Genomic DNA, 64,019 nt, shown 5'->3' on the forward strand with positions numbered 1-64,019 from the left:
GTTTTTATATTCAGAATATATATTTCCAAAATCGAGAAAAAGTTTAATAGCTCTGGTTCTACTATCCCGATTAACACGTTATTAGGCTTCAATTATAGATTACTTTGAAACACATAATTCATCGCTTAAAACATGTTGTCCTACAACTAACCGGAAGTTCACAATCCAGCCCGGAAGCGAGGGGCTACTCACTTCCCCAAAAAATGTACACCAGATTTCTTATTTCCAAATATTTCCGATTTATTTCTATTATTTTTGTATTTCTTTATTTCCCGATATTTCTATTATTTTTGTATTTCTTTATTTCCCGATATTTCTATTATTTTTGTATTTCTTTATTTCCCGATATTTCTATTATTTTTGTATTTCTTTATTTCCCGATATTTCTCCTAAAATTTACAATATTTTCACTATATTTCCTTTAAATTTCCAATATTTCCGTTATTCCTTCGTATTTCTAATATTTCTCAGTATTTCTGTTATTTTTGTATTTTTTTATTTCCCGATATTTCTCCTAAAATTTCCAATATTTTCACGATATTTCCTTTAAATTTCCAATATTTCCATTATTCCTTCGTACTTCTAATATTTCTCAGTATTTCTATTATTCCTTCGTATTTCAAATATTTCTCATTATTTCCCTATATTTCCGATATTTCTCATTATTTCCCAATATTTCCGATATTTCTCATAATTTTCCAATATTTCCGATATTTCTCAATTCCCAATATTTCCGATATTTCTCATTATTTCGCTATATTTCCGATATTTCTCATTATTTCCCTATATTTCCGATATTTCTCATTATTTCAGATATTTCCCTAGATTTCCGACAATTTTCAATATTGCGATATTTCTCGAAATATTGAAATATATTTCTTAAGGCTTGTACACCATATATCGTAAGTGGCTAGCCCCTCGCCCGGAAGGTAAGGCAAATCTAATTTTTGAGTATTTCGAAACGGTTTCAAGCGAAATAAATGCAAAGAGGGTTTTAAACCTAAAATATATTATTCCCATTATATTTTTACCTCTTTAAGTGACGATGACGTCACATAGAGGTATTATACTGGACGTGAATGGGGGGGGGGGTGACTGTCTGTGTGTGTGTGTCGGTCCCCGCGTTCGCAGTTGGCAATCGGAGCAAGCGTGTTCGCAGTAATTTTTGTCTTCTACTCACAACGTTAGGATCAAATAGTGCGTTGCGATCGGCTAGGGTTACGAGAAACGTCTAGCCTTCCAAGTGCAGAGCTTCAACCAAAGGTTCATGCAATTGCGGATTTCTTATCATTTATTGTGAATCAATCGCCTTACATACCCTAAATTTCCCAAAATTGTTAAAGACGCATACGCTAGAATTCAAAAGTCAACAATAGCTATGTTTAAAATGATTAATTTATTATTATTTAATTAATATCTATTATATTTTCTTAATTATTTAAGAATAACCTCTTAATTGCGTTTCGAATCGGAGAGGTTTATTTTGATTTACCAACTTGTATATTAGTATATTTATCAATATTGGTTAAGCTTAAGATTAATTATAGTCATCTTCTTGAGGTTGAGCCTCAAAATCTCCATGTTCATTTGAACAAGATACTCCCTTGCAGTGTCTACAAATTCAAGAACAGACTGGACCAGTTTTACGGCATTCACATTTCAAATCACAGACTTCCTTGCAATTACGAGAGATAATCTCCAGAAGTTCATCTGGAGCAGGTTGTAGAGTGGTAACGATTGGTTTGAGTTCAGATCCTACCTGTCTCCAACCCCATTTTCTAGCATTTAGGCTGCTTCCAAGCCACGTTCAAACTTGGTGATAAACTCTATTTGAATGCTGCTTTGCTGCCGCACTTGTTGGTGGAAGAGAAGCTTATCCAAAAGCTCAATTCTATAATCTTCATTTAAAGTATACACTTGGTTAAGTCAACTTCGTTTCACACGCTTTAACTCAACTTTTGTAACCATCTTAACCCAAAAATCAAATTAAATTTTTGATTAATCTTTAAATTAACAACGAAATACCTTAAATTAACACTATAAAGATAATGCTAGCCCTTTAAACTTAAACCTATCCCTTTAAAAAACTGAAAAGAAATTCTTTCGTACAAAAGAAAAGGAACTAGCCCCTCAATGTTGACACAAAACTTTCTAGAACGATCCTATACCCCTATATCTATAGTGCAAAATGAAATACCTAGCAACGAAAACTTTTTCCAAGAACCCAGAGAAATGCCACGCTGATTTAGACCCCAAGCAACAAGACCTTGAGTCACTATCCTGGTACCTGGCCCGAGAAACTTCTAGAACATTTTTTTTAACCCTTAAACTGACCAATCCGTATTGGGTCCCAGATTTAAAAGTTTTGCCTATTCGTTGATAACATGAATCCGCCCGGCTACGAAATATGGCCCACTATTCGCCAAACCGAAGTCAATCAACAAACGTCATTGTCCCAGAAATCCTTGCGAGAAACTAGAAGTTATATATACGAAGTCCCTCCTGTCCCACCCTCAGTCGATTACTGAAATGCTTAACGAAACTCTGTCGGCTCATCTTTAAGAAATCTTTAGAAGTCCGGAGTATTATTTTATATTGAATTTTTTTATTCATTTGATACCTTTATTTTCGTCAAATTGAATATTTATTTTCGGAAAAGAAAACTCGGAGATTTTTTTTAAAAAACCCCTAAAACCCCTAAAAAGAAAAGAAGGAGCGCGAGTGCGCGAAATATTAAAAGAAGAAAAGAAAAAAGATCCTGATTGTAAAACCCTTAAATCGCGTAAAAAGAAAAGAGATCCTGAACCCCTAAGAAGGATATGGAAGAAAAACTTCTTGACGTAAGAAATTAAAAACTTGATATAATTTTGATAAACTGGCTTGAAACTATGGTTAAAGAACTTAGATTATGGTGGACGGAATGATACAATTTTTAAAATCTTAATTTTCTATTTTTGAACAATATAATTTTAGTGCATAACGATAAAATTTTACCCTAAATACCCTTAAATTTAAATTTAAAACTTAAAGGCTGTAGGAGGTACTCCAATTGAGGAGACATTCAAAAGAGGTTATAAATTGCAAACCTCCCTTAGATGTAAGTTTAAAGTTTGCTTACATTCTCATTTTGACCCTTAAAAGTTTGTGAAAATTTGTGAACAAGATTGAATTTTATGTTGAATATTAAAAATTGGATTAGAATCTATTTTGACTCTCAATTGACACATACAATCAAAAACGCGGTCACTTTTGATTCAGAAATTTTATAAGCCCCTCGTTCGGGAATTGCGCGTAAGTCATTTCATTCTTTAATAGTCTTGAGGACCTAGATTGAGATATCATATTTCTAAGCAACTATTTCCGCATTCTCGATATAAAGTCTAGTCGCGTATTTCTTTTAACTGCTCGTAATACAATCCGAAAGTATTATTTCACCCTCCGAAAAACGCGAATAACGGAGACACGGCCTCTCTGCTCTTGGACGTAATTCCGCTTTAAACTTAGATGAAAACTAATCTTGGGTCGAAAGCCCCTAAGCGATGCTCACTTTCAATCGTGTGGTTGTAAATACTTAATAACAGTGGCTTGACGCCATATAGTTGCGCACTTTAGTGTAGTTATACTGCTTATATTATTGAACCGTACGCTGATTCACGTGATTACTTTTCTTCGACATTGCTTGTTCGTAAAACTTGGCATTCTGTTCTTTTCAAATGCGTCTACACGATTCTACGTATTTAATGCCATTTTTTGCGAACTTTGTGTGATGAGTACATCGTTAATTCTACCGTGAAAGGTTTTTCTTCATCCAGGCTAAATTAATTCAGAATCAAACTTAGTAAGGATGAAATTTGTAACGTCCCATTAAAACGCGAACCAGAGAAACCCCTCAAGTGAGATTAGTGTTCCTTTGGAAGCGCGCAAGAGATTAATTTGATGAAAATCAATGCATTTACAAATTACACTAAGAAACTTCACACTTCTAGCCGCCATTTTTCAAGATGTCCGCGGATTCTGTATATTGTCTGAGGACCGTTTCAGTTATCAAATTTTAATCTAAATATATTTTCGGAAGTTGTTTATTTGTCTATGTTTATTTTTTCCGAATTTGACCGAGCTGCCTGGTTTATATCGGTAACACTATTGGGAAATTTTAAAACTGGTTTGATTGAGTTCTTCTATAGACTGGTAATGCGACGAACTCCTAGCCGATTATGAACGTACTATTCTGGACCCGTAACATCTGAGATTTATAATTAACCACTAATTAAGCATCGTTAGATAGAATTTGAAAACTTTTTTCAGAAAAAAAAATAGAAACAATGGGGGCAATTCTCTAACTTTTTAAGCGAGTTATCGCAAGTGATAACTTTCGTCTAAAGGGTTTATGCCAACCTCGTGCCGTCTATGAGAGCGCGATATCTAAATAGGTGATTAGTCATAGGTGTCATCAAACCTTGAACGAAAAGCGGCGGAAGTTTCGCGAATTCCCCTCCTGCTAATAACAAAACAAGGTGGTCAAGTTAAAATTTCACGGTCTTTAGTTATAAAGCAAGCGATAACTTAAAGACCCCTAAATCCTTTCGATAAGTTACCACTCTCTCTGGTTCCGAGCGGTAATATCCTATTGGATAGAATCCCGTTGGATCGAATTCAGATTTCTAAAATTGTAGCCAAATTTAAAACAATTTATAGCCCAAAGAGCGATTTTCTACTGAATGGGAATATTTATATGGAAGAGCTTTCGACTGAATGGGATGGGTTTACACATATAAAATCATAGCGTTTTCTTTGAGTTGCCGGGCTCCAGTAGCGCAATGGATAAAGTGATTTGGATGATCGAAGAAGTTAAGCAGCATCGAGCGCCGTCAGTACTTGGGAGGGAGATCTCTTAATGGTAAGGTTAGATTACGTTAGGTATGGTTAGGTTAGGGTTGGACAATTTCCAAAAATGGAAGTTATTTTCTGAAATTTATTATTTGCTGCAATATCAAGAAGTTTAATATGAAAATCAATTTTATATTTTGTTAGGTTAGGTTAGGTTAGGGTTAGGTTAGGTTAGGTTAGGGTTAGGTTAGGTTAGGTTATGTTAGGTTAGGTTTGGTTAGGTTTGGTTAGGTTTGGTTAGGTTTGGTTAGGTTACGTTAGGTTTGGTTAGGTTAGGTTAGGTTACGTTAGGTTGGTAATATTTTATAAATCATTTAACAATGTTACGCCTTTTCCAAAATATTGATGTTTAGCTTCATTGACTTATCAAATAATATGCCTTTTCCAAAACATTACTTCTATGTTAGGTTAGGTTTGGTTAAGTTAGGTTAGGTTAGGTTAGGTTAGGTTAAGTTAGGTTAGGTTAAGTTAGGTTAGGTTAGGTTAGGTTAGGTTAAGTTAGGTTCGTAATATTTTATAAATCATTTAACAATGTTACGCCTTTTCCAAAATATTGATGTTTAGCTTCATTGACTTCTCCTATAATATGCCTTTTCCAAAACATTACTGTTATGTTAGGTTACGTTTGGTTTAGTATGTGCAATAACAAGAAGTTTAATAAGAAAATCAATAGAAAAATAGGATTGAAAGGAAAATTCATGATTGGAAAACCGCCCAAATTGCGGTATTCGGTCTAATGGGATTCGGTCGAACGAGACATTCGATCCAATGGGATTCGACCCAATGGTAGACAATCGTTTCGAGCCAAGGTTTCTCCTCGCCATTTAAGTTAATCTTCATCCCATTTTTGTTGATATGCTCGTTTACTCATCAGCACTGTTTCTTTTCTTTAATATTGAGTTTTCGTATAGGCCTCAGCATTACGTTTTTTTTAAAGTTCGCTTGAATGTTACTGTATTTTTGATACTAAATTATAAGTTATGTCGCTTTTATATTTCTTTTATATACAGGGTGTTTCTGATAAGTCTGCCATAAATCAAGGGGCGTGTTCTTTGGGTCAAACTGAGTGGAAAGTGTCAAAGAACACGGGGTGTACAAGAATTTGCAACGAAGATATGGCCCCCCAAACATTGGCTCCTAAAACAAGAAAATATTCGAATATGTAGACTAAAACAAATTCAGCCTTATCAACTTGTTTAGAAATAATGAGACAATTTCAATAGTTTCCCTCTAACATCGTTATTGAACTTTCACCTGGCAGAAGTGTATTAAATGAGTAGAAGTATGCCTACTCTAGTAAAGTAAATTCAAAGTATCATGGTACCTTTCGGTTGGTATTACTTTTATTCTTAACAAGTTAACATGGACGTTACAGGTATTGTTCAAAATGTCCACCAACGGCGTTAAGACAAACATGAACCCGTCTTTCGAAAGATTCTTGGACATGTTGGAAGATTCCTGCATGTTCCTGATTGTTTGACAACCTTCAATAATTCGTCTTCGCAAGTCTTCCTCATCACGGACTTCATTCTTGTACACGATGTCTTTGAGATGACCCCAAAGATAGAAATCGCACGGATTTAAATCCGGAGATCTGGCTGGCCACGCAACTGGTCCTCCACGCCCAATCCACCTCAAATTAAACGTAGCATTAAGATGTTCTCTAACTGCACGGCTGAAATGTGGGGGTGCCCCGTCGTGCATAAACCACATGTCACGAAGTAATGCTAACGGTATGTCCTCGAGTAGTTCAGGTAAAGTGTCTCTTAAGAACGTGAGATATGCTTCACCATTTAGTCTGGGTGGAAGAAAATGCGGACCTAGTAAATGATTACCGACAATGCCGCACCATACGTTTAAAGAAAATTGCTGTTGGTGACTTCTAACACTAGTTGCGTGTGGGTTTAATTGGCGCCACTCGTGGTGGTTGTGATAGTTCAGAATTCCATCCCGGGAAAAATGTGCCTCGTCGGTTACTAAAAGGACCCGTGGAAATTGATTGTCCTCTACTCTGGCCAAAAACCACTCGCAAAAGTCGATGCGTCTTGGATAATCTGCCGGGTTAAGAGCTTGCACCTTTTGAATATGATACGGGTGAAACTGATGTCCGCGGAGAATTCGCCAGACCAAAACGTGATTAACATGTAATTGTCGTCCAACTTGTCTGGTACTTGTCGAGGGGTCCTCATCGAACATGGCAAGGACGTCTTCCTCGATTTCCTCCATGTCTTCTGGAATGTCTCGCTCTCGAACGTTGTTGGGTTGTACTTGTCCGATGTCCCTCAAGCGCCTGTCAACAGCCTCGAACGTACGACGATTTGGTATGCGTCGTTGCGGAAATTGTTCCTGGTATCGCCGCTGTGCTTCCACTGAATTGCCCTGCGCCAGTCCATACATGAGATGCATGTCTGCATATTCTGCATTGGTATACGCCATACTGTACTACCACACGTTCGTTCGAAGTGATACTGTGACGTTATCAACAACATCGCGTTACTTTATAGCAAGCCACCGTTTAGTTTTTACGTTTGCGTCATGACTGTCAGCATTGTTTTTTATTCACGGACTTCATTCTTGTACACGATGTCAAAAAAATCTTTGAGATGACCCCAAAGACTTTTTAGCAAACCACCGTTTATTGTTTACGTTTACTAGGTCCGCATTTTCTTCCACCCAGACTAAATGGTGAAGCATATCTCACGTTCTTAAGAGACACTTTACCTGAACTACTCGAGGACATACCGTTAGCATGACTTCGTGAAATGTGGTTTATGCACGACGGGGCACCCCCACATTTCAGCCGTGCAGTTAGAGAACATCTTAATGCTACGTTTAATTTGAGGTGGATTGGGCGTGGAGGACCAGTTGCGTGGCCAGCCAGATCTCCGGATTTAAATCCGTGCGATTTCTATCTTTGGGGTCATCTCAAAGACATCGTGTACAAGAATGAAGTCCGTGATGAGGAAGACTTGCGAAGACGAATTATTGAAGGTTGTCAAACAATCAGGAACATGCCAGGAATCTTCCAACATGTCCAAGAATCTTTCGAAAGACGGGTTCATGTTTGTCTTAACGCCGTTGGTGGACATTTTGAACAATACCTGTAACGTCCATGTTAACTTGTTAAGAATAAAAGTAATACCAACCGAAAGGTACCATGAAACTTTGAATTTACTTTACTAGAGTAGGCATACTTCTACTCATTTAATACACTTCTGCCAGGTGAAAGTTCAATAACGATGTTAGAGGGAAACTATTGAAATTGTCTCATTATTTCTAAACACGTTGATAAGGCTGAATTTGTTTTAGTCTACATATTCGAATATTTTCTTGTTTTAGGGGCCAATGTTTGGGGGGCCATATCTTCGTTGCAAATTCTTGTACACCCCATGTTCTTTGACACTTTCCACTCAGTTTGACCCAAAGAACACGCCCCTTGATTTATGGCAGACTTATCAGAAACACCCTGTATATTCTATAGGTAAATTGAGAAGAAACTTCGGTTAAAGTGTTCTACTGAATATAAAAGGGATCTGCAACTTCATGTTAGAAAGGGTAACGAAGAAAAACACTTCAAATGTGATCAGTGTGACTATTCATGCAAGTATAAGAGAAATTTGATCAACGCGTTCACAGTGGTGAAAAACCCTTCAAATGTGCTCCGTGTGACTATAAGTGTACCCAGAAGATTAATTTGATCAGACATCAACGCATTCACACTGGTGAAAAACCCTTCAAATGTGCTCGGTGTGACTATAAGTGTACCCAGAAGATTAATTTGATCGCACATCAACGCATTCACAGTGGTGAAAAACCCTTCAAATGTGCTCGGTGTGACTATAAATGTACCCAGAAGATTAATTTGATCGCACATCAACGCATTCACAGTGGTGAAAAACCCTTCAAATGTGATCAGTGCGACTTTTCAAGCACGCAGAAGGGTAATTTTATCGCGCATCAACGCATTCACAGTGGTGTAAAACCCCTCAATTGTGATCAATGTGACTATGAATGTAAGCGGAAGAGTTCTTTGATAGCACATAAACGTAGAAGTCACAAGAATGAATAGATGGATTTTAAGGCTGCTTGACATTGTAAAATTTCTTTTAATCGTAAAATGAACATTTTAAATTTGTTGGACAAAAACCATCTTTCATCCTCTTTTGTAATGAATTTGCCGAAACTGTAAGAATCCATTAAATTTCTCCTTTCTGAATTGTATTAACGGAAACGGTGCGCATTGTCAAGGACAGGACTCTTGGCTCACTAACAGCCGTTTTCAGAATTAATTTTAAATTAAATGACGTTACTAAAATAAAAAAATAAAGAGACTCCTCTTCCTCTTGTTTTGGGTGCTTCTCTCCGGCCTAGAAAATTTCCAAACGTGCAATTAAGAGCGAATAAATATTTGTAACTTGTCTTCTCCTATCTTTTGGTTGTAATTAATTCCAAGAATATCTGTTAAACATTTTGAGTGAAAAATTAAACGACCGTTTGACCAAAGGTATGTACTTCCTTTTTATTTAATGTTCATCACATTTATATCCATAACGTTTATTCGCCGGGAACGTTATGCTATTGAGAGGTACTGTCAGGGACGTTTCTGTGGCTGGCTTTCTGTCCTTTGTTACAATAGAGCGCGTTCACAGGTTGTACAGTACATGGATGTAAACGCGTTCCCGTAATCGGGGGAAATTGTATTTCGCTATGTTAACTATTTTACTCGAGTACCGATCCACTCTTTAAGTGGCCACTGTTCCTTTATCTACCTAGTCTCTCGTCCATTCCACAAGAACCGAATCTGTCGCATTGGCTTCTAACTCCACCATCTTTTGTTATCTATCTATTCCGTATAAAAAAATCTTTCAGATTACCTTCTACTTCAGAAAAATCGTTAGGGGTACGACATGTAACGAGTAACGTATAGCCTCCAAAAGGCGCGGCATCCAGCAAATGTTCACGCTATTGATTTGGGTTAATTTAAAATTATCGTTCAGTAATAGACCCCCATTATCCGTAAAATAGGAAGCATTTGAGGCTGTACGAACACGATGAAGTTTTATTTTAATTTTTTAGTTTAATCTCAAATTTGTCCATGTTCTTACCCAAAAAAATTGTTATTTTTGGTTAATTTCACGTTAACTAGGTTTAAACCAACGTTGCATCGTAGTTCATTAGAGTTAATTTAGTTGAAAAAAATGAGTTGAAATAATTCATCTTATTTGCAATACACAATGGAGTTTTGGATACTTGCCGAACATTCACTATTTCACCACAAAGTTTCGAATTTCGCGCTTTTTGATAGGCTCGGCATATTTTTTTGGATTTTACTCCATCAGGAATACATAGATTTAGTACTTGGAATCTATAAGAGGCCATAGACCCCATACAAATATCTGATTGACCGTGAGGGGAAGCGCCAAAAACTTTTAAACCACTTGCTCCTCCTTCCTCGCGTCTCATTGGTTATGCGAATGTGTGGGACAGATCGAGATCATGACCTTTTAAGCTGTCGTCTGAATCAGTTTCGGCTCCGAAATGGTCGGAAAGTGCGAGAACTTGGAATAGTTTGACGTTAACGGCGTTTTTGAGGCGGAAATTTCTCTAACTGTAACTAAAGTCGACGATTTAGAAGTTAGTGTAGCTCGAAATTCACTGCAAGGGCGTGCCAACTACGGGGGCAGCGGGGGCGAAGGCCCCCGCTCAAATTTTCAACTCTATGGGACTTTAACATTAGGCAGCCATTTTGCCCCCGCTCCAGTGGGAAATTTTGGCTCATGTTGGCACGCCCCTGAAATTCAGTATTGAAAACGAATGCTATAATAATTTCGAGAAAAGATGACGTTACATCCCCTTAAACCCTAAGCCTTTGCATAGGGATACCGATGTTTTGTTTTTGAATAACTTTGGTGAAGAGTGGAAGGAATTTAATTTTTACTCCACCCGGTGAGAATAGTGATATCGAGTTTTTAACGGAAAGCGAGTCTCGCCTTTTTTTAGAAACGTAATCCTTGGTCTACTTGTTCAGACGACGCATCATGTTTACATTCGGGTTCACCGCGCATAGGTCGCGGGAGTCGCGGCGCAGGTCGCAAAATACGTGAAATAAAGTATGAATGACGTCAACGGTGACGGTTACTACACCGCCTCCCCTTTCAGTCAGACACCCAGGCCCATAAAAAGGCCTCTTAAGGATTCCAAGTAGTAAATCTATGTATTCCTGACTCCATACATAAGTCTATTATGTAAGGGACCTTACATAATAGACTTATGTCTACATAGATACAGGAAAATTGTCGCTAACTTTACCGTTGAATTCATACTCTCTTTTTTTTAGTACTTAGTAGGTGTATTCACTTATAGAGGTTTAATGGCAGTTGTTCATATTGTCAAGGTTATTTTATCATACGTTTATTGGGTTAAGTTTGCATTCTGGTGATTCTGTATATAAACTAAACATTGAAATCTTTTTTTTACCTTAAAACACATGTTTTTAATTAATTTCAATTAGAATGACCGAGTTGCAGTTAACGAGACCGGGATAATTCGAAAGTGGAGCTCAATTAGTATCTTTATGCTAAATTTCAAGGTAATTCACCGTGGGGGGTATTTAAGGTTTTTGTTTTTTCCGCGCAAAAACCTGTATTTTAATTAGCTCTGTATTGTAATTATTTTTCATTAGAACGAGTGATTTGTGAGTGAAGACATGAAATGTTTTCATCGCAAAATACCTACTTTTGCAAAAATATTTAGTGTGCTTTTGAAGATTGTTATAGATAGTTTTTGCGGTCCAAGTCTGGCAGAATCTCCGATATTTTCTCGACATGATACTTCTAGAGAACCACAGCATGGATGAAGGATGCGCGTGCAAAACATTCGACGCTCTACAGGATGTGCAACTCCCTATACTAAAAAGTAGACAAGTCGATACTAGCGCCGCCTGGCTACCAGCGCTGGAAACCCTCGCGGGAAAAATAAAAAATACTGGACACGAGAAAAAAACACGCGCTACCGTCTATTTTTTTTCCTTAGCGTCGTCTGCTAGAAGCAAAACAGTTGTTTTATTCTTATGTCCTGTATTTTTTATTTTTCCCGCAAGGGTTTCCAGCGCTGGTAGCCAGGCGGCGCTAGTATCGACTTGTCTACTTTTTAGTATAGGGAGTTGCACATCCTGTTGAGCGTCGAATGTTTTTCACGCGCATCCTTCATCCATGCTATAGCGACGCATGGCATTATTTGGCATATGCCTTTAAGCCTTGGCAAAATTTAGTGTATTAAGTTTCTGTGTTTTCCATGCACGCTTGTTTTTAGTTTAATTCAGACGTTAAACGTGTAGTTAAATAGTGCTGAAGAAAACTCGCGTCGAATGTCTGAGTCTGAAGAAGTGGGAAAATTAAAAATAGAGTTGAGGGAACTAAAGTCTATCTTGAAGCAAACGGAAAATGAAAAGATAATGGCCAATAAAAGAGAAATGACCAATAAAAGAGAAATGGAAATGAAACAAGAAATGGAAAAAGTTAAAGAATGCAATAAAAGCTTAAACTTGCAGCTGTCTAATTTGCAAAAGACTATTACGTCCATGCAATACCAACAGTTTCACAGGAAAATTGAAAATGAGAATGATATCTCTAAACTAAGAGTGGAGTTCCGTAAGAATGAAGAATTGAAGAAACAAATAGCTTCCTTGCAGGCTGATATGAAGAGAATTAATGATGACCAATTGTTCAATATACGAAAGTTCAGCGAGTTAAAATTGCAACTGTCTGATTTAGACTATCGCGTTATTCGACTGCGAATCCTGAAGCTATCAACAAGCCCAGGGTTATTCTTGTCAAGTTTCGGAAGATTGAGACTGCTCAGGCTTGGTTGAAAGCCTTCAGAGAGAAGAGGTCAACTGGAATCTTGGCATCATCTTTGGATAAATCATTCAAGGATGACAAAATCTTCATCAACCAGAAGTTGACCCATTTCAACAAGAAATTGCTGCATCGCGTCGAAGAATTCGCTAAAACAAACCAGTACATATTCGTTTGGGTTCAAGATGGCAAGATTCTTCTGCGCAAGAACCATGATGGTCCAATCATTAGAATCAATTCTGGCAATGACATTCCGTCACAATAAATATATGATTTTCTAAATTTGAACTTCTTTCAAGTTTACTTTACATTGATTAGAACTGAAAGTACCCAAATATTTTTGAAATAAATTTCGTGTTCTTTGTTATTTCTTTTGACGTAACGTTACATGATAGTAAGAGTCTGTTAATGTTAACGTAAGTTCATAAGATATGTTCCATAAGTTTGTCACTGGTTATGAAATGACGTAGGTTATAGATTTTCGTTAAGTGACGCCTTGTGATGCGCTGTCAAAGACAAAATAGGATGATGGACTGCTAAACCGCGTGTAGTCAATTCTAGCTCTCATTATGTCTAATTGATGTCATATATATCGAATATACCCTATAAACTTATGTTAAGTAATGATGAAAATGAGAGCCTTAAGTAGGGTGAATAGGGCAGCTTGTTGGACAATTAGGTCTCAGAATATGATCCCATTTTTTTTGACAATGGATATTCCAAATGAATAAACATTTTAATAACTTTTGAACTATTTGTCAAATCCCGTAATTTTCCGACTTTGCTAAATAGGTTTAGTTTAATAAAGACGACACTATGCCATTAAAGTCCCAAGGTTTTCTTAAAAAGTACTTAGCCATGTAATCAGTACGCCAAAAGTACTAATTAATATTATTATTTTTTTCAGGCTACGATCTCGACTGCTATAGTTACCTAAAATACTAGAAAAGAGAGTCATGTACACAATGTCTGGTGAAGGATTATTGACTGCTGCGAAAGAGGGGAAAAAAGATGAGGTTGTCTGGTTGTTAAACCGTGGTGCCAGTATTTACTATGATGATCGGTTTCGCTATACTGCTTTACATAACGCTCTTTATTATAATCATTTCGATGTGGCATTACTGCTTATTGAAAGGGGTGCAGATGCAAATGCGGCTACTAAATGGGGTAAAACACCGTTAATGGTGGCGTCTTTACGGGGTAGAGTCGATGTGGTCAAGTCTCTTTTGGATAAAGCTGCCAAAATCGACGCCGTTGATGAAATGGGAAAATCGGCATTCCAATTTGCTTGTCAACATGGAGAATCCAATGTGGCATTGCTGCTTATTGAAAGGGGTGACAATGTTAATCTGGCTGATGTTTATGGAATAAAACCGTTAATGACGGCTTTCCAGTGTAAGCTAGTCGATGTGGTCCGGTCTCTTTTGAATAAAGGTGCCAATATCGACGCCGTTGATAAAGGTGGGAGAACAGTATTAGAAACGTCTCTTTGGCATGTAGAATCCGATAAGCCATTGCTGATCATTGAAAACGGTGCCAATGTTAATATGACCGATGAGGATGGGACAACACCCTTAATGATAGCTTCCAGCCGTAATCTACTCGATGTGGTCAAGGCAATTTTGGATAGGGGTGTCTATATCGATGCCGTTAATAAATGGGGAAATACGGCATTACACTTGGCTTGTGAAAAGGGAAAATTAGAGGCGGCATTGCTGCTTATTGAAAAAGGTGCCAACGTTAATCTGGCTGATTCAGAAGGGACAACACCGTTAATTAGAGCTTCCGAATGTAATCTTATCGATGTTAGTAAGTCTCTCTTGCATAATGGAGCGAATGTTAATGCTAGGAATAACAAGAGTCTGACTGCGTTGCATTATGCTACTTCATATGAAACAGTCGTTGCTCTGTTCGAAAAAGAAGCGGATATTCATGCTATTGCTAATGAAGGCCGTAATCCTTTGCACCACGCTGCCGTACGTGGCAACGTGGACATCGTAAGTTTCCTTCTCTCTAAAGGATCGGATTGTAACACGGTTGACACAAACGGGAAAACTCCTTTGGATTTGGCTAGAGATAATGGTTTCGCGGAAGTGATGGAAATCATTAACAATACAAATGGAGACTGATAAAAACTCCATCGTGGCGAGTTCAGCCCAGATGTTACAATCGCAGTCCAACAACTTGGTTGAAGAATCGGAAAAATTGAAACAAGAGCTTGGAGAACTGAAATCTACATTGGATGAATTACTGAATCAAACAGAAAAGGACAAATTGGAGGCAAGCGAGAAAGAACGGGAATTGAAAACCACCTTGGGCGAACTACTGAATCAAACAGAAAAGGACAAATTGGAGGCAAGCAAGAGAGAACGGGAATTGAAAACCACCTTGGATGAATTTCTGAAACAAAGGGAAAACGAAAAATTAGAGGCAACCAAGAGAGAATGTGAATTGAAAGATCAGTTGACAGAACTGAAAACCACACTTTGCCAATTACTGAATCAAACAGAAAAGGACAAATTTGAGGCTAGCAAGAAAGAACGGGAATTGAAAGAAGAGGTGGCAGAACTTAAAGCCGCCTTGGGACATTTACTGAATCAAACGGAAAAAGACAAATTGGAGGCAAGTAAAACAGAACATGAAATGAAAGAAGACATGGACAATCTGAAGATCAAACTTGATGGATTAGTCTCAGGTGTTGCTGTCGAAACGTCGACAGCATCTTCGGCTGAGGTTATAATGCCCCAAATAGTCGCCCCACTTCTAGCCAAAATAACAGAGTCTTGTAAGGAAATTGCCGACAACCTTTCTTCTAAACCAAAACTGGTTGCTTCGAAACCGGAAAGAGATAACTGGAGGTTCAAAATTGAGTCCAAACTGAACAGCACTGAGCAAAAGCAACCACTCAACACCTTGGAAACAAACGGCTTGCCAGAGAAATCCGACGAGAACCTGATATCTATATTAGCCTCTATAGTTCACCATCTGGGTTTGGCTTTTCCAAGCGATTTGATTCGAGTCTGTCGTGAAACTAGTGTCTTTCCAGAAGCTACCCACAAGCCCAGATCTATCGTGGTCACGTTTCAGAGGGTGGAAACGGCCCAGACTTGGTTGAAAGCCTTCAGAGAGAAGAGGTCAACTGGAATCTTGGCATCATCTTTGGATAAATCATTCAAGGATGACAAAATCTACATCAACCAGAAGTTGACACATTACAACAAGAAATTGCTGCATCGCGTCAAAGATTTCGCTAAAAACAACCAGTACAAATTCGTTTGGGTTCAAGATGGCAAGATTCTTCTGCGGAGAAATGAAGATGCTCCAATTATTAGAATCAAATCTGACAAAGACATTCCACCTCAATAAACTTATATCCATACACGTTCCTTAACCTTCATTTCTTCAAAAAAAAAAAAAGTCAAAAGTATTTCATTTTCCAACATTTGTATTTTTGAAATAAAGTTTGTTTTCTTCATACGATAATTTATTCGCACAATTTGTTATAGTTTTAGTGTGTGCATCCCTGGTGTGTGGTAAGAAAACGCAAGTTTTAATTTCAAATTTTATTAATATATTGAAAAAATTGTACATTTAAAGTCCCAAAGAAGTTTTATGTTGTTCCGTCAATTTTAGCTGCGATTTTATATCAAATCCGATAAGTTTCCTACTTTGGGTTCTTTATTAATTATCTAAGTATCGAAAGAAATGTTACAGGATTTCCTTGAAACAGTACTACGGTACTACGTCTTGTTACATAACATAACTTAGCGCAAAAATATGTCAAACCTTCATATTAATCGTATTAATATTAATATTTTTAGATAGATAAATGGTCTTTAATTAAAATTATGGATTTCAAATAATTTTTCATAAGTCTGTAAAAAGTCATAGCTTATTTGGTCTGTTTGCATTACCCATTCACTCTTTTCGTTGCTGAGAGGTATTAACAGTCGTCTGCTCACGTAAAGCACCATGCAGCAGTCATGGCGCTCGTTCATTTCGTTGTAAAACACTTCTTTAACAAGGTAATTGTTATTTATTATTATTGTTTTTTTTTCTTCAATACTTTCTGAACATTATATTTTTTTTGAGAATTTATCTCTTAAATCATCAATTTATCCGTCTATTTTCATATTCCCTTATCCAAAGCCCCACCCCCAAAACGGTTAAGCCTTGGTCAAAAGATTGATGGAAAATTATGTCAAAACAAAAGACAGTTTTTGGAACATATGAACGCGTTCGCGAGTTGTAATTGAAGAGTTACGTTCATGTTAAATTGACTATATAAGTTTCCTAAAAACATCAAAATCTTCACATTTGACTTATTGAAGCTGGGAAACTACAGGTAGAATTATCCTTGAAAACCCATTGTAAACTTAACAGTGGTAGTTAGGGCAACCCACGTAGTGAACGAGTAGCTGAAAATTTTAAGTTATACCTCAACCGTTTATCCACGTTGTGCATGACAACCGATGACAAGCCACCCCATCCCAAACACACGGTGTTCACGTAAACGTCACATTGTTGACTTTGTGGACTACTGCATTCAAATAGCTAATAAGAAAGAATTTTCGTGACTTGTTAAAAGTATTAGTTTTTGGGGTCCGCTCCTATCACTGCTCCCTCTTGCGTGAGTTGCGTCTTTAGGGGAAAACACGAGTGAAACATCTACACCCTCCTCTCACTTGGAAGTACAGTAGGTTTACTCCTAAAACAGTTTTCGTGCTGTTTTGCACCGTTTAAGATTTTTTATTTTGATATACATGATTGACAGTTTTAGAGGAATATAGACAGTTTCAATGTAATTTTGGTCTTGAAAGTGAGAGCTTTACAATGTTTAATTAGAAAAAATAAGTATAAGTAATAAACTTAAGCCTTTGCCCAAAATGGCATAAAAAGTTTGACTTGGCTTGTCTCAGTTTGAAGCTGATTGTCGCTAAAATCTACTGTACACGTCTCTAGAGAAGGTTTCGAAATAAGACAAGTCAAAAACCAGTTTATTAATTAGTCGGGCCACTTTTTTAATTCAAACCCCGAGCCTCACTGATCCCGACTACTTTAATAATTCCGACTAAAATACTTAGGATAAGCGCACGGGTTATTGGGAGTAGTTTAATTATTCAAGACGATGATTTCTTGTTCAAATAATGGTTTGGACATTCATCTAATGTATATTTATTGTTATTGTTATTTTCAGGCGACTTACCATCACCTGCAAATTACCCAAAATACTAGAAAATAGAGATTGAAGTACACGTCAACAATATGTCTGACGAAGAGATCTTGGCTGCCGTTGAAAAGGGCCAAATGAATGAAGTGGTCAGTTTGTTAAACCATGGTGCCGATATCAACTGTACCAAGGACGGCAGAACCGCGTTACACATCGCTTGCGATAATGGAAAATCCGATGTGGCATTGCTTCTTATTAAAAGGGGTGCTGATGTAAATGCGACTATATACGGTGAAACACCGTTAATGAGTGCTTCCAGGCATAATCTACTCGACGTGGTTAAGTCTCTTTTGGATAAAGGTGTCAACATCGACGCCGTTGATATAAGTGGGAAAACAGCATTACACTTGGCTTGTGATTATGGGAAATCCGATGCGGCATTGCTGCTCATTGAAAAAGGTGCCAATGTTAATCCAGCTTATGCAAATGGGACAACACCGTTAATGAGTGCTTCCAGGCATAATCTACTCGACGTGGTTAAGTCTCTTTTGGATAAAGGTGTCAACATTGACCCCGTTGATAAAATGGGAACAACGGCATTACAATTGGCTTGCTTTTATGGATACTCCGATGCGGCATTGCTCCTCATTAAAAAAGGTGCCCATGTTAATCAGGCTGATGTAGATGGGACAACACCGTTAATGAGTGCTTTCAGGCATAATCTACTCGACGTGGTTAAGTCTCTTTTGGATAAAGATGTCAATTTCGACGCCGTTGATAACTGGGGAGACACGGCATTACAAGTGGCTTGCGATAATGGAAACTCCGATGCGGCATTGCTGCTTATTGAAAAAGGTGCCGATGTTAATCTGACTGATTCAGATTTGGGGACAACACCCTTAATGAGTTCTTCCAGCCGTAATCTATTCAATGTGGTCAAGTCTCTTTTGGAAAATGGTGTCAACATCGACGCCATTAATCAAAATAGAGAAACGGCATTACAATGGGCTTGTGATAGTGGAAAATCAGATTTGGCATTGCTCCTCATTGAGAAAGGTGCCAATGTTAATCTGACTGATGCAGAAGGGACAACACCCTTAATGAGTGCTTCCAAGAGTAATCTAGTCGATGTGGTCAAGTCTCTTTTGGATAAAGGTGTAAACATCGACGCCATTGATGAAAATGGAGTAACGGCATTACAATGGGCTTCTGATTATGGAAAATCTGATTTGGCATTGGTCCTCATTGAGAAAGGTGCCAATGTTAATCTGACTGATGCAGAAGGGACAACACCCTTAATGAGTGCTTCCAGCAGTAATCTACTCGATGTGGTCAAGTCTCTTTTGGATAAAGGTGCCAACATCGACGCCGTTGATGAATTCGGAGAAACGGCATTACAATGGGCTTGTGATAGTGGAAAATGTGATACAGCATTGCTGCTTATCGATGAAGGTGCCAATGTTAATCTTACTGATGTAAAGGGGACAACACCGTTAATGAGTGCTTCCAGGCGTAATCTACTCGATGTGGTCAAGTCTCTTTTGGATAAAGGTGGCAATATCGATGCCCTTGATAAAAAGGGAAAAACGGCATTGCAATGGGCTTGTGATTATGGAAAATGCGATGCTGCTTTGCTGCTCGTTGAAAATGGTGCCAATGTTAATCAGGCTGATGCAGAAGGGACAACGCCCTTAATGAGTGCTTCCATCCATAACCTACTCAATGTTGTCAAGTCTTTTTTGGATAAAAGTGTCAATATCAACGCTTTTGATAGAAGTGGGAAAACAGCATTACAACTAGCTTGTGATTTTAGAAGTACCAATGCCGCATTGCTGCTCATTCAAAAAGGTGCCAATGTTAATCTGGCCGGTGCATATGGGACAACACCCTTAATGAGTGCTTCCAGCAGTAATCTACTCGATGTTGTCAAGTCTCTTTTGGATAAAGGTGTCAACATCGACGCCATTGATAAAAAGAGAGACACGGCATTACAATTGGCTTGTGATTATCGACAATCCGATGTGGCGTTGCTGCTTATTGAAAGAGGTGCCGATGTTAATCGGGCTGATTTTAATCCAACGAGACTGTTAACGAGTGCTATCCAGCAGCATCGAGTCGCTGTTATCCAGTCTCTTTTGGATAAGAAAGGTCTCAACATCGACGCCGTTGATGAAAATGGAAAAACGGCATTGCAATTGGCTTGTGATAATGGACAATCCGATACTTCATTGTTGCTCATTGAGAAAGGTGCCAATGGTAATCTGACTGATGCAGATGGGACAACACCCTTAATGAAGGCTTCTGAGTGGAATCTGGTCGATGTGGTTAAGTCTCTTTTGGATAAAGGAGCGGATGTTAATGCTAGGAATAACAAAAGTCTTACTGCATTGCATTATGCCACTTTAAATAAAACAGTTGTCTCTGAAATCCCTGAAGAAGGAGATATTCATGATATTGGCGATGTCGATATCTTAAGTCTCCTTTTGTCTAAAGGAGCGGACTATAATGCAGTTGACATAAATGGGAAAACACCTTTGCATTTGGCTAGAGAGACCCATATGGCGCGAGCCAATGAAATCATTAACGACTCAGTTGAAAATATTGAAGACTTGAAAGATGAACTGAGAACACTGAAATTAAAGCTGGAGAATGAAAAATTGGAGGCGACAACGAGAGAACTTAAATTAAAAGAAGAATTAAGAGAATTGAAGACACGCTCGGTCAATTACTGAAGCAAACGGAAAATGACAATTGGAAGCGACTACGAGAGAGCAGATTGACAAACTGAAACCTAACATATTAAATCGCTATTTTAGACAGTCTTCGTCTTACGTTTTCGAAAGTTGTCCTAAATTCGTTTTGCAATTAGCTATCTTGAATTTCTGTATTTCGCTGTTTGTTATCCTATATTTCCTGAAAATTAACGTGCAAATCCCGCATTTCATGGAAATTTAAAAAAATAATTAACCACAGTTTGGCCTCTAAATGTACCAATGTTTTCCACAAACTTTTAGAAAAATTATTTCCTTCTTTGAACTCCTAAAAAACTTCGTATCAATAGTATACGAAAAAAACCTTTTCAACGTTTTGCTTTGAATGGAAATGAAGAACCACGTAGTGTTTCCCAAGTACATTCCAATATTACACTACAGTGCACTTCCTCGGCGAAAGGCTATTACCTAACGGCATTACCTACCTCATTCAAAAACTGTTGAACTAAGAAATCAGAAGAAGTTCTTAGATACGCTGGAACCTTTTTCTGCTGGAACAAAATTAAACAAACCTAATAAATTCATGTGGTGGAAAATGGCGTAGTCAATTTCAAGAATATGCTCGTACTTTATGCTTTATGTTTAAAACTCATGTCAAAATCCAAAGTTCAATAATATTTTAAAGTTAAGATCTCTGAAATATGTTTTGTTTTGCTTTTTCAATGTTTTAATTTAAAGAGAAAACATTTGTTTTAAAATATTACTGTCATTTTAAACTTCGGTAATATTGTTTAAGTTTAAAACTATGAAATGTAGCACGTTTTTCTTTTTTTTTTTTGCTTTTTGATTGTTTTTAAAAAATGTTTAAATATATAGAGAAAACTTTTTTGTAAATTTTTTATTATTTGATACTTTTTAAGTAAAAAGTTCGTTGATTTTAAAAAAAAAAATATATTTTTTTTTGCAAATTTGTACTTGCAACTTCCATAATCATCTAAATGTAGCTGCCAAGATTCCAAGAAGTTCTCATTTTCTTTCAAAAAGTTGTGTGATAAAAGCATTATTAAATTTTGCAAGTTGAAGGTGAAATTTTGAATTTTTTATTTCATTTTAGTTAATTTGCATTTCTAACGTTAGGTAATCTACGTTTCAAATGTGATTCGTTTCAAACCTCAGTAGAGTTTAGTGTTCAGTTGACAGAGTGGTAATTTGAGAAATAAGGCGGTGGCCAGTTAAAAAATTTAATTCCCGGGATGCTAGTAGTCCCCGGGAATTTCCCATACTTATTCAGCGCGTGGGAATAATAAGTGGACAGTGACCAGTTTCTTTTATAAAATAACAAGTTGGGAAAACCAAAATATTACCTCTCCGTGTCGAGAAGATTATATAACCTTAAGTATCCAATGAAAACGTCGATCTTTTTGCCCTCATCCTTTCCCGCGCTTTGCGCTTCCGCATTTCATCCTTACTCTCAACATTACCTTCCTCCATTTTACATACAAAAATCAAATACTCACAAAAAGAAGTGGCAAAAACCTGCTGGCTCTTTACAACCACTTAATTTGACTTAATATACAATTTCCAACAACAATAATATACCGGTAGTTTAATTGACAACCTACTAGCATCGAAATTCTCATTAAGAATGGCTCCCGCGGATAAAAAAGGGCAATTTTCAACTAGGTGGGCGTTATCTCATTAGATTTGAAAAATATCATTTGTCTTTTTTAACAATGCCTAACCGTTTGGATTTTTTTAAAGCAATCTTAGCACCAAAAAATATTTTTTGATACAAAATAAATGTTTTATATTCTTATTAAGAATAAAACAGGAGGATAAAAAAGGTCTGTCCTCTCGTAATTTTTTAAGCTTTTATCATGATTACTCTATACAACAGTAACAAGGAGTATAAACCCATTAGTGGAAGCAGTATTTTTTTCCCAAAACAATCTCGCTTATGTTTATGCTCTCTAGACTTCGCTAAAAACGTATTACTCCTACGTAAAATATTAATAGACAGGCAAGGATTCATACCATTAAAGAAGGAGCGCAATATTGTCCATATTTTCATTTCATATACAGAGAAAAGAAATTATTATGTTTCTGAGAGGAGCTTCCCATTTTTGTTGTTGTTTTGAAAAAATATATCGCAATGCACGGGCCTTGATAGATATAGGAGGCAATGAATGAAATATATCACAATGCACGTGCCTTGATAGATATAGGAGCCAATGAATGAAATATGTCACAATGCACGGGCCTTGATAGATATAGGAGGCAATGAAGGAAATATATCGCATGCACGGGCCTTGGTAGATATAGGAGGCAATGATAATCTCTCTCTTTGCACGAGAGGTTTATCTTTAATATTTAAATAAATATAATTATTTTTAATTATTTTAATCTTCAATAATTAACATTAATAATAGTTAAATCGTTTAAAATAAAGTTATACCTATTATCTTCTCAAACTTTGCTAATATTGACGTTTAAAGTGAAGGGTACCCCTCTTCCCGCTTTCTTCAAATTTTGGGTATATATACGATTCGTTTCCATTATAATAGTAAGGAAAAACCGCAAATGCGAAAACCTTTGGTAGCGATCCTACCTTAGGGAGGCTAGACGTTTCTCGTAACCCTAGCTGATCGCCGCGTATATCCTAAAACCAAATGGAGTAGAAGCCAATGGTACAGATTGGTGTCTATGTGGAATAGACGGAAGACCAGTGGATGGTGGTGTTAGAAGCCAGTGTAAGTGCAGACGGGTGTCAATGTGGGATTGACAAAGAACAGAAGATAGTGGTGATTAGAAGCCAGTAAGAACAGACTAGTGTCCGTGTGGTGTGGACAAAGACCAGATGATGGTGTTGTGAGAACTCAAGTAGAGGAGCCATTTCCGTGACTGTGAAAGCAGTTCGGAAATGGCAAACACGTTTGCTCCGATCATAGATATAGTAAAACTATAAAGGGTCTAGATCCACTTCGCTGGCTTAGGCTTAACGAAAAAACGCGGAAGGGGCAACGAGCAGACAGCCGCTATTTTCTGGGGGTAGCCGTATAAAACGCCATCTATCGGGAACTTTCGAAACTAAATTAAAGGATGAGCTTAGAGTAGTGGCACTCTATGTTAACCCCCTATAGGGCATAATAAGTCAAACCCTCGGAGATGCCATTACTCCATTTTATACGAGCTAAGAGCGGAAAAACGTATTTTATAAATTTTACACCTGTAAAATCTTTTAAAAAACACTTGGAACTTGTATTTCTACTTACTTTCGAGGAAATGCCACCGTTTTCTGAAGGTAAGAGTCTTTTTTTATACATTTATTAGTAATAAAAACATTTAAGGCGAGCTAAGCCTTGGTCTTGTAAAACACGGCAGATTAGTGATTAGCGCGAGGATTTTTTATTCACAAACGTAAACAATAAACGGTGGTTTGCTAAAAAGTCTTTGGGGTCATCTCAAAGATTTTTTTGACATCGTGTACAAGAATGAAGCCCGTGAATAAAAAACAATGCTGACAGTCATGACGCAAACGTAAAAACTAAACGGTGGCTTGCTATAAAGTAACGCGATGTTGTTGATAACGTCACAGTATCACTTCGAACGAACGTGTGGTAGTACAGTATGGCGTATACCAATGCAGAATATGCAGACATGCATCTCATGTATGGACTGGCGCAGGGCAATTCAGTGGAAGCACAGCGGCGATACCAGGAACAATTTCCGCAACGACGCATACCAAATCGTCGTACGTTCGAGGCTGTTGACAGGCGCTTGAGGGACATCGGACAAGTACAACCCAACAACGTTCGAGAGCGAGACATTCCAGAAGACATGGAGGAAATCGAGGAAGACGTCCTTGCCATGTTCGATGAGGACCCCTCGACAAGTACCAGACAAGTTGGACGACAATTACATGTTAATCACGTTTTGGTCTGGCGAATTCTCCGCGGACATCAGTTTCACCCGTATCATATTCAAAAGGTGCAAGCTCTTAACCCGGCAGATTATCCAAGACGCATCGACTTTTGCGAGTGGTTTTTGGCCAGAGTAGAGGACAATCAATTTCCACGGGTCCTTTTAGTAACCGACGAGGCACATTTTTCCCGGGATGGAATTCTGAACTATCACAACCACCACGAATGGCGCCAATTAAACCCACACGCAACTAGTGTTAGAAGTCACCAACAGCAATTTTCTTTAAACGTATGGTGCGGCATTGTCGGTAATCATTTACTAGGTCCGCATTTTCTTCCACCCAGACTAAATGGTGAAGCATATCTCACGTTCTTAAGAGACACTTTACCTGAACTACTCGAGGACATACCGTTAGCATTACTTCGTGACATGTGGTTTATGCACGACGGGGCACCCCCACATTTCAGCCGTGCAGTTAGAGAACATCTTAATGCTACGTTTAATTTGAGGTGGATTGGGCGTGGAGGACCAGTTGCGTGGCCAGCCAGATCTCCGGATTTAAATCCGTGCGATTTCTATCTTTGGGGTCATCTCAAAGACATCGTGTACAAGAATGAAGTCCGTGATGAGGAAGACTTGCGAAGACGAATTATTGAAGGTTGTCAAACAATCAGGAACATGCCAGGAATTTTCCAACATGTCCAAGAATCTTTCGAAAGACGGGTTCATGTTTGTCTTAACGCCGTTGGTGGACATTTTGAACAATACCTGTAACGTCCATGTTAACTTGTTAAGAATAAAAGTAATACCAACCGAAAGGTACCATGATACTTTGAATTTACTTTACTAGAGTAGGCATACTTCTACTCATTTAATACACTTCTGCCAGGTGAAAGTTCAATAACGATGTTAGAGGGAAACTATTGAAATTGTCTCATTATTTCTAAACAAGTTGATAAGGCTGAATTTGTTTTATAGACCAAGAGCCAGTGGCCTGGATCTTACCTCATAAAGTACAAAAGGTCTGACCATTGGAATGAGTTCAATTTTGATGCTCATTAATAGATTTGGCCGTCTTACGCGTCACAGCTGGGGCATTTGAGGGGGGCGGGGTCATGTTTGACCCTAATGAGGTATGATTTCTTACCTCATGAGGTACATGAATACAGAAGGTGGCAAATGATAGAACTGGAAATGGCGATTCCAAATATATGAAATCTGACGTCATCAAAGGGGGCCATCAATAAATCAGACGGGGGTTAAAATGGTCGAATGAGGTATGAATTCTTACCTCATGAGGTACATGTATGAATCCGGTGTTGTTTGATAGATCTGGTCGTGCTAAATAACAGAATATAAAATCTGACTGGAAAATACGCGGCTTAGGTTTAATCTGACGGCCTGGTTCTTGCGTCAGACTATGACAGCTTCGTGCCTCATAAAGCTAGTTTCCCACTCGACCGAAAAAAACCGGCGCAAATCACGCAACATACGGTAGAAATTTTACCTTACGCCGTCGTCCGGCTGTAGACTGTTCACACTACGACTGAATTTTGAGTTTGGCGGTAGATATTTTTGGGTCACGTGACAGATTAGAGTATTTTCCATAACATTTATTTCGCACTCTGAATTGCTATCTCTGTCCCATTGTCGCTTAGATCGTACAAGAAAGTATATTTTCTAACCTCCTCAATAAAGACCTCGTTATTAACATCTTACCTCTATATACTTCCATTAGATACATTTTTCTTTCTTCGTGACATGTTTCTGACCAAAAAAAAAAATACATGGCGGCCATCAATCTATCTAGCGTATGCGTGCACTCTTGAAATTTATGACGTAGTCAGTGGGATAATTTCATTGGCTGAGACACCGGCGTAACGCCGAACACGACCGAAAAATAGAACACAACTTGCGCCCGGCCGAGCGGAGATTCCGTCGGGCTCGGCGTAAAGATTTTTCGGTCGAACCCCTTTCTGCCGGATCTCCGTCGTGATTTCCGTCGAGTGCGAGTCTAGCTTAAATGTAGCAGGTGATATATTGTAAAACCAGCCCCACTGATGTCAAGTACATTAATAAACTTAACTTGTTTGAGCGAGTTGCCTCTGTTTCTATCGAGGTAATGTGGTGAAATATTTTTGACTGTGATAAACGAGATGAACTTAGATTGGCATCATTTAATAACAGAGCTATTTAAATTCGGGGGTAAGGAGAGTTTTTGAGGTGGGGTTTCGCCAGTCCCCGACCAGGTGCCTTATTGTGCGAGATATTTAGCATAGAGTTTTACAGTGGCCCACTCTATTTATCACAGTCAAAAATATTTCACCAGAGGCAACTCGCTCAAACAAGTTAAGTTTAATGTACTTGACATCAGTGGGGCTGGTTTTACAATATATCACCTGCTACATTTAAGCTAGACTCGCACTCGACGGAAATCACGACGGAGACCCGGCAGAAAGGGGTTCGACCGAAAAATCTTTACGCTGAGCCCGACGGAATCTCCGCTCGGCCGGGCGCAAGTTGTGTTCTATTTTTCGGTCGTGTTCGGCGTTACGCCGGTGTCTCGGCCAATGAAATTATCCCTTTGACTTCGTCATAAATTTCAAGAGTGCACGCATACGCTAGATAGATTGATAGCAGCCACGTATTTTTTTTGGTCGGAAACATATGTCACGAAGAAAGAAAAATGTATCTAATGGAAGTATATAGAGGTAAGATGTTAATAACGAGGTCTTTATTGAGGAGGTTAGAAAATATACTTTCTTGTACGATCTAAGCGACAATGGGACAGAGATACCAATTCAGAGTGCGAAATAAATGTTATGGAAAATACTCTAATCTGTCACGTGACCCAAAAATATCTACCGCAAAACTCAAAATTCAGTCGTAGTGTGAACAGTCTACAGCCGGACGACGGCGTAAGGTAAAATTTCTACCGTATGTTGCGTGATTTGCGCCGGTTTTTTCGGTCGAGTGGGAATCTAGCTTTATGAGGCACGAAGTTGTCATAGTCTGACGCAAGAATCAGGCCGTCAGATTAAACCTAAGCCGCGTATTTTCCAGTCAGATTTTATATTCTGTTATTTAGCACGACCAGATCTGTCAAACAACACCGGATTCATACATGTACCTCATGAGGTAAGAATTCATACCTCATTCGACCATTTTAACCCCCGTCTGATTTATTGATGGCCCCCTTTGATGACGTCAGATTTCATATATTTGGAATCGCCATTTCCAGTTCTATCATTTGCCACCATTTTTATTCATGTACCTCATGAGGTAAGAAATCATACCTTATTAGGGTCAAACATGACCCCGCCCTCCTCAAATGCCCCAGCTGTGACGCGTAAGACGGCCAAATCTATTAATGAGCATCAAAACTGAACTTATTCCAATGGTCAGACCATTTGTACTTTATGAGGTAAGATCCAGGTCACTGGCTCTTGGTCTATTAGTCTACATATTCGAATATTTTCTTGTTTTAGGGGCCAATGTTTGGGGGGCCATATCTTCGTTGCAAATTCTTGTACACCCCATGTTCTTTGACACTTTCCACTCAGTTTGACCCAAAGAACACGCCCCTTGATTTATGGCAGACTTATCAGAAACACCCTGTATATCAGGCCTCGGGGACTTCCGGAAAATATGTCCCAAAAAAAAAAAATAATAATAATTGAAATTATGCCTTTTCCAAAATGTTGTTGTTTATCTTCATCTACTTCCCAAATAATATTGCACCTTTTCCAAAATTTTGTTGTTTATCGCCTCGCTATGGAGTTCTAATGCTTCTCAAGCCCTGGCTCGTCACCCCCCCCCCAAAAAAAAATGTTTTTTGAGACATATTTTCCGGAAGTCCCCGAGGTCTGATATATACTGTAAAAATAGTTTCCACTTAATACTCGGCGATTTACGTCAGTTATGGCTGATTACCCACAAACTATAATCATACCATAAAAAGTATGCCCATAAACAAAGATTTAGTGTTTCCAAGGGCGTTTCCCCTCAGTTTGCAGGGCAGGCTTTTTTTTTTATTTTTTTATTTTTTTTTTTTTACCACCTACTAGCACTAGTGCTTAGCCGTTAGGCCTTTAGCACCAGGAAGAATTGAGCGGGAGACCCTACGCGGCCCAGCACTGACGGGGGCCGCTAGGTCGTATGTGTAGAAGCAGGGAAGGATTGAGGTTTACTTGGGAGGTGACGGAAGGTGGAATTGGGGTAAGTCACCTCCGGCGGACACGGGACAGCCGGCACTTATAGGGTAGGATCGCCGACATGTGTCGTATTCCCTCAAACTTTGCCGCCCAGAAGCTTGGCTTACAGGAGTGCGCCACACTCCCGGCTCAGGGCAGGCTTATATGAACGTTTTTCTTTCACAGTTATTCACACTGTTCACTACAAAGTACAAACGCCCAAAAAAAGGAACGTCTAGCAGACAGCTTTTTTCCTAACCGCCGTCAATCAGTCTGGGAAATAAGGATATTTTTTAAACTAGTCCTTGGGAGTACAGGGTGGGAAATAAGGGCTGCGTTCAGTAACCGGCATCAAAAACATCGATGACTAAAAGATGACATCGATGTTTTACTGAACGGTTTTTCGCGTCTTTGGGCGTGACGTCATGATGCTCATCGGATGCCCATCAGAAAAATCAGCTGTGAGAGGAGGTTTTTTAGATGAACATCGGATTCATGACGTAAATTTCGTCATTTTGCGCCGCGACAAAAAAAATGGAGGGAACTACATCCCAATCACCACCAATTTAAAATAATGTAAAATTGACAAACATTATCCTTATGGATAATAATACTAAAAAGCAATGTATTATTTCGGTAAAAAAATATATTATGACAGAATTTTAAGATTGATAAATTGAAGTACAATATCTTTGTAAATAGTTTGGTTTTATTATTTAAGCCTCTGCCATAACGTTATCATAATATCGTCGCCATTTTGAAAAGCATCGATTACACAAAATTGTTCCGTTCAACAACTGCAACGTCATCATGACGTCAAATGAACACCGATTTCATTTTCCCAAACATCGATGTTTTACCTGATGAGTGTTATTGAACGCAGCCATAGATTTTTTAAAACTGGACAATGGGCTACCCCCCTAGTCTGGAATAAATAAATTGATCCATGACCATTGACCAGGACGCGTCGTCTGCTAAAATGAAGCAGTGGATAATTAAAATAGTTGAGATAATATCTGGACTCTGGTAGCCGGGAGTGTGGCGCACTCCTGTAAGCCAAGCTTCTGGGCGGCAAAGTTTGAGGGAATACGACACATGTCGGCGATCCTACCCTATAGGTGCCGACTGCCCCGTGTCCGCCGGAGGTGACTTGACCCCCACACCCCTTCCGTCACCTCCCAAGTAAACCTCATTTCCTTCCCTGATTATTCACATACAGAAACCTGAATAATCGCATCCTTGTCGCGGACCCTTAAGGAACCCAATTTACATTGAAACCTCTTAAAAAAAAATCTGGACTCTGGTTACCCAGTTACCCTTGAATTTTATTAGTGGTCAAGTACACCACTGACCCCCCTCCGATTTAATTTTTAAACGGGTCCAGGCAATTTTTAAACTGATCCTGGAAATTTTTAAACTGGTCATTCGCCCTATGCCACCGCCTTATTTCCCACGCTGCTTGGGACCAGTGACCCCCCTAGTGTCCGAAATAATAAACTAGTTTCCGGACTGGCCCCCACCTTGGTTCTTAATTAAAAAACTGGTCCTGAGGACCAAAAACCCCCACTTCTTGAATTTGAAAACTAGTCCAAGCAATTAATAAACTGGTTTTGGACCAGAGGAAGTGTGCTATTTCCCAGACTGGCTGTCACTGCTGTGGAGTGAACTGTGGTTCTCTAGAAATATCATGTCGAGAAAATATCGGAGATTCTGCCAGACTTGCACCGCAAAAACTATCTATAACAATCTTCAAAAGCAAACTAAATATTTTTGCAAAAGTAGGTATTTTGTGATGAAATCAATTCATGTCTTCACTCACAAATCACTCGTTCTAATAAAAAATAATTACAATACAGAGCTAATTAAAATACAGGTTTTTGCGCGGAAAAAACAAAAACCTTAAATCGCTCCCCCCCCCACGGTGAATTACCTTGAAATTTAGCATAAAAATACTAACTCTACAGGGCCGGTAGGCCCTTGTAGATATGACTTGATACCCGTTTGTAATGCTAAATGAAAAAATCACCTTTTTAGGGTTAGCGTCCCATAGAAGAAGCATTACATTTTACCCGGTTTTTTAGGGAAATTGTCATAGGCGATACGGAAAAACTACAGCGAAGTTAGTTTTCGGAATACTTTCAAATTAACAAGCATATACTAAATGAGAAACTTACCTGTTTAGTTTTTAAATAAATGAAGTCCAATTTTATTAATTTAACTAATTAATTATGCCTCGAATTCCCTATTTCATAGCAGACGACAGTAAGAAAGTTTATTTCATAGCAGACGACAGTAAGTCAACGCTAATTAATTTTTTGATATTTCATCCGAGCTTTAACAGCTTTATTTGGATTTTCTAATGAACTATAACGCCCTTAAAAACCAAAATTGTTTTTGTCAGGTCCAATTTTCGTCTAAAAAAGTAATTCAGGTAAATAATTACAGTTAATAGAGGTTTTAATATCGTTTGAAGTAATTTTTCGCCGTTCGTTTTGGCCAAGTCCTAAGTTGAATTTTGGTAAGTCTGTGTAATATACTTTTTATAGCGTCTTTCGTCCTTTAAGATTATAAAAAAAGCTGATTTCCAGCTCTGTTTTGGAATTTGATATAGTCTGGTACGTTTCATGCTAGAAACATATCCTAAGTTCCTAACCCTAGGTTTTACACTTTAAAATACTACTGGAAAGATGACAAAAAGTGTTTTCGCTTGACAGTTAAGACAGTGGTGTTTACGTAAGCGCAGTTAATTCAACACTTCCATATGAGGTATGCAGGGTTTCATTATTTTTTAATTATATATTAATTTTATTTTGGCTATTCTCAGTGAGCATTCATATGTTAGAACGCAGTTTCGGATTTTTGTGGTCTCCCAAGTCTCCAAAACTGTAAGTTTAACATTTTTGGGCAAATTATTATAATAATCAAGAATATGTATAGATCATCAAGGGTATAAATAGGCAACCTAAGACCCATTTGATTTATGATGTAATAGATCATGTTAGGTTTAGATACAGGGTTAAGCTTATGTTAGGCTAGGTTGTTATGAGCGGCTAAATGTTCACCTGTTTTTGGAATTATCAAGTTTTATCAACTGAATATATTTCCCCTTTTCCAAAATTTTACTATATTGGATTTGTTTTTCCCCTGATTATTGCTAATTATCTTATTTATTGCCACAAATTTTCTAAAAAAAATAGTATTTTAGCTTCTTTCTACCCTAAAAAGAGGCCCACTTTTAGCCATTCGTAGGTTGCCTTTCTTTTAGCCATAATCAATGCACCCATGATCTTCTTAGAGGGAATTTACATAGGCTGATTGCAAGAATGATTTTACAGACAGCTTCTTAAATAGATTATAGCACATTCCTTTTTTTTGTGAAGTTTAACTCACGTAACTTTCTCAACACACTTATTTAAGAAGTAAACAGTTCTACGAAATTAAATAGTTAATAATTTTACGATTTAGAAAAGGCTATTAATTTTAATTAATACTCACCCATATCTCGTGCCACCATTATCAATAATGTGTGACACACATCAAAGATGATTTCGATTTATATTTTATTCAAAACCGCTAACTAATAGCATTTTTGGTTCCTTAGATAATAGGGACGGGAAATGACATTTTCAGCCTGTTAAGAGTTGACTACTGCCTTAAGACTGAAGTGACAGATATTATACAAAAACGTCTTTGTTTGGACCTAGACCGAAAAAACCAACGATATGAGTGAGGTTTATCAATTGACTGAAGTTCAGATATTGAAATTTTCTTTAAGTATTTTTAGTAGTTTAATCCTTATTGTTGTTGAGGAGGGTACGCGCCCTAGCACCGATGCCAAAGGCATATTGTGCATCCTCGTATTCAGGCCTTGAATAGGCCCGTAGCTGCAGCGTAGCGAAGAATTCGCTCCACCGTGATAGAGGAGACCCTTGAGAGCTCCACAGTGTATGAATCAAAATGTTCTAGTCTAATTTAATTCAATCAACTGGTTTTACTCTTAATCGATCTATTCCCTCTAAATTTATTCACTATAAACGAGTTATGATATAAAATTTTGCAGTCATCTGTGCTTGCAGTGTATGGGTGCTCTTCTTAGAAATTCAGTAGAATATTTCAAATATTAATTATTGATCCCTCTAAACGTACTCCCTTCAAAATAATTAATTTCATGATAAAATGTTTTCGGAAAATGGAATTGTTCTTGAAAAAGCGGAGATATGCAATTTTTCGAATAAATTTAGAGGGAATAGATCGATTAAGAGTAAAATCAGTTGATTGAATTAAATTAGACTAGAACATTTTGATTCATACACTGTGGAGCTCTCAAGGGTCTCCTCTATCACGGTGGGGCGAATTCTTCGCTACGCTGCAGCTACGGGCCTATTCAAGGCCTGAATACGAGGATGCACAATATGCCTTTGGCATCGGTGCTAGGGCGCGTACCCTCCTCAACAACAATAGGGATTAAACTACTAAAAATAATTAAAGAAAAATTTCAATATCTGAACTTCAGTCAATTGATAAACCTCACTCATATCGTTGGTTTTTTCGGTCTTGGTCCAAACAAAGACGTTTTTGTATTAATTTATTGACCTCCCTAAAATCAATGTAAATATTGAGCGACTATCGCTTTAGATGTTTTTTAATATGTTCGCAAACTAACCCTTTATGAAGGGCCCCTTTTTTACTGGTTCTGGTCGCGTTTGGTTTTTCACCTGGTCTCGCGAAATCACATTCGCGACATCAAAACGCGGGCACGAAAAATCTATAAATCTTCGAAATCACATTCGTGACGTCAAAACGCGGGCACCAAAAAAACTATAAAAGGAGGGGACACACAATGGGTGTCTCTCTCTCTCTCTCTCTCGCTCTGCTCGCTGCCTCGCCCTGCTGCTGCCACGCCAGCCGATGACCACCGGACCAGGACCCGAACCCGTACCCGAAGGACGTTAGCCGAGGGGCCCCGGGATGACCCGAGACGATCCAGCATCCAGTCGCCCAAGGAAGGATGTTGGCGCCAAGACTTAAACGCTGCTAGTACGCGCATGAAAATACTTGAAACCTCGTATTAAACAAAGGGTCCGGTAGGCCTAGTAACTTTACGCGCTGGATCTATATCGGAACGACGGGCAACGCCTCTTCTAGAAACCATGGTATCGTACTTTCGAATTACTTAACACAAGAGCTCTTCGCGATTATGACCAGAACCAAATCAAACGTTGTTGTAAATATTTTAGTAGTATTATGTTTAACTGTAATTTCTTAGTTTTATCAATGGTGACACTGTTTATCCATTATTAAATATTAATTCCCCTAGACAACCGATCAAAGTATTATTATTGCTAAACTTATATCCATGCCTAAATAAGTTCCTTTAACGCGCTACCCAACCAGTTAGAAAGACGCCATCAGAATTACGAGAAGTTCTCAAGCCCGGAATACCCACAAAACCTGAATTCAAAGAACTAACACGGGAAACAATGATTTCTAGTAGCTGTATGCATTCTTAGTTAAATTTACTTACTTTGTGATATACTGGGGAAAAAATAGGTGAAATGAGAAACGCGTTAACTAACAGTAAAGTTAAAAGCAAAGTTTTGAATCCCATTTTCCAAGTAGTTAACTGAAGTTGAGTTGAGAAGTTGAATATCGAAGTGTTTAAGCTGGATATGCTTGCTGTGTTATGGTATACAGTGAAAAACTTTGCAAAAACTTGGCTTGAGTTTTGTTTTTCCGTATACCTGTTCAGCTCTCTCATTGGTTGACACGAATTATAACAAAACATATGATGAACTTTGCAAGCTGGTGTCTATTTAAACGAGGCTGTTTGAACGCTAGGGCGATGTTGGAGCCATTGTTTTCTCCGAATATTTTTAACACGTCCATTATAATCGTAGAGAACCGCTACGTGTTTGTTATTTACAATTTTCTTCTCATGACTTAGACCTTACACAGAAAAAAAAGTGTTTAGGTTTGCAACATCTGAACATGTTATAAAGTTAAACATTGGTGTGAGGTAAAGTTTATTTCTTCAATGTTGATGTCTAATTACATCTCTGTTTCTCTAAGGATCGTTAAAACGTGTTCCAAATAGAAACACTTCTTATTTTATCACGTTTAAAAGATAAACACAGAATAATCTTAACACTAAGCTAAACATCAACGCTTGCCAGGTGTTTTTTAATGTAACGTGTTTTTAATACGTTGGTATATGGTTTAAATTTTTTAAATCTTTTTTTATGAAGAATTATAATATTTTAGAAAAACAATGAAAAAGTGGAGGTATATTTTACCACAAGGTGAATAATCTAATTAGATTAAAATAATGTAAGCCACAATGACTTTCATTTTATATTGAGAAAAGGACTTCCTTTTATATAGCGGTTGTACACTTCAAGTACAGTAAAACGGCTGGCTTAAAGTATTTTCATAATGAATATAACATAAAAAATAAATCAATATTAGCAATTGATTTTATTATGTCATATATTGCTGATTTATTACTATTTTGTTCTTATAATCCTTAGTTCTAAAATAATAATTTAGAAAATGTTTGGATCTAGTGTTCATTTTACGTAGACCGTAAATTGTTTTAAGTTAATTTAATTTAAAATTCCATCGGGAAAAACCCGAAGTGCGGGTTTTTCGGTGCAATGGGGGATTATCCCGTTGGACAGCATCGTAAATCCGCCAAAGTGCGGGTTGTTCGATTGAATGGGATTCGGCGCAATGCTACTGAAGCGTTTAAATAAAGCTAAGTTGAAGTTCAACGGAAATTTTGTTTTCCAACGAGAAGCGGCACGTGTTTTTCTGAAAACAATGTATCTTATTTCGCGGGAATTAGTTCAACCTATGTATTTAAACCGACACCATTCAAAATATTTCAAGATAAACCTGCAAATATCTTTAAAACTAAGCTTTTAAACCCTTAAAACATGATAGGAAGCTAACCTTATAAACCTTTAGTCATGTTTCAAACCTAAACATATAATCCTGAAAACATGTTATACAACTAGGCATATAATCGTGTAAACACGTCTTGTTACTAAGCATTACAATATAATAACATGACATATACCACCTTAAACATGTTTAAATACTAGATATGACAAGCGATCAACACATTTTGAACCTAAACATAAGGTGTTGCAAACCTAAATACCATTCTTACTTAAACATGAGTGTTTTTAAACATGATAAAATATCTGTTGCATTTTCGTGTTTAGGCAAGTGTTTAGTTTCTAAACACTTTTTTTTCTGTGTATACGTTCGCGCAGTAACACGCTATGAACTTGGGGCCACCGTTATCCTAGCAATTTTTACGGTTTTCCCCATATTATATGTAAATTTAATGAAAACGTCATACCATGTGTTTTTAAAATTAAAGATTGCTATCGTGATAACACGTGGAAACAAGTTGGGAAAACCAAAATATTACCTCTCCGAGTCAAGACGACTACTTACAAACTTATTTACCCAGATATGGAAATGTTTCTTAAGTTAAAATTTATGAAATATTAAAGCAGTATACAAAGCATAGCAAATATACTATAAATCAGACGACATTTTACATCCAATAATGATATACTTGTACACATTAAAATCATTCGATGGGGGAAAAACGGGAAATGAAGAGATAAAACTTTGGAGGGATATTACCTTTACGTGTTTGTAAAGGCCCAATTTTCTACTCCTCAACTGTATGCCCTCTATGTTCAAAGCCATATTCACAACAGGGTTGCCATGTAAACACTATCCTCTCGTTTCATCTCAACGATTTTCTTAGTTTGTCAACATGACTGTTAACGTTACATAACACCAAAGCTTATTTGTGGCTACACACACTGAAAGTAAATGCGTACCATAAAAAGCATGAAAACACGAAGCTATTATCCGATTACGATCAGACCTTTCACTGGTCTGGGCTGCGTTCAGCAGAGCTCACCAAAAAAGACAGCGGAATATGGAAATTTTACCGGTGAGCTCTGTCGTCATAGCTTTTCTCCGGTCATCGGCGTTTTATAAATGACGCTAGCGCAATAAAGCGTGCAAGGTACCAAGGCTTAACAAAAATTGTATGATAACATATTTATAGAGATAGATAACAACTTTTATAATTAAAATTAGAAACTAACATATCTCTTAAAATTCTCGCGTGATCAACTGGTTTCACGCCAATTAAATAGCTGTAGTCCCATAGAGCTATTTGTATTAATTCCTCCATGGTTATTTCGCCAAGCTGAGAAATACGCGTTTTACGTCACGTTATCCAAAGAGCCGACTATTTTCTTTGAAGACCGCGCTAGCTAAGCGCTAAGCACCGTGACGTCAAAATTCAAAAACAAAATCCCGTTATGTAGGACACTGCTAACAGCGCTGGGCTCTGCTGAACGCGGCCCAGATTTCCACCATGATTATAATATCTAAGCCTAAAGTGTATTTAACTTTCGGCTCACTCTGAACCGTTAGTGTCTCTGCATTACAGAAACGAAATCCAAACCCAAGCGTTTACTTTTTGGTTCACTAGGCCTATTGACAAATAAAAGTTTATTTGACCAACGTAGTAGCATAGATAATAAACACAACGATCGGAAGGTATGCCTTCCGTAGTGTATCTCTCTTTGCCGCGCTTGTGCGGGGGGGCCGCACGCCAAACTTCTGCAGTTGACTTCCGCTTCTGCGCAGACGAGGTATGCCTGCTCGTTTTTCGCTCCGCCCCGTGGCACCCGTGTGGCCCTTAATCTAAACCGAGGCTTAGGAAGTTTTTCAATATTTATTGAAAATACAAAATTATAAATTAACCTGACCTTTAAGGGCTATCCTTCTTTTGTTTCTAGTAAGTAGTTTATAGTCAGTTAAAGCCATAGTGCCAAGATATGCTCATATGATACTATAAGATGATAACCGATAGGCCTAAAAACTTTAAAGAATGCACGTGGGGAAATTTGTTTTTCCACACGTGCATTATTTATCCATGATTCTACGCTGTACGCATGCGCTGGTTTCCGGAAGTAGAACCTACCCAGTTTGTACAAAGCGCGGCAAGCTCTGCCCCGACCTTCTGATCCTGGTGTTTATTATCTATGGTAGTAGCGTTGTGCTTGTATTCACTTTAGAAAGGATTATGCTATAAACAGATGTAGTATAGCTTAAGTAATATATAAACATCCATTTTAAATAATAATATTAAAAAAAAATCTTTGGAATATCAAAATGAAATAGAGCTTTAAAGCTACAAAAGTACTAAATGCATCATAATTACGAAAAATATTTCCACATATTCACTTTATATTAAGGATAAAGGGAATATTATGGTTCTGTAGGATTCCTTTACACATCAAAACAAAACGAACTTCTAACGCAGCGCACTACTGTAACAACGGACGGACACACACAGACAAAAACATAGACTGCTTTTTAACTCTTTCCGTATTAATTTTGAATTGAGAAACAAGATTATCTTAAATATTAAAATAAATATAATTAATATTTAATATTTTCTTCGTTAGTTATTCGCCTTATTGAACGTTACATCGTTTTAAAAAAGAACAATTAAACATTCTTGAGAGACTTGACTAATATTGGCGTTTGAAATGAAGCATACGCCGGTTGCTTCGCTTTACTCAAATAGGTAGTATATAAGGGTGTCGAACTACAGTTAAAAGCAAGAACAACCGCAATTGCGAAAACCTATCGTGGACAACCCACCCTAGGGAGGCTAGACGTTTCTCGTAACCCTAGCTGATCGCCGCGAAAGTCTTAAACCAAACGATGACGATGGAGTAGAAGCCAGGTGTGCAGACTGGTGTCCATGTGGGATGGACAAAAACAAAGACCAGAAGATGGTGGTGTAGAAGCCAGGTGTACAGACTGGTGTCCATGTGGGATGGACAAAAACAAAGACCAGAAGATGATGGTGTAGAAGCCAGGTGTACAGACTGGTGTCCATGTGGGATGGACAAAAACAAAGACCAGAAGATGGTGGTGTAGAAGCCAGGTGTACAGACTGGTATCCATGTGGGATGGACAAAAACAAAGACCATAAGATGGTGGTGTTAGAAGCCAGTGTGTACAGACTGGTGTCCATGTGGGATGGACAATGACCAGGAGATGGTGGTGTTAGAAGCCAGTAAGTACAGACTGGTGTCCGTGTGGGATGGACAAAGACCAGAAGATGGTGGTGTGAGAACTCAAGTAGAGTAGCCATTTCCGTGACTGTGAAAGCAGTTCGGAAATGGCGAACACGTTTGCTCCGATTTGGAAACTGCGAACGCGGTCACGTGGGTGTAACAACAGACACACACACAGACACACAGACACACAGACACACACGATCGTTACAGAACCTCTCCGTGACATACGTCACTCGGAGAGGTAAAAAGTATATATGTATTGATTGTACTTAAATTATGGTGTTAGCCTTCATAACGGAATGTTTGTTCTTGAAACAAAATAATCTTTTTCGTAAATTTTTATTCATTCAAATTAAAATACACTTTTAGACAGGGTATTTAAATTGAAATATATCCGATTCATCGACAACGGCACTGGCAAACGGTATTTCTTGAAGTACAAGGTTTATTGGTAGAATACTCAAGACAAGCGTTTTTACCACCCTTTTTGCACTCCTTTTTCGCGCAATTTTCAAGCTTGTTTATATTGCAGTACGGAGCTTCATCAGCTAATTTAAAAAAATTAAGAGCTCGGATTAATTATCAGTATCCTCTAAAGACTTCTGTTATGTAAGCTCATGATTCTTCCCAGGCGAGGGAGCCCTTTTTGAATATTTGCTATCCCGCTCATCAAACTTCAGATGGGTTACAATTACACCGTACTAGGGTGAATTCTATAACTGTTTGGTGGTATTCAGGGGCGGACTGGCAAGCTGCACAGCCATCTGCCACCGTTTTAAAAAGGGCCCCCCCAAGCCGATCCCTAAAATGAGAGGGGAGTATGTCGTTATAATGCACAGGGCCGTCGAGAGAGGGAGGCAGTTCGGTCCTTTTTCCCGGGCCCGTACCTCTCGGGGGCCCGGCCGGGCCTCGACCTTGGTTAATTCTAGTGTATAATGGTTGTAAAAATATAAATATAAAACTTAAAAATAAATTTATCTTCAACTAGAGCTTAAACAGTAAAATTCAAAAAGTGATGAAGAGTAGTAGTTTTTAAACTTTAGCCTTCTCTTAATGTGCTCTCAGTCCCTTGTTTTCCCCTTTTCTCACTAAGCATGAAAGTAAAATATAAACGGAGGTTTAAGTTTTGTTTCTCTCGCGATAGGCCACGGAAAAGCTTCAACATCTTCTGGGCCGTCGAGAGAGAGGGAAGCAATTCGGTCCATTTTCCCGGGGCCCGCACCTCTCGGTGGGGGGGTGTAACTCGTATCAGCAATTCTCGGAAGAGCAGTTCTCGAAATAGCAACCGCGATTCCAAAAAGCAGCGGCGTCAATCAAAACTGCTCTTCAAGAAATAGCAGCTGCCGTTTTAGAAATAGCGGCTGCTATTTTGGTAAATAGCAGTGTTTGTCTTGAGTTTTGAGCATTTCTTAACAATACAGCAAGAAGTTATATCTAGTATCTCAGAGAGAAGGTATAAATTCGCCAGATTTCCAGCTTTATCTCCAGTCCAAACGTAGGTCCGGAGTCAATCCCCGTCTCTAAATTACAACCAGCATCTCATTGGTTCTTGAAAACTCACGTCAGCGCGACGACGCGAGTGACGAAAATTACAGTCATATTTTCCGACTGAGGAGAGGCGAAGAGATACTGATATAACTTCTTGAATACAGTTATGCTCGTTGGTTTTTTATGTTAGTTTATTCAGTGATCATTTAATCAGTAATGTGACCTATTTTTTTTTAAAAAAGGCATATTATTATTTGGGAAGTCAAAGAAGATAAACACAATATTTTGGAAAAGGCGTAACATTGGTAATGTGACATTTTTTTTGGAAAAGGCATATTATTATTTTGGGAAGTCAATGAAGAAAAACAAAAATATTTTGGAAAAGGCGTAACATTGGTAAAGTGACCTAATTGTTTGGAAAAGGCATATTATTCATTGGAAAGTCAATGATGATAAACAACAATATTTTGGGAAAGGCGTAACATTGTTACACTATTTCCAAAATATAACTAACCTAACTCAAACCAAACGAAAAAAAACCCTTAAAATCCCAACCTACACCATAATAAATAACTATAGTTTTTCGCATCCCCGTTTTTCTGCTCTTTTGAGAACTGCTGTAACGGTACGCCGCGTTTACGAGAACAACTGTATCGGTAACTGCTGTAACGGGTAAACTGTCATTTCGGGAAAACTGCTATTTAGGGAACCGCTGTTTTGAGGACCGCTATTACGGGAACCGCTCATGGTTAATTCTAGTGGGTAATGGTTGTGAAAATATGAATATAAACAAAAACGGATTTATGGGATAAGAACGTCGGAGTTAGCGAATTCACTCCCCATCCTCGCATACTTTATTGAGAAACTACGTCTGCTTATATTTTGACTCCACCCACAAATTCTGTATATAGCTACTTCTAGAGATCGAATTTGTGGGTGGAGTCAAAATATAAGCAGACGAAGTTTCTCAATAAAGTATGCGAGGATGGTACTAGAGGCTAAAGCTACGATCCGACGTTCTTATCCCATAAATCCGTTTTTGATATAAATATAAATATAAAACTTAAAAATATATTTATCTTCAACTAGAGCTTAAACAGAAAAAATAAAAAGTAGTAGTAGTCAGTGGCGTCGCTAGGCCTTTTTTGGGGGGGCTATAGCCCCCCAAATTCCAAACTTAGCCCCCCCAAAATAATCCGTAAACCCTACCAAAAAATTGCTGTTAGCAAACTAAAATTCTGTAGCAATATGTAAAAAACTTTCAATATCAAACAGTAAAATTTTGAAGAAAAAAACAGATGGAGACAAGTAAAATGTTTCACGTTCTTGCGACGGGAGTCCCAAACGTGTGGGCTAAAAGCTAACCAAAACTAAAAATAAACCTAAGACGAGTGAAAATCCTTTTTAATCGGTTCCGTAGTCTTTATCAATGAAAGGTTGTATATCTTTAAAATACGAATAATTTCACGTTGACACAAATTTACGGATAGTTTTAAAGGTCTACACATTTTCCAATGAACCCATTTTGCAATTTTTAGCCACATCGTAGTATACGATAGGTTCTTAGTTTGACCCGAGCCGTAGTAGCTGTAGTAGTAGTGGCCGGGGTTGTCGCTTTCGTTATCGTCAGATTTTAGCTTAAATGGAACTCGATAGTACCTCATTCCACCAATAGCGGTAGCTGAGCTCAGTTACAGATTTTATTTTAATTAAACATTTTTCACACCGGACCCGAGAATTGAACCCGGCTGGCTGGCACAGCAGTAAGACACGCTTCCACTGTGGGGTCGGACACCTCTGATTTTTTTAGGGTCTTTGAATTATTTTCTTTTTATTTATGTGCTAATTAAATATATAACGATGTTGCTACTATTAAGTCCCAGCCCTTGGGCCATCTTGTTTATATTAAGTTCTTATAATAACTTCAAAATAGTTTGCCCAGATTTAGCCCCCCCAAATTTCAAACCCTAGCGACGCTACTGGTAGTAGTTTTATAACTTGAGCCTTCTCTTAATGTGCTCTTAGTCCCTTATTTTCCCCTTTTCTCACTAAGCATGAAAGTAAAATATAAACCGATTTTAAGTTTTGTTTCTCGCGGGATAGGCCAAGGTATAAAAGTAGAGTCGAAAACAATAAGACTACAAAACTATCTCTTTCCGCTTTATAAATTATTAAATGAACATTATCTTATGAGATGCCATTTACCAATGTTCGATTTATGGATACGTAACTATTTTGAGTTAGTGAAAGACCAATTTTGAAATATGCAAACCCCGAAAAGGAGGGCCCCCATTGACTGGGCCCCACTGCCAGTGGCAGTTGGGGCCCTATGGCCAGTCCGCCCCTGGTGGTATTAAATCCCAAGCCTGCAATCAACCGGGCACAAACCTTGATTGTCTTGACGTGGGACAAAAATTAATCAAGAAGCGCATGCATGCGCCTTGGCAAATAGTTAAACGCCGCTAATAGATATAGTAATGATGAGGAAACTAGGCTCTTTCAGACGATCCAACTTTTTGACTCAGCTCGATGGCTCAAAAAGTGGAATCAACTTGCCCAACTTTTGAAGGGGAAAGTTCACTCAGCTCGATGGGTCAAAAAGTTGAATCAACTTGCCCAGCTTTTGAAGGGGAAAGTGAAGTAAATCCTTCCTTTTACACGACTAAACGTTTACCACAAAATGGAACTTTTTAAGCGCCACCTGGGCCCACCTACCTTGGCACTTAAGAAATAACCCACGAAAAAGGCTTTTTTTGTAATGCATTTTGATTGGCTGAAGAAATGAAATTAAAAAGTTGAGTCAGCAAAAATTGGATCACTGATCCAATTTTTCCTAGCCAAATTTTTTGGTGACTCAACTCATCCAGCGTCTATTCACACGATCCAACTAGTTGATTCAACTCGAGTTGACCCATCAAGCTGAGTCAAAAAGTTGGATCGTCTGAAAGAGCCTTAAGTAGCGTATGTACATGATTCGGTTAAGTAACCTTGCTATAATAAATGTTATGGGATGTTGGGAGGAATCATGGTACAATTACGAATTACCCCGCTTTGTGGAACGTACACTTCTCCCGAAGAGAAGTATAGTTAAGCGCTAATAGATATATTAATGATGAGGGAACTATTTATCTCGTATCTGCATGATTCGGTTTAGTACTAAAATGTTAAAGGATGTTGGGGAAGAATAATGTTACAATTACCCATCACGCTTTGTGGTGGTACACTTCTCTCCAAGGGAAGTGTTTTAAACTTCTACAGAAACTAAACTATAATAAATAGGAGCAAGTTATATTTTAAGTTATATGACTTACGATCGTAATAGTTCCCATCCGCAAAAATGGGTGCAATGAACAGCGCGTTAAGCAACAGCAAAGTGATGATCAAAGTTTTGACTCCCATTTTTTCCAAGTCGTCTTGAAGTAACTGAAGTTGAGTTTAGAAGTTGAATATCGAAACGTTTATGCTCGGTATGGGTGCCATCTCGGCCGTTTTATAGTAACAAAGCAGTGTATGGAACAAGTTGTAATAAATTTGGACAGATTTATTTCAATGGACACTGACAACTTGAATTTTCGTTGCTTGACAATCATATGTCTTCCTCTTGAGTGCGATTTAATTTAAAATTCAATTAAAATTTTGGCAGAAGGAGTAAAAGAGTTGGCATATATTTCGTTTAAATGTCACGATAAGTTGATAAGATATGTTCCATAAGTTACTGAGATCTTGTCATGAAGTGAGTGAGGTAGGTCATATATTCGGTTGGTAAAGTGAGGCCTGGCGAGGCGCTGCTGTCAAAGGCTTAGTATGCAGACTAAATAGGAAGATGAAAGCCCTGTAAAATTAACCACCTAGTGTAGGACTTCAATTCTCGCTTCCGTCGTTCTCCTTCTCGAACTAGCTCGAGCTGTAAGTAGCATTACGTATAGTCATACTTATGGAACATAACTTATAAACTTATGATGCTACGAAGTTTTTAAATTTTTTTCATAAAAATGCAAATGCTTTGTTTGACATAATTCAGTTGTCAGGTCCGCACTTTGATTTTGTGGCAGTACGACCACGTTGGCTTTTACCTTTAAATCTGAACAACAAATCATTTTTGACATTAGAAATTCGAAAGTTTAACAAACAAGATGGCCCCGGCCATATAACGTTTTGCCTGGGCTAGCTAAATTTATTGTAAGGTGACCCCGGCCTATATACGTGGTTTACCAGGCAAATTCCAGGGGTGCTGCCATTGCGTCTTAGTAGTTTTTGCAACCGCCATCTAGCGTCGAAGTAAAGCGTAAATTAGGTATTTTTGTCTCTTTAAACGTCGGTGTTTAAAGCCATCTAGCGTTCAAAAGCAGGAAGTTCAAAACCATCGTCTAAAATCCTTTGGCTCGGTGAATCCGATGATTTGAACATATTTTTTAATTCTCATTGCTAATTAGTAAGTTTTGAAAAAAAAAATGGCAAGTTGGGGTAGAACATGTTCCGTTCTTGGCTGTAAAAGTAGTGATCCGTGATAGGGATTTAAGGGAGTGGAGATCGCGGGTTTGCAAACTTCATTCGGGACCTGACAAAGGCTTAACTCTGTGTCATAAAGATTGTTGTTGTCCGCGGCCATTTTTAAAATACGAAATAAAATCAAACTACAGAATTCGCTCACTAGATGGCGCTTACCAAAAACTACTCACATTTTAAAAATGGGAGGTAACCTCGTACATCGCGTATACTTTAGGGTTATTTTTTCATTTTAAATATCAAATATCATTCCAATTATGAATAAAAATAATCTAGCTTGATTTTGGGTTATTGATTAATGAAAAAAGTAAAAATAACCAACTTCTGTCCTATGAACTGGAACAATTTTGTTGATATTTTTGTTGCAAACCTAATATTTGTGGGATAATAGATGCGTTTCGGTCATAGACATTATAACACTATTAAAGCCTAGACAAACTATTGGGGAAAGCGGTCCTTGAACGTTTTGTGAGGGATTTTTGCTTCTCCTCCTTCGCATGTGTGATAGGGTGGCGCCTCCCTATCGACGAGCGAAGGAATTATTAAATAAAAAACGAAAGCGCCGGAAATCCATGTTGCAATTTCTGGATTTTTGAAAACGTATTTTTAGTTTACCTTCGCCGCTTGTAGGAGCGCCACCAGTCTTTCACCCCATCATACATGCGAAGGGGTGAATGCCTTAAAACCGTTAGAAAACTGACTCTCAACTTTTCCTCTTGTATCTCGGTACTAAAATTATTCATTGATTGCACGCTTATAGCAATATGCAACAACCGCTTAAAATTTGCCTCGAGTCATGTTGTCTTGAAATTTGACACAATAGAAATGAAGTAATTTGCATAAGCCCTACCGAACAACGCTAGACGTGACACGGAAACGGATGGTGCAGATAAATAACAGAGAAAATCGTACTGGAATAGAAGGCAGGCCCGATAGATATTACCGCCAAAAGCAGCCTCATTCCTTTTTTCTTTATGACGTACTTAGTGCCAATTAATCAGAGAAGCCAGAACCGAAAAAACTTACAAAAATCTCATAATATTTGTGCCAAATAGAAGGGGGAAGGCAAACTATTACGGCTGGGCAACTCTTTGATTTGATTAAAGTTGATTGATTTAAAGTTTGATTTAAATTACATTGCTAAACATTATTTGGCGCGCGCTACGCAGCCTGCAGAAAATTCTCTCTCCTCTCCCATTTACAAAATCCAGTTGCAGCTGGTTGGCGCGCGTCGGGAAGGGGAGGGTGGGTGTTTGGGGGATCCACATCCTTCTACCTCTCTCTACTTTACAGTCTAACTTAAATCGGGTTTCATACTAAGCGAGCGTGGGTCAGTTGGTAGAGTCACGGGGTCAGGCGCCTTCACTGGTGTCTAGTATGGATCGGGACGTCGCAGGTTCGCCTCCCGGCACCGACAGAAAAACTATTTCAATTGAAATAAAATACGTTACGCCACCTAGGAGTTGTAACGTGAACTATGGGTGAATTTGGAGTCGAAAATTCGCGGAAAATTTGAAATTCAAAAAGTTTATTTATGACGAAACTCATCAGGTCACACCAAAATCCAGCCAGCCGACCTGCCGTCCAACCAACAGAGGTCGGAACAAAAAGTTTTCAAGCTCTAAAGAGCGGCAAAACTTAAAAACAAACCAGATGCAAAATCTCATTATATTATATTTTGAAGTTGAAGTCTGTCTTAAAAATTTAAAATATAAAGTGAGAACGCGTTTTCATTTTATTTTAAGTATACCTTTACAAGTATCCCTTTAAAATCTCTTTCCTAAAATATGTCAAACTGTAACAAATGGACACAAAAAAAAGCTTATTTCAAGAAAACGTCCAAGAAAAGGGGTAATTGGTGCAGCATCTCTTTAGAGATTGTTATCGCACGTGAGGAAACTTGGGTAAGTCATTGTGTTGAGATTTATTTATTTTTATGTATCGCGACGACTTGTTTAGTTTGAAGGTATCGCGACGACTTGTTTTTTATTATTGAACAGATTAAAAATTTGAACTGATAAACGACCACCCAGTATGGAGCCATTCCCCCTTTTTAGCCACATCGTAGTATACGTTATATACGTTTAGGCTCTTAGTTTGACCCGAGCCGTCGTAGTAGTAGTAGTGGCCGGGGTTGTCGCTTCGTTATCGTTAGATTTTAGCTTGAAAGGAATTTGATAGTACCTCAACCCACCCATAGGGGTAACTGAGCTTGGTTAGAGATTTTATTTTAATTAAAAATTTTTTTGGTCGCAGCCGGGATTCCAACCCGGGTTGCTCACGCAGCAGTAAGACACTTTACCACTATACCACGAGGGTTTGACAATAAGAGCGAGTTTTCTTCTTTTAATTTATCACTCTAGGGTCGGGAATGAGGGAGGGCCCTATTTATTTCTGGGGTCCGATACTTATGTATTTTTGGGGCTGGATACTTCTGACTTTGTGTCTTTTGGTCTTTATATTTATTTTCTTTTTATTTATGTTCTAATTAAATAGATAACGATGTGGCTACTATTATTAGAAACTTCGGGTTTTTATCAGTGGTGTGCAAGTCTCCTTTTTTCCGTTTCGAGCCGAGTCCGAGTATCAAAAAAATTTCTTATCGAGTATCGAGCCGAGTATCGAAAAGCGTATCGAGTATCGAGTATTTAGATTATGTCAAATTCTAGTTTCGAGTATTTATCGAGTCCCAAATATTTACTTGTCGAGTATTAATCGAGTAAATTTCTAGATAATAACACTTATGTTCAAACTTCAATTATGTAATTATCTAACAAGTTTAAAATATTTTAAATTTGTTAGTGAACAATTATTAACAGGTTATTTTAAAAATAAATGCTCACTTTTCAATAGAAAATTCACTTTATTTATTCATTATCAAGGTTTAACAATTGCTACTAAAATTATATTCGAAAGATAAACTTAACATGGATAAATTAACCATATCACAAACGCTTTTGAGATAGTTTTAAATTTCAAAATTTTACTTAAATATTTGAAATATAGGAACACAAAAAAAAAAGAAATGTAGGTACACAAAAAAAATGTAGGATCACAAAAAGAAACAGAAAAATCCCTAGTGGATATTTCTTTGACTAAACCCAGAAGAAAATTTTCTTCTGCTAAACCTTAAATTTTAAATTGTTCAGTTTTTTTTTCATAGTTATTTAGGCACATTTTTCAAAATATTTCTCTTCAGATTATCATGTAGAACAGCCAGCTGCTCTACATGTTCTGGTAGTAAATTTTCACGTCTTGTATCACCGTGTTTCCTCCTGTTGAAAAAAGCCTTTCACTAGGGCAAGATGAAGCTGGTATGGACAGAAATATCTTAACGAGTACTCGCACACCACTGGTTTTTATCCTTTAGGATATCTCTATAGTGTCGGGGGTGGGGTCGGATACTTCTGCATTTGTATCTTTGGGGTTTCTGAATTTGTATCTTTGGGGTTTCTGAATTTGTATCTTTGGGGTTTCTGAATTTGTATCTTTGGGGTTTCTGAATTTGTATCTTTGGGGTTTCTGAATTTGTATCTTTCGGGTTTCTGAATTTGTATCTTTCGGGTTTCTGAATTTGTATCTTTCGGGTCGGATACTTCTGAATTGGTATCTTTCGGGTCGGATACTTTTGAATTTGTATCTTTCGGGTCGGATACTTCTGAATTTTTATCTTTAGGGTCGGATACTTCTGAATTTGTATCTTTGGGGTCGGATACTTCTGAATTTGTATCTTTGGGGTCGGATACTTCTGAACTTGTATCTTTGGGGTCGGATACTTCTGAATTTGTATCTTTGGGATCGGATACTTATGAATTTGTATCTTTCGGCTCGGATACACAGCATAAGTAAATTTATACGGTTATAATTTTATCACTGTTTAGAGTAGGCCATCGAAAGGATATTAACTCTGATTTTATCCACGGTAAATCATTTAAGCATTGTAAAAGATAGCGCTGTTCACTCATTTGGGTAAGGTATAGAGGGGTTATCCACTCATAAGGGCAAGGTTTGAGGGGTTATCCACTCATTAGGGTAGGGTATAGAGGGTCTATTCACTCGTACGATGTGGCTACTATTACGAGCCCTTGGGCCGTCTTGTTTTAGATCACTATCTAACCCTAAGAGTTCGCGCTTGTTAACCTTTTTCGTATACTTTGACCTAAAAATAGGAGTGCCTCCCCCTTTCTGAAATAAGAGAGTAATTTTACTTTGACCCTCTAAAAAGATCACTCTCGTACTAGCCACCGATCTGTAAACATGTATTACACCAGTTTTAGCTCAATAAATTTAACTCATTTTCAAGTTTTTACCTCTCCGAGTGACATATGTCACGGAGAGGTTCTGTAACGATCGTGTGTGTCTGTTTGTTTGTTTGTTTGTGTGTGTGTTTGTGTGTCTGTTGTTACACCCACGTGACCGCGTTCGCAATTTCCAAATCGGAGCAAACGTGTTCGCCATTTCCGAACTGCATTCACAGTCACGGAAATAGCTCCTCTACTTGAGTTCTCACACCACCATCTTCTGGTCTTTGTCCATTCCACACGGACACCAAACTGTACATACTGGCTACTAATCACCACCATCTTCTGGTCTTCGTCCATTCCACTTGGACACCGGTCTGTACATACGGACTTCTAATCACCACCATCTTCTGGTCTTCGTCCATTCCACTTGGACACCAGTCTGTACATACTGGCTTCTAATCACCACCATCTTCTCGTCTTTGTCCATCCCACTTGGACACCAGTCTGTACACCTGGCTTCTACACCACCATCTTCTGGTCTTGGTTTTTGTCCATCCCACATGGACGCCAGTCTGCACACCTGGCTTCTACTCTATCGTCATCGTTGGGTTTAAGACATTCGCGGCGATCAGCTAGGGTTACGAGAAACGTCTAGCCTCCCTAGGGTGGGTTGTCCACCAAAGGTTTTCGCAATTGCGGTCGTTCTTGCTTTTAACTGTAGTTCGACACCCTTATATACTACCTATTTGAGTAAAGCAAAGCAACCGGCGTATGCTTCATTTCAAACGCCAATATTAGTCAAGTCTCTCAAGAATGTTTAATTGTTCTTTTTTAAAACGATGTAACGTTCAATAAGGCGAATAACTAACGAAGAAAATATTAAATATTACTTATATTTATTTTAATATTTAAGATAATCTTGTTTCTCAATTCAAAATTAATACGGAAAGATTTAAAAAGCAGTCTATGTTTTTGTCTGTGTGTGTCCGTCCGTTGTTACAGTAGTGCGCTGCGTTAGAAGTTCGTTTTGTTTTGATGTGTAAAGAAATCCTACAGAACCATAATATTCCCTTTATCCTTAATATAAAGTGAATATGTGGAAATATTTTTCGTAATTATGATGCATGTAGTACTTTTGTAGCTTTAAAGCTCTATTTCATTTTGATATTCCAAAGATTTTTTTTAATATTATTATTTAAAATGGATGTTTATATATTACTTAAGCTATACTACATCTGTTTATAGCATAATCCTTTCTGAAGTGAATACAAGAACAACGCTTCTATGTTGATCAAATGAACTTTTATTTGTCAATAGGCCTAATGAACCAAAACGTAAACGCTTGGGTTTGGTTTTCGTTTCTGTAATGCAGAGAGAGAGTTTAAGCATCCCCTAAACGCGTACGTGTAGCTACCTTCCACAGTGCATTAGACCAGTGCATTATCAAAGGTGGCTACACGTACGCGCATAGGGGATGCTTAAACGGTTCAGAGTGAGCCGAAAGTTAAATACACTTTTAAATAATTAGGCTTAGATTTTATAATCATGGTGGAAATCTGGGCCGCGTTCAGCAGAGCCCAGCGCTGTTAGCAGTGTCCTACATAACGGGATTTTGTTTTTGAATTTTGACGTCACGGTGGTTAGCGCTGAGCTAGCGCTGTCTTCAAAGAAAATAGTCGGCTTTTTGTATAACGTGACGTAAAACGCGTAGTTCTCAGCTTGGCGAAAAAACCATGGAGGAATTAATACAAATAGCTCTATGGGACTATAGCATGAGTGAATCATATACTAGCTCCCTATAAGTTACTCAGCCACACTGGCCTAAGGTATCCAGCATTTTCTTCCCGCCAAAAATGTGTTACCTATATGCGACCCCCAGTGAGAGAAAATAACACTAGTCTCGGCGCTTACGTATATCCGGTAAAAAACCGGAAAAGGGGATCAACCAATGAAACTTTGAACTGAAAGGTAGTTAGTATAAGCAGACGACGTTTTAGAAATGTTGTGATTGTTTGTGACTCAGAGTCGTATTTTATCATTGAAATTATTTTAATGGGTTAACCGGTTAAGGTTGGCGCAATAGGAAGTTTTATTTTTTCGCATTAAAATGGCAGAATTTTGGATATTTGTTGACAAAGCCTAAATGAAAGAAACTCATTTAAATTCAGAGCGTTGCCTACGGAATAAGAATTTTTATTCCGTAGTCAACGTTCAGAGGCAGGAACTATTTATGGTGAGAGAACCAAACTTTATCAAAAAATAAGAAAAACAACATTTTAATAGTTATCTCGAAAACCTTAATAAACTTTTTAACAATGCGTCTAAAGAACTAATAGAAAAACTTATAGAAAGGCCCAACCCATTTTTAACGAAGCCTGTTGTGAGACCCAAATTATTTTTAAATAAGTAAAAGAATGAATGTGACACAAAGAAACCAAAACCTACAAAACCGTTAATACCATTTGGAACAATCGTCACTTTAAAGTTCTCGATACATTAATTTCAAAGCCCTAAGAGAGGGCGCCGTCTACTATCACTTTCACCCGCCTCCCCTCCTCTCGACTACTATTCGGAAGAAAATGCTGGATACATTAGGCCAGTGTGACTGAGTAACTTATAGGGAGCTAGTATATGATTCACTCATGACTATAGCTATTTAATTGGCGTGAAACCAGTTGATCACGCGAGAATTTTAAGAGATATGTTAGTTTCTAATTTTAATTATAAAAGTTGTTATCTATCTCTATAAATATGTTATCATACAATTTTTGTTAAGCCTTGGTACCTTGCACGCTTTATTGCGCTAGCGTCATTTATAAAAGGACGATGACCGGAGAAAAGCTATGACGACAGACCTCACCGGTAAACATTTCCAAATTCCGCTGTCTTTTTTGGTGAGCTCTGCTGAACGCAGCCCAGACCAGTGAAAGGTCTGATCGTAATCGGATAATAGCTTCGTGTTTTCATGCTTTTAATGGTACGCATTTACTTTCAGTGTGTGTAGCCACAAATAAGCTTTGGTGTTATGTAACGTTAACAGTCATGTTGACAAACTAAGAAAATCGTTGAGATGAAACGAGAGGATAGTGTTTACATGGCAACCCTGTTGTGAATATGGCTTTGAACATATAGGGCATACAGTTGAGGATTAGAAAATTGGGCCTTTACAAACACGTAAAGGTAATATCCCTCCAAAGTTTTATCTCTTCATTTCCCGTTTTTCCCCAATCAGATGATTTTAATGTGTACAAGTATATCATTATTGGATGTAAAATGTCTTCTGATTTACAGTATATTTGCTATGCGTTGTATACTGCTTTAATATTTCATTTTTAACTTAAGAAACATTTCCATATCTGGGTAAATAAGTTTGTAAGTAGTCGTCTTGACTCGGAGAGGTAATATTTTGGTTTTCCCAACTTGTTACCTCTCCGAGTGACGTATGTCACGGAGAGGTTCTGTAACGATCGTGTGTGTCTGTTTGTTTGTTTGTTTGTGTGTGTGTTTGTGTGTCTGTTGTTACACCCACGTGACCGCGTTCGCAATTTCCAAATCGGAGCAAACGTGTTCGCCATTTCCGAACTGCATTCACAGTCACGGAAATAGCTCCTCTACTTGAGTTCTCACACCACCATCTTCTGGTCTTTGTCCATTCCACACGGACACCAAACTGTACATACTGGCTACTAATCACCACCATCTTCTGGTCTTCGTCCATTCCACTTGGACACCGGTCTGTACATACGGACTTCTAATCACCACCATCTTCTGGTCTTCGTCCATTCCACTTGGACACCAGTCTGTACATACTGGCTTCTAATCACCACCATCTTCTCGTCTTTGTCCATCCCACTTGGACACCAGTCTGTACACCTGGCTTCTACACCACCATCTTCTGGTCTTGGTTTTTGTCCATCCCACATGGACGCCAGTCTGCACACCTGGCTTCTACTCCATCGTTATCGTTGGGTTTAAGACATTCGCGGCGATCAGCTAGGGTTACGAGAAACGTCTAGCCTCCCTAGGGTGGGTTGTCCACCAAAGGTTTTCGCAATTGCGGTCGTTCTTGCTTTTAACTGTAGTTCGACACCCTTATATACTACCTATTTGAGTAAAGCAAAGCAACCGGCGTATGCTTCATTTCAAACGCCAATATTAGTCAAGTCTCTCAAGAATGTTTAATTGTTCTTTTTTAAAACGATGTAACGTTCAATAAGGCGAATAACTAACGAAGAAAATATTAAATATTACTTATATTTATTTTAATATTTAAGATAATCTTGTTTCTCAATTCAAAATTAATACGGAAAGATTTAAAAAGCAGTCTATGTTTTTGTCTGTGTGTGTCCGTCCGTTGTTACAGTAGTGCGCTGCGTTAGAAGTTCGTTTTGTTTTGATGTGTAAAGAAATCCTACAGAACCATAATATTCCCTTTATCCTTAATATAAAGTGAATATGTGGAAATATTTTTCGTAATTATGATGCATGTAGTACTTTTGTAGCTTTAAAGCTCTATTTCATTTTGATATTCCAAAGATTTTTTTTAATATTATTATTTAAAATGGATGTTTATATATTACTTAAGCTATACTACATCTGTTTATAGCATAATCCTTTCTGAAGTGAATACAAGAACAACGCTTCTATGTTGATCAAATGAACTTTTATTTGTCAATAGGCCTAATGAACCAAAACGTAAACGCTTGGGTTTGGTTTTCGTTTCTGTAATGCAGAGAGAGAGTTTAAGCATCCCCTAAACGCGTACGTGTAGCTACCTTCCACAGTGCATTAGACCAGTGCATTATCAAAGGTGGCTACACGTACGCGCATAGGGGATGCTTAAACGGTTCAGAGTGAGCCGAAAGTTAAATACACTTTTAAATAATTAGGCTTAGATTTTATAATCATGGTGGAAATCTGGGCCGCGTTCAGCAGAGCCCAGCGCTGTTAGCAGTGTCCTACATAACGGGATTTTGTTTTTGAATTTTGACGTCACGGTGGTTAGCGCTGAGCTAGCGCTGTCTTCAAAGAAAATAGTCGGCTTTTTGTATAACGTGACGTAAAACGCGTAGTTCTCAGCTTGGCGAAAAAACCATGGAGGAATTAATACAAATAGCTCTATGGGACTATAGCATGAGTGAATCATATACTAGCTCCCTATAAGTTACTCAGCCACACTGGCCTAAGGTATCCAGCATTTTCTTCCCGCCAAAAATGTGTTACCTATATGCGACCCCCAGTGAGAGAAAATAACACTAGTCTCGGCGCTTACGTATATCCGGTAAAAAACCGGAAAAGGGGATCAACCAATGAAACTTTGAACTGAAAGGTAGTTAGTATAAGCAGACGACGTTTTAGAAATGTTGTGATTGTTTGTGACTCAGAGTCGTATTTTATCATTGAAATTATTTTAATGGGTTAACCGGTTAAGGTTGGCGCAATAGGAAGTTTTATTTTTTCGCATTAAAATGGCAGAATTTTGGATATTTGTTGACAAAGCCTAAATGAAAGAAACTCATTTAAATTCAGAGCGTTGCCTACGGAATAAGAATTTTTATTCCGTAGTCAACGTTCAGAGGCAGGAACTATTTATGGTGAGAGAACCAAACTTTATCAAAAAATAAGAAAAACAACATTTTAATAGTTATCTCGAAAACCTTAATAAACTTTTTAACAATGCGTCTAAAGAACTAATAGAAAAACTTATAGAAAGGCCCAACCCATTTTTAACGAAGCCTGTTGTGAGACCCAAATTATTTTTAAATAAGTAAAAGAATGAATGTGACACAAAGAAACCAAAACCTACAAAACCGTTAATACCATTTGGAACAATCGTCACTTTAAAGTTCTCGATACATTAATTTCAAAGCCCTAAGAGAGGGCGCCGTCTACTATCACTTTCACCCGCCTCCCCTCCTCTCGACTACTATTCGGAAGAAAATGCTGGATACATTAGGCCAGTGTGACTGAGTAACTTATAGGGAGCTAGTATATGATTCACTCATGACTATAGCTATTTAATTGGCGTGAAACCAGTTGATCACGCGAGAATTTTAAGAGATATGTTAGTTTCTAATTTTAATTATAAAAGTTGTTATCTATCTCTATAAATATGTTATCATACAATTTTTGTTAAGCCTTGGTACCTTGCACGCTTTATTGCGCTAGCGTCATTTATAAAAGGACGATGACCGGAGAAAAGCTATGACGACAGACCTCACCGGTAAACATTTCCAAATTCCGCTGTCTTTTTTGGTGAGCTCTGCTGAACGCAGCCCAGACCAGTGAAAGGTCTGATCGTAATCGGATAATAGCTTCGTGTTTTCATGCTTTTTATGGTACGCATTTACTTTCAGTGTGTGTAGCCACAAATAAGCTTTGGTGTTATGTAACGTTAACAGTCATGTTGACAAACTAAGAAAATCGTTGAGATGAAACGAGAGGATAGTGTTTACATGGCAACCCTGTTGTGAATATGGCTTTGAACATATAGGGCATACAGTTGAGGATTAGAAAATTGGGCCTTTACAAACACGTAAAGGTAATATCCCTCCAAAGTTTTATCTCTTCATTTCCCGTTTTTCCCCAATCAGATGATTTTAATGTGTACAAGTATATCATTATTGGATGTAAAATGTCTTCTGATTTACAGTATATTTGCTATGCGTTGTATACTGCTTTAATATTTCATTTTTAACTTAAGAAACATTTCCATATCTGGGTAAATAAGTTTGTAAGTAGTCGTCTTGACTCGGAGAGGTAATATTTTGGTTTTCCCAACTTGTTACAATTAAACTAACGTCTAATAATTTCCCTGACGACTCGAATTACAGCATGGTGCCAAAACCCGGGAACCCCTTTGGATAATGGTTAGATTTAATTAAAATGAGTGAAATTTCCGGATGAAAACTTTATTGTTCCTGAAACGACCCGAAACGAAGAAAGACGAAAGGACTGAAATTACAAGGAACAATTAAGGTGATTGTGAAATTACGCTAGAAGAAATTACGACATGGCAGACGAAATAGACGGCGATACTGGATTACGAATGATGAAACAAAAGAGAACGACTTTAAGACGAATGACCACAACGCTAATTAACAAGATAAAAAGAGAAGTAAATTCACCATCGACCACAGTTTCCAACATGAAGGTTCACTATGAACAGTTTAGTGCTAAAGAAAACTGTTATTCGGATTAGACGAAGAAATTATAAACTTATCCGAAGACGAAGAAACCTTGAACCAGGAAATGAAAAATGCTGAAAATTACAGAGAAGGAATAGTAAGAGTAAAATTTTTATTGACTGAATTTATAGAAAGTAGAAGACTTCCTACACTTGATTATGCATCGATCCGCAAATGGAAACGGTTCCGTTCACAGTCAAGAAAGAAGAACCCCATCCATTAGGCTATCTAAATTGGTTATTGAAAAATTTATGGGAGATCCAAGTCAGTGGAATGGATTTTGGTCCCAATTTGAAATGGCCATCCACAACACTGCAGAAGATGACGTCACTAACTTGAGAAAAAAGTTCTTTATCATATTTTCTTGAACATCAATCTTCTCAGAAACTTACTAATGATTTGAACTTTTTTGGTGCAAACTTGAAAATTTTTCAAGCCAGCAACAATTAAAACTATGTCCGTCAAGGTGCTTACAAGTTAGTGAGTAACGACACGAAATCCCTTCAAAATACTTAATTTCATGATAAAATGTTTTCGGAAAATGTAATTGTTCTTGAAAAAGCGTAGATGTGTAATTTTTTCAATTAATTTAGAGGGAATGGATCGATTAACAGTAAAATCAGTTGATTGAATTTAATATTGATTAAGGATTAAATGGATAAAAATAACTAAAACAATTGCAATATCTGAACTTCAGTCAAATGATAAACCTCACACATATCGTTTGTTTTTTCGGCCTTGGTCCAAACCAAGACGTTTTTTTAATAATTAGGAATGAACCGGTACCGATACCATATCAGTATCGGCACCGATACTCAGGGTTTAACGATAGTATCGGATCGGTTGGTTCGTTACCGATACTCGTTTAAAATGCGTTATATGACGCTACATGACATTTTTAGGTCTTTTAGTAACGTATTTATGGTGATAATATCTCATTTCTATGAATTACAATCGTGACGAGTTCTTATTTATTTAAAAAGTACCTGAATTCAGTTTATCTAACAACTAATAAGCGAAAATCTTTCTTAGTACGCGCCTGTTGGGATGAACCGATACCATATCGGTATCGGTTCATGTTTGTATCGGGTTAAGCCAGGTATCGGCCATCTCTAGTTTTAACAGCAGTGTTGTCCAGTAACACATATTTCTTTTACCAATTTTGGGTTAATGAACATTTATAACTTGAAGTATAGAACAAACAACACGTGTCCAGTAAAAAACAATTAATAAATATAATAATTATTCTTGACGATTTAAGAAAAACATCGTCTGCTACGAGAAGCATAAACACATTAACATAACTTATTTTTATAGGTAACTAGCGCCCTCTAGGATTAACACATACACAGCAGATTAGGCTCTTTAAAATTAAATATAATTAACGTGGGAAAGTTTTACAACACATTTGTAAAATATACATACAAACCGAAACCGATAGATGGCAGTTCTTAACTTTCACTGTATAAAAACGTATGCAGATTTATAATACAAGCCATTTTTAAATACTTGTCCAATTTAGAGATATAAAAATTTACTTATTTATGAATATAACGATTCAACTCTTATATTTTAACTTATCATTAAAATTGCAAAATTATTAAATTAAAAAAAAATAATAAAAAAAATTCCCAAGTTCATATGATGGGCGTCTGCTAGAGTTGTTACTTCCGCTTTCAAGGGGGATTGAAAGGATTATATGATCAAATATTTCCTTAAATAATGTTTTTATCTTCTCACTATGGTGTAAAATGATCATTTTTACGCGCGAAAGAAGAAAAGATTTAATAATCAATGTAAGTCTTTTCAAACATAGTAAAATCATGTTTGGTTTCATTACTATGCGTAGTAGTTAAATTCCATTTTTTTCATCAAATGACTAATCTTTTCAATCGTCCTTGAAATAGGAAGTAACAACTCTAGCAGACGCCCAGCGCCTTAAAATAAATCCCTACCGGCGTTTCCCTATTGCAGCGGCATCTACGTGCACTATTATTTTAGCAACAATTTCGAAACAATAATTATTAAATATTAACTCTATATAAAATTTTATGTTTCAATTGCAAATTTTATTTATGAGACAAAAAGTTTAAAATAACTTTGGCAATATGCATGCAAAATTTGACCAACACGATGGCGCTAAATAGGGTCTAGTTCTGAGGTAGCCCACCCGCCTTTCGTCCCGCGTATTCCTCCCCCTTTTTTAGCGTCCTACCAGACCCAATCGCGTCCGAAGTTACGGCGCGTATTTCTCACAGAATTCGTATCCACCCCCGATCATCCTTGGTCATGGGGCAGAGAATATTGCCAAAATACATATCGACTCCCATGTTAACTTTCATCTCCTTTGACCCCCCCCCCCCCCAAATAAAGAAAAGAAAATAATACAATTGCACTCGTACAAAGTACAATCGAATTCTTTAGAAGGGTTTCGATAGCGGGAGCACTGGAGCAGCTGGCTAAGTGGCTTCCGTGAGCGCGTGATCGAGTGGGCTGTATTTTTGGCGATTTTGTGAATCTTGTACAGACTTGTAAATAGGGGGTACCAGGGAGCCTGTGACACCCAAGAAAATTCACAGGACACCCTGAAAAAATATTTTTAGGGGGGGGGGGTCGGGTACCACCCGGGTACCCTGAAAAATTCGGGCTGATGAGAAGTTGAGAACTCTCACTCATAACCTCAACTCAAAACAGCTCTCAAAAAGGGGAAAAAATGTAATGACGAATATTACCCCTCAAAACTGTGCCCTCCCTCACATTTTGTTTATTTACCTTCTTCCACTAGGGAGCCCCGGGTACCCAAGAAAATTCTGCTATGGGGGGGTCGGGAGCCCGCAGGGCTCCCGATGAAATTATCACTATTTACAAGTCTGATCTTGTAGCTTGAAGGAGAGAGGAATGGAGTGGAATCCCCCATACCTATAGCGTTGCCTCTGTACCCCCACCTACGGCACCGCAGTCCTCCCAGCATGCAGTTTAAAGAAATATAATATTCAGTAAATGGTACATAAAATTTGTTTATAAAGTGTACTGAAATTTCCGGTTTATATTAAAATCAAAGAAGTTAAAATGTATTAAGACCGAACAGTTAACACGCAACATCTCGGATCTTCGTAAGTTCTTTTTTGTCCCGCTTGCACCAACAAGGCTTAGGAACTGTTCTACTGGATTGGCTGCTTGGCGCAAATTGAACGAGGAAATATGTAAGTAATTAAATCGGAAATATGCTATGTTAATAAATAATTATTGTCAAATTTGTAACGTATAAATTTCCATAATACATTAAGTGCAATTTAATATATTTGTGGAGGCCTTTTTGACCCAAACAAGTAACATTACCCATACAACAACATTACTTAATTTGACCCCAACTATTAAGCGCGAAAATGTCACGATATATTACGTCTCTAGTAAAACGGGGGGGAGAACTGTTGCATTAAAAGACGTTAATTTCGCGTGCACGAAACGAATAACGTCGCTAACAGGTTTTTCCGTCCGCTCTATTAAACACGCTATATCAGAAGGGGATAATAGAAGAAGGATGACACTCTGTATCCTCTTAATGTTTTAGTTATGTAACGTCATTCTTCCCAGGCTCACCCTTTTAGTTTGCTTTCCCGCTCATCAAACTACAAATGGGCATCGCACCGTAAGGTGAATTCTATACATCTTTGGCACTAAATCCCCAGCAATCATCCCACAAACCTCGTCTTGACAAAATGCACACGCGCGTCTTGCCAAATATTTAAGCGCTAATAGAGTAATGATGAGGGAACTATTTATCACGTATGTGATTCGGTTTAGTAACCTTGCTCTAAATGTTCCGATTCACAGAGGTGAAAAACCCTTCAAATGTGATCAGTGTGACTATTCATGCAAGTATAAGAGAAATTTGATCGTGCATCAACGCGGTCACAGTGGTGAAAAACCCTTCAAATGTGATCAGTGTGACTATTCATGCAAGTATAAGAGAAATTTGATCGTGCATCAACGCGTTCACAGTGGTGAAAAACCCTTCAAATGTACTCGTTGTGACTATAAATGTACACAGAAGATTAGTTTGATCGCACATCAACGCATTCACAGTGGTGAAAAACCCTTCAAATGTACTCGTTGTGACTATAAATGTACACAGATTAGTTTGATCAGACATCTACGCATTCACAGTGGTGAAAAACCCTTCAAATGTACTCGTTGTGACTATAAATGTACCCAGAAGATTAATTTGATCAGACATCAACGCATTCACAGTGGTGAAAAACCCTTCAAATGTGATCAGTGTGATTATGCATGTAAGCGGAAGAGTTCTTTGATAGCACATAAACGTAGAAGTCACAAGAATGATTAGATGGATTTTAAGGCTGCTTGACGATGTAAAATTTCTTTTAATCGTAAAATGAACTTTTTAAATTTGTTGGGCAAAAACCATCTTTCATCATCTTTTGTAATGAATTTGCCGAAACTGTTTACGTAAGAATCCATTAAATTTCTCCTTTCTGAATTGTATTAACGGAAACGGTGCGCATTGTCAAGGACAGGACTCTTGGCTCACTAACAGCCGTTTTCAGAATTAATTTTAAATTAAATGACGTTACTAAAATAAAAAAATAAAGAGACTCCTCTTCCTCTTGTTTTGGGTGCTTCTCTCCGGGCTAGAAAATTTCCAAACGTGCAATTAAGAGCGAATAAATATTTGTAACTTGTCTTCTCCTATCTTTTGGTTGCAATTAATTCCAAGAATATCTGTTAAACATTTTGAGTGAAAAATTAAACGACCGTTTGACCAAAGGTATGTACTTCCTTTTTATTTAATGTTCATCACATTTATATCTATAACGTTTATTCGTCGGGAACGTTATGCTATTGAGAGGTACTGTCAGGGACGTTTCTGTGGCTGGCTTTCTGTCCTTTGTTACAATAGAGCGCGTTCACAGGTTGTACAGTACATGGATGTAAACGCGTTCCCCATTTCTGAACCGCGTACGCTTTTTCCCGTAATCGGGGGAAATTGTATTTCGCCATGTTAACTATTTTACTCGAGTACCGATCCACTCTTTAAGTGGCCACTGTTCCTTTATCTACCTAGTCTCTCGTCCATTCCACAAGAACCGAATCTGTCGCATTGGCTTCTAACTCCACCACCTTTTGTTATCTATCTATTCCGTATAAAAAAATCTTTCAGATTACCTTCTACTTCAGAAAAATCTTTAGGGGTACGACATGTAACGAGTAACGTATAGCCTCCAAATGGCGGGGCATCCAGCAAATGTTCACGCTATTGATTTGGGTTAATTTAAAATTATCGTTCAGTAATAGACCCCCATTATCCGTAAAATAGGAAGCATTTGAGGCTGTACGAACACCATGTGAAGTTTTATTTTAATTTTTTAGTTTAATCTCAAATTCGTCCATGTTCTTACCCAAAAAAATTGTTATTTTAGGTTAATTTCACGTTAACTAGGTTTAAACCAACGTTGCATCGTAGTTCATTAGAGTTAATTTAGTTGAAAAAATGAGTTGAAGTAATTCATCATATTTGCAATACACAGTGGAGTTTTGGATACTTGCCGAACATTCACTATTTCACCACAAACTTTCGAATTTCGCGCTTTTTGATAGGCTCGGCATATTTTTTGGATTTTACCCCATACATAAGTCTATTATGTAAGGGACCTTACATAATAGACTTATGTCTACATAGATACAGGAAAATTGTCGCTAACTTTACCGTTGAATTCATACTCTCTTTTTTTAGTACTTAGTAGGTGTATTCACGTATAGAGGTTTAATGGCAGTTGTTCATATTGTCAAGGTTATTTTATCATACGTTTATTGGGTTAAGTTTGCATTCTGATGATTCTGTATATAAACTAAACAATGAAAGCTTTTTTGTACATTAAAAAACATGTTTTTAATTAATTTGAAAATTTCAATTAGAATGACCGAGTTGCAGTTAACGAGACCGGGATAATTCGAAAGTGGAGCTCAATTAGTATCTTTATGCTAAATTTCAAGGTAATTCACCGTGGGGGGGGGGGATTTAAGGTTTTTGTTTCTTCCGCGCAAAAACCTGTATTTTAATTAGCTCTGTATTGTAATTATTTTTTATTAGAACGAGTGATTTGTGAGTGAAGATATATGAATTGATTTCATCGCAAAATACCTAGTTTTGCAAAAATATTTAGTTTGCTATTGAAGATTGTTATAGATAGTTTTTGCGGTCCAAGTCTGGCAGAATCTCCGATATTTTCTCGACATGATACTTCTAGAGAACCACAGTTCACTCCACAGTAGTGACAGCCAGTCAGGGAAATAGCACACTTCCTCTGGTCCAAAACCAGTTTATTAATTGCTTGGACTAGTTTTTTAATTCAAGAAGTGGGGGTTACTGGTTCTCAGGACCAGTTTAAAAAATATCCTTATTTCCCAGACTGGAGACAGCAGTCTTCAGCACACTTCCTCTTTTATAACCAGTTTATTTTTGCTCCAGTTTAGTTGTCGAGCTAGGGCTTAATGAGTTAGCCTTACAGCTCCAAATTTTTTGGGAAAGCTAGAGATTGAGGATCTTTTTGAGTGCCAATTTAAATTGCGCCAGAGATGTGAGGGAGACCACTTCAGGGGGTAGGGAGTTCCAAATGGGAATAGTTCTTCTAAAGAAGGAGTGTTTCAGGGGGTCTTTACGAGAAGGCGGAAGGAAAAGTTGGCGTGGGTGTCCGCGGGTGTTGCGAGAGTGATGAGGGTAGGTAAAATATTTTTGCCCGGGAGTTTTAAGGACCCGGAAGATACTTACAAGGTCTATGTACGTCCGCCTAGTTGACAGGGGAGACCAACCAAGCGCTGTTTGTCTAGATTGACGAGGTAAGTGACAAAGGGATTTGGAAAGTTTGGACGCACGACCCTGGACACTATCGAGTAAATTAATATCTTGGCTCAAGGAGGGGTTCCAGAGCTGGGTACCAAATTCAAGTAGGGGTCGCACATAGCAATTGAATAAGCGCGTAAGAAGTTGGTGGGGTAGCCTTATATAGCAACTTCTAGAGATCGAATTTGTGGGTGGAGTCAAAATATAAGCAGACGAAGTTTCTCAATAAAGTATGCGAGGATGGTACTAGAGGCTAAAGCTACGATCCGACGTTCTTATCCCATAAATCCGTTTTTGGTTATATCTGAATTGAAGTCAATTCTAGGTGTTATAGGGACTTGGCAATTGGGGCTTAACTCCGCCCCCAGCGCCATTATGGTATGTTTTTTTACACAATGAAAGCTATATAAGCGCCTCCTCCTGGTATGTTTTTTAGCATTAGTAGAAGGTAGCCTGACGTTTCATGACGTAGTAATAATGCCAAGTCCCAATTTCAACACAGAATACTGGCAAGGGGATGATATAGGTGTGTCGCGCTGTGTTCGGTGATTCTAGTCTTTCTCGGAAAGAAACTATCACCTTATGTGAACCATATTTCACCTTGAAACAGTGTTTCTGGGCATTTCGTCATTCTTAAAAATTCCGATTATTTTTAAACTGGACCTCTGATTTCTATTTTTCTACCCGCGAATAACCCGACAACCTGTTTCGGCTTGACACGGGTAATGGGGGGAGTATTTTTTACTACCCGAGTAGTTTCGAATTGTTGGAAAAGTCATTGTCGGGTATCGGGTCGGGTACCCGCCCCGATACCCGAACGGGTAATCTTCGGGTATCGGGTATCCGCACACCCCTAATTTC

At 37.9% G+C, this 64,019-nt stretch overlaps 1 protein-coding gene and 1 long non-coding RNA gene across 10 annotated transcripts; both read left to right on the forward strand.

The window, feature by feature from the left end:
- Positions 1–16,704: 16,704 nt before the first annotated feature.
- Positions 16,705–20,645, forward strand: LOC149614005 (uncharacterized). Its single transcript, XM_089858075.1, has 2 exons — positions 16,705–16,768; positions 17,941–20,645. Exon 2 carries the CDS (start codon positions 18,009–18,011, stop codon positions 20,643–20,645), a length of 2,637 nt encoding a protein of 878 aa, XP_089714201.1. The 5' UTR covers positions 16,705–16,768; positions 17,941–18,008.
- Positions 20,646–28,415: 7,770 nt separating this feature from the next.
- LOC149614006 (uncharacterized) lies at positions 28,416–57,152 on the forward strand. 9 transcript variants are annotated; one of them, XR_016376235.1, is made up of 9 exons: positions 28,416–28,806; positions 28,925–31,030; positions 31,140–31,169; positions 31,240–31,256; positions 31,327–31,353; positions 31,453–31,504; positions 31,563–31,623; positions 46,159–46,769; positions 55,943–57,152. It is a non-coding gene; the product is annotated as an uncharacterized LOC149614006 (long non-coding RNA). The 9 variants fall into 9 exon arrangements; XR_016376233.1 differs by having other exon boundaries at positions 31,327–31,504; XR_016376231.1 differs by having other exon boundaries at positions 28,925–31,256; positions 31,327–31,504; positions 46,159–46,346; positions 46,417–46,769.
- The last annotated feature ends 6,867 nt before the right edge of the window (positions 57,153–64,019 follow it).

Source organism: Phalangium opilio, unplaced genomic scaffold (assembly GCF_054372755.1).
Source record: "Phalangium opilio isolate 3A_F unplaced genomic scaffold, DU_Popi_V2 ptg000230l_1, whole genome shotgun sequence".
Lineage (NCBI taxonomy): Eukaryota > Metazoa > Arthropoda > Arachnida > Opiliones > Phalangiidae > Phalangium > Phalangium opilio.

What these genes read in the sequence shown, in the direction of transcription:
- LOC149614005 (XM_089858075.1), top strand. Translation starts at nt 18,009, where the DNA reads ATGTCTGACGAAGAGATCTTGGCTGCCGTTGAAAAGGGCCAAATGAAT.